Source organism: Oncorhynchus kisutch, unplaced genomic scaffold, assembly GCF_002021735.2.
Source record: "Oncorhynchus kisutch isolate 150728-3 unplaced genomic scaffold, Okis_V2 scaffold658, whole genome shotgun sequence".
In the NCBI taxonomy this organism is placed as follows: domain Eukaryota; kingdom Metazoa; phylum Chordata; class Actinopteri; order Salmoniformes; family Salmonidae; genus Oncorhynchus; species Oncorhynchus kisutch.
In genome coordinates, this window is record NW_022262603.1 from 1 (window position 1) to 70,632 (window position 70,632).

At 43.7% G+C, this 70,632-nt stretch overlaps 3 protein-coding genes across 5 annotated transcripts; 1 reads left to right on the plus strand and 2 right to left on the minus strand.

Moving 5' to 3' along the window:
• Positions 1 to 3,246: 3,246 nt before the first annotated feature.
• On the minus strand, positions 3,247 to 9,228 carry LOC116361439 (EF-hand calcium-binding domain-containing protein 4B-like). Of its 2 annotated transcripts, XM_031815863.1 has the most exons (5): positions 9,029 to 9,228; positions 6,725 to 7,389; positions 4,974 to 5,085; positions 4,364 to 4,556; positions 3,259 to 4,054 (listed from the first exon to the last, which is right to left on the minus strand). In XM_031815863.1, the coding sequence occupies exons 2-5, from the start codon at positions 6,950 to 6,952 to the stop codon at positions 3,787 to 3,789; spliced, it is 801 nt and encodes a 266-aa protein (XP_031671723.1). In that variant the 5' UTR covers positions 6,953 to 7,389; positions 9,029 to 9,228; the 3' UTR covers positions 3,259 to 3,786. The 2 variants fall into 2 exon arrangements, with proteins under 2 accessions (XP_031671724.1, XP_031671723.1); XM_031815864.1 differs by lacking the exons at positions 6,725 to 7,389; positions 9,029 to 9,228 and adding an exon at positions 6,654 to 6,672 and having other exon boundaries at positions 3,247 to 4,054.
• A 303-nt stretch (positions 9,229 to 9,531) lies between these two features.
• On the minus strand, positions 9,532 to 11,674 carry LOC109877681 (thyroid transcription factor 1-associated protein 26 homolog). Its single transcript, XM_020469886.2, has 4 exons — positions 11,420 to 11,674; positions 10,641 to 11,007; positions 10,080 to 10,188; positions 9,532 to 9,976 (listed from the first exon to the last, which is right to left on the minus strand). The coding sequence occupies exons 1-4, from the start codon at positions 11,562 to 11,564 to the stop codon at positions 9,809 to 9,811; spliced, it is 789 nt and encodes a 262-aa protein (XP_020325475.2). The 5' UTR covers positions 11,565 to 11,674; the 3' UTR covers positions 9,532 to 9,808.
• Positions 11,675 to 11,763: 89 nt separating this feature from the next.
• On the plus strand, positions 11,764 to 28,979 carry LOC109887743 (methyltransferase-like protein 25). Of its 2 annotated transcripts, XM_031815862.1 has the most exons (13): positions 11,764 to 12,128; positions 12,281 to 12,451; positions 12,699 to 12,811; positions 13,191 to 13,419; positions 13,579 to 13,862; positions 14,165 to 14,312; positions 19,405 to 19,502; positions 22,750 to 22,779; positions 23,913 to 23,986; positions 24,831 to 24,924; positions 25,604 to 25,678; positions 26,112 to 26,183; positions 28,039 to 28,979. In XM_031815862.1, the coding sequence occupies exons 1-13, from the start codon at positions 11,897 to 11,899 to the stop codon at positions 28,144 to 28,146; spliced, it is 1,728 nt and encodes a 575-aa protein (XP_031671722.1). In that variant the 5' UTR covers positions 11,764 to 11,896; the 3' UTR covers positions 28,147 to 28,979. The 2 variants fall into 2 exon arrangements, with proteins under 2 accessions (XP_031671722.1, XP_031671721.1); XM_031815861.1 differs by having other exon boundaries at positions 13,191 to 13,862.
• The last annotated feature ends 41,653 nt before the right edge of the window (positions 28,980 to 70,632 follow it).

A 70,632-nucleotide genomic window follows, 5' to 3' on the forward strand; every position in this document is an offset into this window, starting at 1 on the left:
ACCCTGGCTACCCCTATCCCAGTCAACTGCCCTGCACCCCCCCACAGCAACTCGCCCAAGCCTCCCCCATTTCTCCTCCCCAAATCCAGATAGCTGATGTTCTGAAAGAGCTGCCAAAATCTGGACCCCTACAAATCAGCCGGGCTAGAGAATCTGGCCCTGTGCAACTTGGTCCTGGACTTCCTGACAGGCTGCCCCAGGTGGTGAGGGTAGGTAACATCTCCACCTCGCTGATCCTCAACACTGGGGCCCCCACAAGGGTGCGTTCTTAGCCCTCTCCTGTACTCCCTGTTCACCCACGACTGCGTGGCTATGCACACCTCCAACTCAATCATCAAGTTTGCAGACGACACTACAGTGGTAGGCTTGATTATCAACAACGACGAGACGGCCTACAGGGAGGAGGTGAGGGCCCTCGGAGTGTGGTGTCAGGAAAATAACCTCACACTCAATGTCAACAAAACAAAGGAGATTATCGTGGACTTCAGGAAACAGCAGAGGGAGCAGCCCCATATCCACATCGACGGGACAGTAGTGGAGAGGGTGGAAAGTTCTAAGGTCCTCGGCGTACACATCACGGACGAACTGAAATGGTCCACCCACACAGACAGCATGGTGAAAAAGGCACAACAGTGTTTCTTCAACATCAGGAGGCTGAAGAAATTTTGTCTTTACACCAAAAACACAAACTTTTACAGATGCACAATTGAGAGCATCCTGTCAGGCTGTATCACCGCCTGGTACGGCAACTGCTCCGCCCACAACTGTAAGGCTCTCCAGAGGGTAGTGAGGTCTGCACAACGCATCACCGGGGGGCAAACTACCTGCCCTCCAGGACACCTACACCACCCGATGTCACAGGAAGGCCAAAAAGGTCATCAAGGACCTCAACCACCCGAGCCACTGCCTGTTCACCCCGCTATCATCCAGAAGGAGAGGTCAGTGCAGGTGCCTCAAAGCTGGGACCGAGAGACTGAAAAACAGCTATCTCAAGGCCATCAGACTGTTAAACCAGCCACCACTAACATTGAGGGGCTGCTGCCAACATACTGACTCATCTCTGGCCACTTTAATAATGGAAAAATGTATGTAATAAATGTATCACTAGCCACTTTAAACAATGCCACTTTATATTCTGTTTACATACCCCTACATCTCATATATATATACTGTACTCTATACCATCTACTGCATCTTGCATATGCATGTTCGGCAATCACTTCTATATTTGTATGTACATCTTTTCATCCTTTACACTTGTGTGTATAAGGTAGTTGTTGTGAAATTGTTAGGTTAGATTACTTGTTAGATATTACCGCATGGTAGAACTAGAAGCACAAGTATTTCGCTACACTCGCATTACATCTGCTAACCATGTGTATGGACAAATAAAATGTGATTTGATTTGACCCTCTTTCTAAAATGATCTGCCGAAATTGTTGCAACCCCTACTACTAGCCTGTTCAACCTCTCTTTCATATCGTCTGAGATTCCCAAAGATTGGAAAGCTGCTGCGGTCATCCCCCTCTTCAAAGGGGGAGACACTCTAGACCCAAACTGCTACAGACCTATATCTATCCTACCCTGCCTTTCTAAGGTCTTCGAAAGCCAAGTTAACAAACAGATCACCGACCATTTCGAATCCCACCATCAATCCCATATTCTCCGCTATGCAATCTGGCTTCCGAGCTGGTCATGGGTGCACCTCAGCCACGCTCAAGGTCCTAAATGATATAACTGCCATCAATAAGAGACAATACTGTGCAGCCGTATTCATCGACCTGGCCAAGGCTTTCAATCACCACATTCTTATCGGCAGACTCAACAGACATGGTTTCTCAAATGACTGCCTCGCCTGGTTCACCAACTACTTCCCTGATAGAGTTCAGTGTGTCAAATCGGAGGTCCTGTTGTCTGGACCTCTGGCAATCTCTATGGGGGTGCCACAGGGTTCAATTCTCGGGCCGACTCTTCTCTGTATACATCAATGATGTCGCTCTTGCTGCTGATGATTCTCTGATCCACCCCTACGCAGATGACACCATTCTGTATACTTCTGGCCCTTCTTGGACACTGTGCTAACTAACCTCCAGACGAGCTTCTATGCCATACAACACTCCTTCCGTGGGTCTCTAACTGCTCTTAAATGCAAGTAAAACTAAATGCATGCTCTTCAACGATTCGCTGCCCGCACCTGCCCGCCTGTCCAACATCATTACTCTGGATGGTTATGACCTAGAATAGTGGACAACTACAAATACCTAGGTGGTCTGGTTAGACTGTAAACTCTCCTTCCAGACCCACATTAAGCATCTCCAATCCAGAATTAAATTTAGAATCGGCTTCCTAATTTGCCAAGAAAGCATCCTTTGCTCATGCTGCCAAACATACCCTCGTAAAACTGACTATCCTACCGATCCTCGACTTTGGCGATGTAATTTACAAAATAGCCTCCAACACTTTACTCAACAAATTGGTTGCAGTCTATCACAGTGCCATCGGTTTTGTCACCAAAGCCCCATATACTACCCCCCACTGCGACTGTATGCTCTCGTTGGCTGGCCCTCCCTTCATACTCGTGGCCCTCGCTTCATACTCGTCACCAACCACTGGCTCCAGGTCATCTACAAGTCTTTACTAAGTAAAGCCCTGCCTTATCTCAGTTCACTGGTCACCATAGCAGCACCCACCCGCAGCACGCGCTCCAGCAGGTATTATCTCACTGGTCACCCCCCAAGCCAATTCCTTCTTTGTCCGCCTTTCCTTCCAGTTCTCTGCTGCCAATGACTGGAACGAACTGCAAAAATCACTGAAGCTGGACACTCATCTCCCTCACTAACTTCAAGCACCAAGCTGTCAGAGCAGCTCACAGCACCTGTACATAGCCCATCTGTAATAGCCCATCCAACTACCTCAACCCATACGGTATTTATTTGCTCCTTTGCAACCCCAGTATCTCTACTTGCACATTCATCTTCTTCACATCTACCACTCCAGTGTTTAATTGCTACATCGTAATTACCTCGCCACTATGGCCTATTTTATTGCCTTACCTCCCTTTTCTTACCTCAGTTGCACACACTGTATATATACTTTTTTCCTATTGTGTTATTGACTGTATGTTTGTTTATTCCATGTGTAAATCTGTGTTGTTGTTTGTGTCGAACTGCTTTGCTTTATCTTGGCCAGGTCACAGTTGTAAATGAAAACTTGTTCTCAACTAGTCTACCTGGTTAAATAAAGTTGAAATATATTTTTTTAAATATGAAAAAAAAAACAGGTTCAACGAGTAATATGGAATTTATGTCTGGAGTAGTTGACTTGATAGAACCTCGCTGTGTTCATTCACTGAAGGCCTGTATCAACCTTTTGAAGCTGTTAACTACTTGCATGTAAAAGGACGACTTTCAATGGGATAGAATCCTGAATCAAACGTTATTTGTTCTACAATCTGGTACACAAACAGACCTCTATAGCAAAATAGACCATAGATCTATCACATGGGTTGGAACTGAACAAGCTATTGTCAGTTCTATGAATCAATGACTGCTGTTTGAACTGAATAATTACACTCTGATGAGCTGCAATCGAGAAGCCGAAGACATACTGGACATGCATTTACAAAGCTGCAAGCTGTTAGTATTGTGGTTTAAATGGCTGTGGTTGCAGTCCACTAAACAGTCACAGTGAAGATATCACACATAATGATCACATAATCATACCTAAATGCCAAAGGGACAGTTTCTCAGACACAGATCAAGTTTTGTCCTGGACTAAAAAGCACTTTCAAAAGAGATTCTCCCTTGGCAATGCTTTGTAGTCTGGGACTAGGCTTAATCTGTGTCCGGTAAACTGGCCCAGGGAGTAGCAGTGACAACAAAGAGAGGAGGTACTTGTGGTCTCCAACCTCTGGAGGGCGCTCTCCATCTCCCTCCTCTCCTCTTTGGCCTCTTTGATCTGGAAGGTGACTCTGGCCAGGAATTCCTCAAAGTTTGACAGGAGGTGAGGCTCGTCCCTCCTCAGCTGGGCCCACAAGCTGCGCACCTCGCCTGGACTGGAGGAGGGGGAGAGAGACAAAGACAGAGGGTAGAGTTCTGATAAAACTACAGGGACCGGTCACATTCAACTTACCGGTTGACCTCCACTATATCAGAAACCATTGGAATCACTGTAAAGACACAGGGGTCCAAAAGCGTAGAGGGGTAAGTTGAAAGTTCAACCCCACACTTTCCAAGATGAGGCAACAACCCCAAACAAAGATATTTGGGGAATACATACAAGGTGCAATATTGTAATGTTGCATATGTAATATTGTATAGTAATAAAGTAAGTAATAATGTGAGGTGCGGTTAACTCCACCCACTCCTGGAACACGTTGCTGGCCCCTAGGCTCTCCAGCAGCATACAGAAGTGACTCTCCTCCTCATCCTCCCACCCTCCAGTCAACCTCTCATCCCATTGGCTCTGGTACAGGGCTTCTGAGGGCTTCCTAGAAGTGGGGAGGGCGGGTGCTGCGTCCTCGGCTACAGAGATCCTCCGGCTGTGCAGGAACTGACCTGGGGACAGAGCAGGAAGCATAAGCATCACCAGCAAGATGTCGTAACATCAGTTTGAATTACAAATCAGAGGGTGTTTCAATTTTGAAAGTGCCCTGCACTCACAATTATCAAGTTTCTGATGGTTGTGAAAAGAGAACTCAAGTTTAAGTTTGTAAGTGCATTTTATACAGAGTACAACCTATCCTTACCTGGGTGAGCATCTACTCCCTGCCAGCTAGGAGATAAATTAATCTATACCTTATCTTTGTCACGTTTGAATGTGGTCCCTCACTCCATTGATCTCGAAACATAAGTTATTGAACCAAGAGTAAACCATGAAACATACAGCAGATTGTCCCTTGGGGATGAATAAAGTCATATTGAATTGAATTGAAATTGAATGTAGGGAGATAAAGAGAAAAATAGGGAACTCACTGAATCCTGATGAGAACACTTCGAGGGTGAGGTAGCCGTTCTGGTCAGTGTTCAGGGAGTCAAAGACATTATCCAGTTCTTCAGCAGTGAGGGGTAGTTCTCTGTGAAGCCTCTGTGGAACACAGACACGCACACACACGCGCACACGCACGCACACGCACACACACGCACACACACGCACACACACGCAGATGCACATGCACATGCACACACGCAGATGCACATGCACAAACACAAGAAATAGATTGTTTCTTCTGCTAAGAGATGTAACACAACTCAAGCCCAACTGTCCTCTCCTGCTTCACTCCAAAGAGAAAGACATTCAAGTCAGTAGCATTGGATGTGCATCTACTACAGCTGTAATATCTGTCACCCTGGACCTTGTCCTGCCTCTTTGAATAGAAATGTATCAAGGAAAACACGCGAAAGAAAGACATTGAATAGAAAATGGGAGTGATTAACTGAGTTTACACCATTATTGTGGATTTCATCTTGTCAGTGCCAGTGGTGTGGTCAATGCTAGACCTGATTGTGGATTTCATCTTGTCAGTGCCAGTGGTGTGGTCAATGCTAGACCTGACTGTGGATTTCATCTTGTCAGTGCCAGTGGTGTGGTCAATGCTAGACCTGATTGTGGATTTCATCTTGTCAGTGCCAGTGGTGTGGTCAATGCTAGACCTGATTGCAAAAAGGGACGGGAGAATATTGGCACGGAAGGTATAGGCCATATGATTGTATTCATTAATAGGCAATTACATGTTACATTATCCTTAGATAATGCACATGTCAACATCACCATTTTCCAGGTGATTCTTCTGTTAGCCTTTTAAGCATTTTGTATGAACTATATAAATGTACAAAACACTATCCCCTCTAAGCCCGGACAACAACAAAAGCCGTCTCTTGTTCAATTCAAAACAGCGCTTGAGTGAAATACAAAAATTGTGTGTGTAAGTGTGTGCATGCACCTGTTTCTGATGGAAATCCATCCAGTGTTCCTGGACACAGTGATCAAAGGTGCCGTGCTATTGAGTGGCTGCTTCAGTGAGCAGGTGGAGAGGTTCTCGATATGAAAACCTCTGAATGGTCAATGAGGTAGAGAACCATAGCACAAAGCACCTCCTGCATGTCACACTGTCCTCTGGTTATCTCATGGTTGTGAGAGACAGCATCATTTGTGTGTGTGTGTGTGTGTGTGTGTGTGTGTGTGTGTGTGTGTGTGTGTGTGTGTGTGTGTGTGTGTGTGTGTGTGTGTGTGTGTGTGTGTGTACCTTAACCCTTGAAATTAACTTGCTTGTTTGTCTAGTTTTGATTTACATTTGTCAACTAATGTGAATTCAACAAAAAATGTCACTATGTCATTGAATTAAGGTCAAAGGCTAGGTGAAAAAAATATGAAATTCCCTTTGTTGATTACTTTTTTCAAATCCAATTATTTTCCCACATTGATTCAACGTCATCAAATTAAATTTTGGGGTTGAAATGACGTGGAAACAACGTTGATTCAATCAGTTTTTGCCCAGTGGGTTTTGACATAATTCCCATAATTGTCCCTCTGTCAAAACAATTATCTAAGCATGGCTGCATCAATGAGATAGACATCTATGTCCATAACATCTAAGTTTCTAACAAGTGTAAAACTGAGGCAAAACAAGCCCCCCCATCGCCCCCTCCTCGTACCCTCATATCGGTGCGTGTGATGAAGTGTAAAACTGAGGCAAAACAAGCCCCCCCATCGCCCCTCCTCGTACCCTCATATCGGTGCGTGTGATGAAGCCTTTGCCCTCCACATCGCAGGTCTGGAAGAATTCCTTGGTCTTATCCAGCATGGCGATGCTTCCCCAGTCAGAACCCCTCCTGTCTGAACTCTTCCTCATGGGGACAGCTCCTCCTCTGCCCTTGGCCTCAGACTCCTCCATGTCACTAGATATACTTCTGCAGAGTATTCTGGTGGCTCTGAACAAGGTAGAATCAGACATGGCTGTCTCACTCCTCGGCCTGGCCGGTTTGGGTCATGGTGAGCGATGAGACCAGGCACCACAAGTCAGTAGTGATGAGGCCACAGAGACTGTCTAAGAGTTTTCATATCTCAGTAATGGTCTGTCTAAGAGTTTTCATATCTCAGTAAATGGTCTGTCTAGGAGTTTTCATATCTCAGTAAATGGTCTGTCTAGGAGTTTTCATATCTCAGTAAATGGTCTGTCTAGGAGTTTTCATATCTCAGTAAATGGTCTGTCTAGGAGTTTTCATATCTCAGTAAATGGTCTGTCTAGGAGTTTTCATATCTCAGTAAATGGTCTGTCTAGGAGTTTTCATATCTCAGTAAATGGTCTGTCTAGGAGTTTTCATATCTCAGTAAATGGTCTGTCTAGGAGTTTTCATATCTCAGTAAATGGTCTGTTTTGTTCCCAGGTTCCTGGGAAGAATAAAAAGGAAAGACATTAGAATATAACCTTAAATCTGTTTGAAAAGTGGGTACATGAAGACCATGATGATTACAGAGAGCATCAATGTTTTCTTTTTGGATGTATACGCTCTCATAAGTCATTGTTTGACTGCTTTTAAACAGGCAGCCCAATTTTGATATTTTTTTCCACTAATTGTTTTTTCGACCAATAACATCAGATCTTTTCACATCAGATCTTTTTCAGAGCTGATCTGAATTGTCAAAAGACCAATTAGTGAAAAAATATCAGAATTGGTCTGCCTGTCTAAAAGCAGCTTTTGAGATGTGTGTCATGTTGGTAGTGTGTTGTAGGCTAGTAATGCATGAAAGCAGAACTCTTTCTGTGATGAAAGTCTCTTATCTATGTGAAAGAATACAGGAAAGGAGATAGTTGTTACTCAATAGTAACACTATGAGAAAAGTTTGGTCTTGAATCACGTGTCAGCAGTCCTTTGGGTATAAATTCCCTTTTTCATAAGCTGAGACTTTCATCCTAGCTAACGTACTGGGAAGTATGTAAACATAATGGCTTATCTTAATACCGAAGCACACAATCCTCACAACTATGTTAATTCCTGCATACCATAGACTACAGTCTAGACATTGTGAATAAAAACCACTCAATGAAATTCTCTTCAGGTTTGGGAACACTGAATATTAGCAGTCGGTAGGCTGCCTGTATCTTCTAAACACAGAAGTATTACAGTCTGTGCTCTAGAGAGCAACATCCTTGAGCTGCTGTCAGTCTATTGCTAATCTGCACCCTGAGCTGCTCTGTTTTTCACTACATTGTAAAGCAGGGCTACAGTTAACCACAACAAATTGGGGCGGGGGGAAGTGGTTATAGCGGATAGGGCTTCTGTGGAAATGGCGAACGTTAGGTGTGGGTGACAGCATCATGGGCTTCAAATCAAGACCGATCAGACTTGAACTCATGAGGTCTGTACAGTAGCAGTTTTAGTTGAGGTAGAAAAATAACATGACATGCTCTGTAGGTGTTGACAAATGTGGGTAACATTATTCACAAATTAATACATACCATACGAAACGTAACATATCATTCAAAATGGAGTGTCTCTGATTTACATACAGAATAATAAGAAATGCTCTGAGACCGGGTTGGTAGCTGATAGCCTATCATATTACAAAACACTGTATTCCACTTTGGGACCAAGATGTCCATCTGCCTTTTACTCATCTAGCCAGACCAAGAAAGAATGTAGCATCCCATTTAGAAGGAAATGTCAGTTTGGTTAGTTCTCATTAGAAGGAGAATATCCAACATAAATGGCAACAGTAGGATTTTGTTTAATTTAACCTTTATTTAATTAGGCATTAATTATGTATAAAACCGTCAGAATCTAAAAAAGAAAACAATACTATAATTTGTGCAAGATGTTTGTTGCCCTTTCTGACAAAATCGAAACTAGTGTGTGCTTGTCACCGTGTATACCATTTTTAAACCGATGGATGTGAAAATATGTATAATTTCTTACGTCTATATGATCCATAAAAATGTTCACATAGGCAAGTTCATGCATTCTGTATTGAGTAAAATAAGCAATCAAAATAATTAATCGGATAAGCAAAAGAAACACTAATAACTTACCTTTTTACATCCAAAAGATTAAGATATTAGCCCTGAAACTTTCAACGTGGACCAAAATAAAGAAAGCGATGATCGCACTTCCTATTTAGAAAGTTCTTGCCTCTCAAACGACGCTTTGAAAAGTAATTCGCATACCATGTGATGTCATGGGGCAGTCGCCTGAGGGGATTTAGGTTTGAGTTCTCACTAATAATCACCACTTAGGATAGACAGAGCTCCCGTTAAATATCAACATGCAACAGGTAATTAGTACTATTAGAATGACAGCGACAGTGGAAGGGCAGCATGGACATCAAAGACTTGTGCGCGACACATAATCTGTAACTATGACAACGCCTGGGCAAGGCGGTACACGGTGCCGTCCAAAGGGTGTCCAGGACACGGTCTCTATTTTGTCCCGCTACAAATTAAACACTACATTTGTAACTCTCAATTCTGCAGTCTACTTGGATCAACACTAGCTTTAGTTTTGGTGCAGTCATATATAGAATAATAAACCAGACTTCACTTACAACCTTTTATTAACATTTAATAGAAATTGTTGCTTATTTGAAATTAATATTTAAATATTTTACAAGAACAGCTCTCACAAATGCCACCTTGTGGTTCAAAATGTAAATAAACCGCTAAAAAGTCTGAAAATCTATTATGATACAATCTATTCAAAGTGGCAGTTCACAAAATAAGAACAAGACTCATCTATGATATAAAACCATCACAGTAAGAGTTCCAACTGTATATTTGCTATTTGAAGCCTCCGACGTCCATTTTTCTGGGTCATTATCCCGGCCCGGTCCCTTGAATCTTCTGGAGCAGGTATTCCATCTGTAGGTTCAGGTTGGGCTGACCCTTCTTCGTCTTTTTGCTCAGGATCTGAAATGTCTCCATTTTCTTCTGTTTGTACTTCTTGATAGCTTCTTCTTTCTGCTCCTTGTTCTTCAAAAACTCCTATATGGAGGAAGAAAATACCACTCGTTGAGAACAGTCCAACGCTTTTGACCTACGATAGTACTTTTCTGAGGGCTTTAATTGAGAACGTGAAAAACTATACCTCTTTCTTATTCTTCTGCTTTTCTTTAACACTTTCAAACTCCTCTTTTGTTTTCTGATAGGAAGTCTTCCTCAGCATTTTCTTTTTACTCCGGTTACTCATGGGTAGACTGGAACACAACGACACATTAACATGTTGCATTGTAACTCCTTCAAGTGGTTGGCCTTGACTGCAACCACATTTCGCACAAAGCATTGCCACACTTCATTGACAGCAATTACATTTCACACAGTACACTGCAAATGGATAATGCATTTACATTTTTTTGCACAAACTGCTTTACTCCAAACCAGATTAGCTATTTGTATTGTCACAGACACATATTTGGCAGATGTTATTGCGGGTGTAGTGAAATGCTTGTGTTCCTAACTCCAACAGTGCAGTAATATCTAACAATTCACAACAATACACACAAATCTAAAAGCAAAATAATGGAACTAAGAAATATATCAATATTAAGACAAGCAATGTCAGAGTGGCGTTGACTAAAATACAGTAGAATACAATACAACATATACAAATGAAATGAGTAAAGCAGTATACAAACATTTAAGTGACTACCTGTCATTCTTTGAGGCTGCAGCTGGAGTGGGCTGTGGGGCAGAGTCAGTCTTGTCAGAGGAGATGTCCTCTGCAGGGTCTATGGCTGTAGCTAGGTCCGTGGGGGCTTCATTCACAGCCATGGGAGCTGCTTCCTCCTCTACTGGACCACCACCGCCAGCCATCCTAGCTTTGGTTCTGTTGATTCTGTTCGTCTTAACCTCATTCCTCAGTTTCTCGGCCTCAGCCTCGTAGAGATGCCTCAGATGTTCGGGGTACTGTTCTGTATATTGGGTTTTGACCTCTGTGCTCTTCCTCCTCTCCTTCCGTAGCAGTTTGTTGTATTCATGTTTCACTTTCTCCTTCCTTTTGAAGGCAAAGCCCTGGCCTGAGGAAAGAGAGATGTTTATGGTTCAAGCATTAATGTGTATCTGCAAAAACACTGTTTGTTAACTTACACAAACATTTAGCCACCCATGTAGCTAAGTTAGTGTATTAGCTAATTGATCAAAGGGGGGGGGGGGGGGGGGTCTTCATAGATTAATCAGGACCTTTATAGATTCCCCACTTCCACAGTTGGAAGGTCTAGTTATCCTGGCACTCTACATATTGAATGATTTCATTTTATACAATATACATTAACTGCAATTCTAAACACACTTTAGATAGCTAGATAGGCTAGCTTAACCTGGTTGCCGTCTCTGTTCAGCTAACTATTATATTCCAGTGGCAAGTTAGCTAGCTAAAGTGACTGGAACTCAGACTATGGCTAGCTAGCACTGGCAAGCGAGCTGAGCTACCTTCTCCAATACTGCCGTCGAATACTTTGTGCTCAGAGACCCACTTCTTCTTGCCCCCTGGTCGATTGTAGGGTTGGTTTCTATTGGCACGTTTTCCGTCAAATGTGCCCTTGGTCTTCATTTTCTGCTGTGCTGGTGGTGCCATTTCACTCAATTTTAGCAAAATATCGCACGTTTCATGTGTTTACGTCGCATGTGTTTTTCGTCGCATTGTTTTGACGTACGTGGTGGTCTCAGAAAGACATGACAAATCCATCCACGAGCAATCGACCACGAGGGACGTCATTTGTGTTGGTGCGTAAGTAAGGATAGCGTCCGTAGAACTCAATGTATTTCGGTACACCCAACATGGCTGCCACATACGTGCTAAGAAAATCATCGTCGTTCAGTTGCAACTAGTTATGCCTGATTATACTGTAAAGAGGGGAGTCATTCTTGGACCTGCTGTAAACAGGTCTAGGTTAGAGTTTTTATTCAATGGCATCTTCCATTAATTCTCTGGAAGCGATTCAGAAAAAAATAGATGCTGTTAAACTCTTCCTCTCTGTTTCACTGAGCATCGCCAATGCCCACACTGTGGATTTCTACACTTGCGATGTATGGGACCAGTTCATGGCTGTGCCACCCGTGGAGGTCTTGACAGAGATCACTTTGAATGGTGACCACAAGAGGGCGCCAGAACACTACTTAAATCATGGCAGTGGTACCAGTAAGTGTTATTTTGTCGATGATTCATTGACAAATATGAAATGTTTCAGATGTAATTGTTATTACACGGTTGTAATATTTATCAAAGTCAAAATGTTGAATAAAATAAACAAAGGACAACTTATGTTTCTTTTCTTTTTTACTCTCGAAAAGCCAAGAAGATCACCTTTGGTTTCTGTGATGATAGTAAGCGCCTGGTGGATGTGGCTGAGCTCTTGGAGGCTGCCTATGCCCACTCCCTGCCTGGCCTCGGGGTCTGTGTGGGCCGCACAGAGCTACTGCAATCCCTCAGACACACTGACAATGCTCAACCCCTGGAGGAAGGTACAAAAGAATGGACACTATCCTAACCTATCCTAAGAATAACTAAAGGGGAAATGTTTTTTTTTTTTGTCTAAGGCCTTGGTTCTGTCATTGTAACACACTGTCATTAGTGTCACTGATATAGAAATATAATTATAGTAATTCTATGGTTTGGTCACAGGTCAATCAATAGCAATGCACAGATAGTGTACAGTTCTGCCATCCATGCAAGGATTCACTGACATTGCACATGTGTGTCCATTGACAGTTCCAGCTGCTGTGGTGGAGAGTGATGAGTTTATGAACTCCAAGAAGTCCCATGAGGTGCAGGCCATGTCAGAGGTGGTGGCCAGTCTAGCCCAGCGCTGCCGGGTCAAACAGGTGAAAGACACAACCGGGTCTCATTTTAGCAGGCACAAAACAGAAGAAAACACTCAAACAGACTGAGGTACCTTCTGATATTATCAAATAAGAAACTCAGTTTTCTTTTTAAAACGTTAATGTTTTGCTACCGTGTGCCCTGGCCCTGACCACAACAGTGTTCTTCAATCCTGCTCCTGGTGTATGCAGGCTTTTGTTCCGGCCTTACACACCCGACTCAACTTATCAAGGGCTTGATGATTAGTTGATGAATTAAACAGTGGTGGGCTAGAACGAAAGCCTGTACACCCTATGAGTAGTGCACCCAAGACCAAGCTTGAACAACATCGACTGGACTACATTATTTTCTGACCCATCACAATAAATCTTTGTCTCCCAGGTGATTGATGTGGGCTCGGGGAAAGGTTACCTGTGCTCCTTCCTGTCGCTGCAGTACGGTCTCCAGGTGTACGGCATCGACTCGTCCAGCGTCAACACGCACGGCGCCCAGGAGAGGAACAGGAAGCTCAAGAAGTACTCCCGGGCCTACCAGAGGCACAGCAAAGCCAATAGGACTCCGACAGTGATGCCCCCCTCAGGCCAGGAGGACTTGGAGGATATTGCACCCGGTGAGAGAGAGGGAGGGGATATGGTTAAGACGAGTGGGGATGCAGAGAAGGAGGAGGGGAAGGGGAGGAGAGATGGGGAGGCACAGACCAACACAACAGGGTTAACAGATCGGAATGAGGAAGATGCAATGACATCACTTACCTCCGCCATTTTGTTAGAGGACAATTCCCTTCCAGAGTTGGACCAAAGTGACCCAGCCTCAGCTCCAGAGGATCCTTTTCTCAGTGCCCTGTGTGTGGGCATGGTGGAGCCCACCTCCCCCCGGGTTCCCCCCAGTGAGTTGAGCCTGGAAGAGAGGGAGAGGAGGAAGAGGGAGAACCTGGAGAGGAAGGCCAGGAGCTGGGTTAACAGTGGTGGCATGGGCAGCGGCATGCTGTACTCACCTCTGACCTCCTACGTTACCGCGGAGACGGAGCTCAAGGAAATTATTGGGGAGTTAGAGGTAGGTAACACTCACTGTTGACCAATAAGACAACGACAACGGCAAAACCATGCTCTTTTGAATGCAAATGTCACCAACTGCGGTTGTATGGCAATTCATTCATTTAGATAGCTTAAGTCTCTAAGATTCATATTCACACCATAGTACAAACACATTCAAGTAGACATTTTCTTTCAAATGTGTGCTTGTGTCAATGTGCCTATAATATAATTGTATGATTACTCATGCCAGCTCTGCATCACATTGCTAATGTAGGCCTGTTTCAGTGCTGAGGCCGCTCTCTCCCTGTTTTCCAAACCCAGGATGCGGTCATGGTTGGTCTGCACACGTGTGGAGACCTGGCGCCCAGCACCCTGCGCATGTTTGTGGCCAAACGGGAGCTCCTCTCCGTCTGCAGCGTTGGCTGCTGCTACCACCTTCTGTCTGAGGAGTTTGATCCCACCAGACAAGGTAATTACATGGCCAGGGGGATAGTAAAGGTTGGCATACAGTGAGTGTGAGTGAGAGTGTGTGTGAGAGTGTGTGTGTGAGAGTGAGAGAGTGTGTGTGAGTGTGTGTGAGTGTGTGTGAGAGAGTGTGTAAGAGTGTGTGTGTGTGTGTGTGTGAGAGAGTGTGTGTGAGAGTGTGTGAGAGAGAGTGAGAGTGTGTGTGAGTGTGTGTGAGAGTGTGTGAGAGAGTGTGAGAGAGTGTGTGAGAGAGTGTGTGTGTGAGAGAGTGTGTGAGTGTGTGTGAGAGAGTGTGTGTGAGAGAGTGTGTGTGAGTGTGTGTGAGAGTGTGTGAGAGAGTGTGAGAGTGTGTGTGAGAGAGTGTGTGTGTGAGAGTGAGAGAGTGTGTGTGAGTGTGTGTGAGTGTGTGTGAGAGAGAGTGTGAGAGTGTGTGTGAGAGTGTGTGTGAGAGAGTGTGTGTGTGTGTGAGAGTGAGAGAGTGTGTGAGAGAGTGTGTGAGATAGTGTGTGAGTGTGTGTGAGAGAGTGTGTGTGAGTGAGAGTGTGTGAGAGAGTGTGTGGTAGAGTGTGTGAGTGTGTGTGTGAGAGTGTGAGAGTGTGTGTGAGAGAGTGTGTGAGAGAGTGTGTGAGTGTGTGTGTGATAGAGTGTGTGAGAGTGTGTGAGAGTGTGTGTGAGAGAGTGTGTGTGAGTGTGTGAGAGAGTGTGTGTGAGTGAGAGTGTGTGAGAGAGTGTGTGGGAGAGTGTGTGAGTGTGTGTGAGAGAGTGTGAGAGAGTATGTGAGAGAGTGTGTGTGTGAGTGTGTGTGAGAGAGTGTGAGAGTGTGTGTGAGAGTGTGTGAGTGTGTTTAGAAGAATAGGTTATTATTAATATGTTTTACTTATTCTTTGGTCAGTGTATGTTTTCCACCACTCAACCCTTATTGTGGGTCGCAACTCAAATGACACCTCAATTGGTGGGAGAGAGAGTGTGTGAGAGAGAGTGTGATCCAATGTTGACCTAAATGACTAATGATGATAAATACAATCCACCTGTGTGTAATCAAGTCTCCGTATAAATGCACCTGCACTGTGATAGTCTCAGAGGTCCGTTAAAAGCGCAGAGAGCATCATGAAGAACAAGGAACACACCAGGCAGGTCCGAGATACTGTTGTGAAGAAGTTTAAAGCTGGATTTGGACACAAACATTTTTCCCAAGCTTTAAACATCCCAAGGAGCACTGTGCAAGCGATAATATTGAAATGGAAGGAGTATCAGACCACTGCAAATCTACCAAGACCTGGCCGTCCCTCTAAACTTTCAGCTCATACAAGGAGAAGACTGATCAGAGATGCAGCCAAGAGGCCCATGATCACTCTGGATGAACTGCAGAGATCTACAGCTGAGGTGGGAGACTCTGTCCATAGGACAACAATCAGTCGTATATTGCACAAATCTGGCCTTTATGGAAGAGTGGCAAGAAGAAAGCCATTTCTTAAAGATATCCATAAAAAGTGTTGTTTAAAGTTTGCCACAAGCCACCTGGGAGACACACCAAACATGTGGAAGAAGGTGCTCTGGTCAGATGAAACCAAAATTGAACTTTTTGGCAACAATGCAAAACGTTATGTTTGGCGTAAAAGCAACACAGCTCATCACCCTGAACACACCATCCCCACTGTCAAACATGGTGGTGGCAGCATCATGGTTTGGGCCTGCTTTTCTTCAGCAGGGACAGGGAAGATGGTTAAAATTGATGGGAAGATGGATGGAGCCAAATACAGGACCATTCTGGAGGAAAACCTGATGGAGTCTGCAAAAGACCTGAGACTGGGACGGAGATTTGTCTTCCAACAAGACAATGATCCAAAACATAAAGCAAAATCTACAATGGAATGGTTCAAAAATAAACATATCCAGGTGTTAGAATGGCCAAGTCAAAGTCCAGACCTGAATCCAATCGAGAATCTGTGGAAAGAAAACTGCTGTTCACAAATGCTCTCCATCCAACCTCACTGAGCTCGAGCTGTTTTGCAAGGAGGAATGGGAAAAAAATTCAGTCTCTCGATGTGCAAAACTGATAGAGACATACCCCAAGCGACTTACAGCTGTAATCGCAGCAAAAGGTGGCGCTACAAAGTATTAACTAAGGGGGCTGAATAATTTTGCACGCCCAATTTTTCAGTTTTTGATTTGTTAAAAAAGTTTGAAATATCCAATAAATGTCGTTCCACTTCATGATTGTGTCCCACTTGTTGTTGATTCTTCACAAAAAAATACAGTTTTATATCTTTATGTTTGAAGCCTGAAATGTGGCAAAAGGTCGCAAAGTTCAAGGGGGCTGAATACTTTCGCAAGGCACTGTACATACATACACACGCACACACACACACACACGCGCACGCACGCAGGGAGACACAGTCACCAGCAAACAGACCCACCCTCCTCCGCCCCTTAGAGAACATATGGTTTCCATTGTGGAAATCTCAACCAGAGCCAAACTCTTACTTAGGACTACAGACTGCAACTGCCCCCTCTCCCCCACTAGGAGACCTGCAACCTGTCCACAGACATCCCCCAGTTTTTATGCTAATCATAATTCTGTCACCATGCAGTGTCTACTTTGTCACTCTCACCAGCCCAAGGGAAGCATCATTCTCTCACAAGCCAAATATGAAGTAGCATAAACACTGATGTGGGTTGATGAGTTGGGTACACAGCCAACTTGCGCTCTCTAGATTCGGTTAGCTAAGAAGAGACTGTTAGAATCATTGAATGGATTTATCGTCTCAGGATAACAGTTTAGAGGATTGCAAACGTGATATTTTTGACCCGCTAATGTTCAGGTGTTGAATTGGATATGATTTATCCAGCATGTATTCTGACTTCATACGAGAGCGCTGTGGTATTTATATTCCAATCACACTTAATCAATCCCGAAAAACTTCATTAAGTCATCATTCTAAATGTACAATACACTAAATAGGATCTACTCTACACAGAATATAAAGACCCATAGGGCTATATAGTATAGAAAACACTATCTACTCTACACAGAATATAAAGACCCATAGGGCTATATAGTATAGAAAACACTATCTACTCTACACAGAATATAAAGACCCATAGGGCTATATAGTATAGAAAACACAATCTACTCCACACAGAATATAAAGACCCATAGGGCTATATAGTATAGAAAACACTACTCTACACAGAATATAAAGACCCATAGGGCTATATAGTATAGAAAACACTATCTACTCTACACAGAATATAAAGACCCATAGGGCTATATAGTATAGAAAACACTACTCTACACAGAATATAAAGACCCATAGGGCTATATAGTATAGAAAACACTATCTACTCTACACAGAATATAAAGACCCATAGAAAAGTCCATAGTAGTGTCCAAATCCTGTTCCCCTTGCTTTTTCCCCCTCCAATTTACAATACATTTGTTTCCCTGACATCAACAGTGAAATATTCTCTCTTATAAACTGGGTCGTTCAAACACTGAATGCTGATTGGCTGAAAGCCGTGGTATATCAGACCATATACCACGGGTATGACAAGACATTTATTTTTACTGCTCTAATTACGTTGTCAACCAGTTTTTAATAGCAATAAGGCACCTCGGGTGTTTGTGATTTATAGCCAATATACCACGGATAATGGCTGTGTCCTAGCACTCCGCATTGCGCCGTGCGTAAGAACAGTCCTTAGCCGTTGTATATTGGCCATATACCACACCCCCTCGGGCTTTATTGCTTAAGTCTACATTCCTCTTTTAACCTAGAAGACTCAATATCATGTGGTTCTTTTCTCCCTGTCATAGCTAGATATACATTTAGCTTCAGACAGATGTGATGGGTTAGAATGTTAGCTCCAGTTGCTCCTGGGTGTGTTTGCTGATTCACTGCTCCCCCTTTATGAGGTATGAAACCTGGACTCCTCTCTGTGTGTGATGACAACCGCTGTGTGCTTTTAACAGTGATTCGGCACTGTGACGTGGTGAGCTGCTTCCTATCACGCTGTCTCTCTTAACACTGCGACCCCTGACCTGTGACTCGCCACTCTGTTGGGCCCGCCAGTAATGACATCACAGCGTTTTGATTGAAAACACTTGAGTTGTGCCAGACGTCCTTGCATGCTTCTCGCTCCTTCTTCCTCTCTCTCTCGCGCTGTCCCGGCCTTGCAAAGAATTCTGGGATGCGGGCCAAACCCTGCAGTGTACTTCCTCACCCTAAAAGATGGGAACCCAAACCATTAAATGAGCTCAAGACTATAAAAGTGTGGAGATCCTTAGCTAAGTCGTATAGGAAACACCCATTCAATTGTGTCGTATGGAACGAGAGCCACTGGACTGCACCATTCGTCATAGTCATTCAGTCTGGTGGATTTAGCCGAGTGTGAGACCCATCATCTGATCTGAAGTCAGCTTCCCTTAACATAAACTGGCCTTGGACCAGTCCTTAAGGGCGTGAAGTAAGCGTGCCGCAGAGCCCTAGAGCCACTGTCTCCCTCTTCCTGACTGTTGGGAACTAACAGATGCCTCGTCGCACGCTACAATATTAGAAACACGTGTGTGTGTGTGTGTGTGTGTGTGTGTGTGTGTGTGTGTGTGTGTGTGTGTGTGTGTGTGTGTGTGTGTGTGTGTGTGTGTGTGTGCCAGGGAAGGGGGCGAGCAGTGCTTGGCACTCGAGATGTGGTCAGTTCAGTGTGGCTGAGTTAAGGCTAGCGTGCTAGCAAAATGTAAACACTCCACAACGTATACTGTAAGCTAGCCTTCAAACTCTGTCTACTGTCTGCTCCAATTGACTCTGACCAGGACTACCTCTGCTAATACCACTACCATGTGTTCAACAGGAGTGGAGTCAAAGAGCAATGTGGCTAAGGGGTTAGCGACACCCGCGCTCTCAGGTTTTTCGAGTTTGAAACTTCAAAGCTAGTTTGGGAAGGCTCTGAATAGCATTAATGTTTCACTTCATTCTCTCTCCCTTTGGACTTTTGTTGGTGGCCTGTCAACTACCATAGTCACACTTTCCTATAGTGTTAAATACACGGGGCAGTTCTGACACAGCTGGTGTTAAAGTGTGTGTGTTTGTTTGTTTCAGAGTGTCCAAGCAGCAGCGTGTGTGGTTTCCCCCTGAGTGGCTACCTGAGGGAGCAGTCCTGGTTCTGTGGCAGAAATGCCAGGATGTCGGCGTGTCTGGTGAGCCCGACTCACCTTAGGTGACAGATATTTAGCCAACTGTCATTTCATATATATATATATCACTGCTCAAAAAAATAAAGGGAACACTAAACTAACACATCCTAGATCTGAATTAATGAAATATTCTTATTAAATACTTTTTTCTTTACATAGTTGAATGTGCTGACAACAAAATCAAACAAAAATCTTCAATGGAAATCAAATTTATCAACCCATGGAGGTCTGGATTTGGAGTCGCACTCAAAATTAAAGTGGAAAACCACACTACAGGCTGATCCAACTTTGATGTAATGTCCTTAAAACAAGTCAAAATGAGGCTCAGTAGTGTGTGTGGCCTCCACGTGCCTGTATGACCTCCCTACAACGCCTGGGCATGCTCCTGATGAGGTGGCGGATGGTCTCCTGAGGGATCTCCTCCCAGACCTGGACTAAAGCATCCGCCAACTCCTGGACAGTCTGTGGTGCGAGACATGATGTCCCAGATGTGCTCAATTGGATTCAGGTCTGGGGAACGGGCGGGCCAGTCCATAGCATCAATGCCTTCCTCTTGCAGGAACTGCTGACACACTCCAGCCACATTAGGTCTAGCATTGTCTTGCATTAGGAGGAACCCAGGGCCAACCGCACCAGCATATGGTCTCACAAGGGGTCTGAGGATCTCATCTCGGTACCTAATGGAAGTCAGGCTACCTCTGGCGAGCACATGGAGGGCTGTGCGGCCCCCCAAAGAAATGCCACCCCACACCATGACTGACCCACCGCCAAACCGGTCATGCTGGAGGATGTTGCAGGCAGCAGAACGTTCTCCACGGTGTCTCCAGACTCTGTCACGTCTGTCACATGTGCTCAGTGTGAACCTGCTTTCATCTGTGAAGAGCACAGGGCGCCAGTGGCGATTTTGCCAATCTTGGTGTTCTCTGGCAAATGCCAAACATCCTGCACGGTGTTGGGCTGTAAGCACAACCCCCACCTGTGGACGTCTGGCCCTCATACCACCCTCATGGAGTCTGTTTCTGACCGTTTGAGCAGACACATGCACATTTGTGGCCTGCTGGAGGTAATTTTGCAGGGCTCTGGCAGTGCTCCTCCTGCTCCTCCTTGCGCAAAGGCGGAGGTAGTGGTCCTGCTGCTGGGTTGTTGCCCTCCTACGGTCTCCTCCACGTCTCCTGATGTACTGGCCTGTCTCCTGGTAGCCCCTCCATGCTCTGGACACTACGCTGACAGACACAGCAAACCTTCTTGCCACAGCTCGTATTGATGTGCCATCCTGGATGAGCTGCACTACCTGAGCCACTTGTGTGGGTTGTAGACTCCGTCTCATGCTACCACTAGAGAGAAAGCACCGCCAGCATTCAAAAGTGACCAAAACATCAGCCAGGAAGCATAGGAACTGAGAAGTGGTCTGTGGTCACAACCTGCAGAACCACTCCTTTATTGGGGGTGTCTTGCTAATTGCCTATAATTTCCACCTGTTGTCTATTCCATTTGCACAACAGCATGTGAAATTTATTGTCACAAAATCAGTGTTGCTTCCTAAATGGACAGTTTGATTTCACAGAAGTGTGATTGACTTGGAGTTACATTGTGTTGTTTAAGTGTTCCCTTTATTTGTTTGAGCAGTGTATATATATGAAATGACCACTGAACAGAAATATAAAGGCAACATGTAATGTGTTGGTCCCATGTTTCATGAGCTGAAATATCTCAGATTTTTTACATACTTTTGTTTACATCCCTGTTAGTGACCATTTCTCCTTTGCCAAGATAATCCATCAACCTGACAGGTGTGGCATATCAAGAAGCTGATTAAACAGCATGATCATTACACAGGTGCACCTTGTGCTGAGGACAATAAAAGGCCTCTCTAATATCTGCAGTTTTGTCACACAACACAATGCCACTGATGTTGAAGTTGAGGTAGCGTGCAATTGGCATGCTGACTGCAGGAATGTCCACCAGAGCTGTTGCCAGAGAATTTAATGTTAATTTCTCTACCATAATCCGCCTCCAACGTCGTTCTAGAGAATTTGACAGTACGTCCAACCGGCCTCAACACTGCAGACCACGTTTATGGCGTTGCATATGCGAGCTAATGGGTTTGCTAATGTCAACATTGTGAACAGAGTGCCCCATGGTGGCAGTGGGGTTATGGTATGGGCAGGCATAAGCTATGGGCAACAAACACAATTTCATTTTATCAATGGCAATTTGAATACACTGAGATATCATGATGAGATCCTGAGGCCCATTGGTGTACCATTCATCCGCCACCATCACCTCATGTTTCAGCATGCTAATGCGTGTCGCAAGGATCTGTACACAATTCCTGGAAGCTGAAAATTTCCCAGTTCTGGCCTGCATACTCACCAGACATGTCACCCATTAAGCATGTTTGGGATGCTCTGGATTGATGTGAACGACAGCGTGTTCCTGTTCCCGCCAATATCCAGCAACTTCGCACATCCATTGAAGAGGAGTGGGACAACATTCCACAGGCCACAATTAACAGCCTGTTCAACTCTATGTGAAGGAGATGTGTCGCGCTGTATGAGGCAAATGGTCACACCAGATACTGACCGGTTTTCTAATCCACAGCCCTACTTTGTTTTGAAGGTATCTGTAACCAACAGATACATATCTGTATTCCCAGTCATGTGAAATCCATAGATTTGTGTGAAATCCATAGATTAGGGCCTAATGAATGTATTCCCAGTCATGTGAAACCGGTTTTCTAATCCACAGCCCTACTTTGTTTTGAAGGTATCTGTAACCAACAGATACATATCTGTATTCCCAGTCATGTGAAATCCATAGATTTGTGTGAAATCCATAGATTAGGGCCTCATTAATTTATTTCAATGGATTTCTTTATATATGAACTGTAACTCAGTAAAATCTTAGAAATTGTTGCATTTTATATTTTTGTTCAGTATATATTTCTGTCAGCAATGCATTCGCTTTAACGCACCATCTGTACACTAGACAGTATAGTTGAGGGCACTATAAGGTTAGGTTGTGCCACAGTATTGACGTTTTAGTGCCCACAACTGTTCAATGCTGTACAGTTGGTCCTCAGTCTGTTATTGTCTGTTATTGTCGTGAGACTTCTACCTTTTGAGTACCACATGTTGTAAGAGCAACGTAACGTTTTTAACTCTATTGTGACCCCTGGGAGAGTCCATTCATGGGGTCCTAAGAAATACTGAATAGTTAATAACATTTCACTTTATTTTCTCTTGTTCAGGCTTTGGAGAGAGTTGCCAAGGGCCAGGGGGTAAGTACTATATTCATGTATATCAATACGTTGGACACATTTGGCCAAACTACAGTTCAATGAGTTGTCTGTGTGAGAATGATATCATGCAATCACAGTTCAATGAGTTGTCTGTGTGAGAATGACATCATGCAATCACAGTTCAATGAGTTGTCTGTGTGAGAATGACATCATGCAATCACAGTTCAATGAGTTGTCTGTGTGAGAATGACATCATGCAATCACAGTTCAATGAGTTGTCTGTGTGAGAATGACATCATGCAATCACAGTTCAATGAGTTGTCTGTGTGAGAATGACATCATGCAATCACAGTTCAATGAGTTGTCTGTGTGAGAATGACATCATGCAATCACAGTTCAATGAGTTGTCTGTGTGAGAATGACATCATGCAATCACAGTTCAATGAGTTGTCTGTGTGAGAATGACATCATGCAATCACAGTTCAATGAGTTTTTTTGGTTGCTACAAATTTGTGCTCATCAAAGATAATCAAAGCTGATCAATTGAATGATTGCTTCCAGCAACTGGCCACGTGCGTTTCCCAGACGCGACAGATCCTGTTTTTATTTTCTGCGTTCCAGAGCAAGTGGATACGGATGCCTTAGAGCACACTGTTCCCATACTTCTCCAGGGTCTTTCACATACAATAAGGCCTGATTGAGACTTACAATACTATAGATATTTGAGCCGCCGACCTTAGGTTGCGTCCCAAGTGGCACCCTATTCCCTATATAGTGCACTACTTTTGACAAGGGCCCATAGGGCTCTGGTCAAAAGTAGTGCACTTTATAGGGAATAGGCTACCACTAGGGACGTTAGTGTACGGGGTCAAACCCGTTACACGATACCGCCCGGACCATTCATAAATAATTTTTCTGAATATTAATGTAATCACTAAGGGATGGGATTGTGTGCTTAAACGGCAGCTTGCTTCCAACAACCAGTCTGATTGCACTCAGATCATATGTTGAGTTTGGTATAAGCATTGGGCATTGTCATAAAAACGTTTCCTCCAATGGGTTTTAATACACACCCTAATCACTGGCAGAGAATGAATGAATATCTCAAGAAAAAACATGTTTTTTGTAAGCGAAGACAACATGGGCTCTTTGATTATTTTCTGTCTCCACAGATTCAGATGGAGTCACTCTTCTATAGGGCCGTCCTCCATGTGATTCTAAGGGATCACTACAGCTCCTTTAAAAGGTAGGTTTGGTCTCCCTGGTTAGGGGACATCCAAAGCAGTAGGCTATACCAGACTACTGAGAGAGTCCAGGTGCCCCTGTCTTGGGGGTCTGCAGTACCGTTAACAAAACCTGTTAGCTTTTATTCTAGTGGGTTTTTACTGGCCCTCATTTTATGGTTTGTGGCCACTTTGTAAGAATCTCCACTTTCTCAAATTCATTCAGCTAGGATACAAAAACACAGACTTCTGATGTGAAGATACAAAAAGAGTATTCTCTACCCCTCTAGCTGAAGTTATGGTGAATAGTCATTTTGAACGTTGGAAGTAGCAGCCCACAATGTAAGATCGTCAGACTTCCTGAATGGGTTGTTGACTGCTGCTGGGTAAAGTAGAACAAGTGAAGAGGAATGATTGATCCTGGTGAAAACAGAATGGAGAAATCTACAGTTGGTCTTCTCAGCCCCATAGAGACAGAGTAGGTACCCTCTGTATTACACACACACACACACACACACACACAAAGACAACCACACACACCACACACATACAAACACACACACACATGATGACAACCTCACACCTCTCACTGACATGTCTATCCCCGTAGCCTACAGGACACTGGGTCCCTCGCTGAGTGAAATCAGGATCCCATTAATGGACCTGACCACCTCTCTACTATTGCATGTGTGATTACTGTTTCACCCTGGTTGCCAGGGTGTTGTAGCGTAGCGTAGCAAGGGAGGAGAAATAAGAGAGGGAAGAGGAGAATCGGATGCCTATGACTTAATATACACTGGTAGGCTAATTTCAGCGATGGTGATTTGGGGGTTGAAAGAGCTGTCTTCACGTGTGTGTCGTTGGCAGCGAGAAGCGTGTGGGGAATGTCTACTCCAAGGCCACCTCGTTCGTGGACTACGTCTGGAGAGCCCTCCGGAGGCTGGAGCTGGATGAGTCAAAGGTCAGTGATGGGAGATATCACAATATTAGGGCGTTTTGGGAACAGACTTGGGAATGTTCTTCAGAGCAACACATCCTCAGGGGGAATCCCACACTGCTGCTTTGGACACCAGGAAAGCAACCCATAATGGATTTGGGGTAAAAAAAATCAAAAACACAACAACGTATTCTTGGCGTAAGATGTGAAATCCCGTCGAGAGGACAGGCTTTTAGCATAGCTCTGTACAATTGAACTGACAGTAACCATTATCTGTAATGGTACCTGAAATCCCTGTGCAGTTGAACGTCTTTGGTTGCTCTAAACCATCTTTGAAACTGACACATGGAATCGAAAGGGCTCTTTAGAAAAGGACAAGTTGTGTAATATGCACCTAGAGTACTGTGTGATCATGGGTACGGCATTGTTAAACAAACAGCGAGTGCAGCGATTAGGGAATATGTCTCAACTGGCTCCCTCGAGTTGTTCTATAAATGAGAGATTTGTTGCTCGTAAAGCCTGGGATTAAAAGTGTTCAATGGGTTGTGTGTTACCACTCTCATGTTACTCACCTATCACCTCCACACATGACCCTGCTCTGTCTCTTAACACTTCCCACATTCTTCTCTTCATCCCTCCCTCCCTCTCACTACCTCTTCTCTGCCTCCCGCCCTCTCTCCCTCCTTCCTTCCCTCTCTACCAGCTCTCTGACAGTGTCATACAGGGTTACCACGACACATACCGACCCAGGATGGTTGAGATGGAGGCCTTTAACATGGTAGGTCCCAACTGGGATACTATAGCACTACTACCTAGAGGAAGCATCATCACTCTGAATGAATGGCTCGCACAGGACTTCTATGGCTATAGGAGCATTGGTTCTCTTTGTCCAGTACTTTCTATTTTGGAGTGGTTATTAAGCCTTATTAAAGTTGGTTTACGTTTACACAACTCCCTCAATGACTTGTGTAAACTCTACTCTGTGTAAATATCTGGCAAAAAAGTGATATTTTTACTGTCCTCAGGCTGCTAATGAAACCTAGTTTTGAAATCAGAGGGGTTCTATTTCAATGACATTACAACAGCCCTGCTCTGCTCTGCTTTGATACGGTGCCTAGTTGTATTCCGTTGGATCCCATAGTGTTGAAGTACACTTAACAGAAGTACACTTAAAACTAGTGTTTACTGACCTGCTTCCTGTGTTTACCCAGCTGAAGGTGACTTTGGCTCCCTGCATCGAGGGTCTGATTCTCCTGGACCGCCTCTGCTACCTGAAAGAGCAGGTACAGGAACAGCCTCAACCACAGTGGCACACAACAGACTTGGGATGCATCTCACTAGTCTAATGTGGCTGCCTCTCCTTGTCTCCTTCATATGCACTGATCTGAATAGGGATCGTGAGACTATAATGGTGGATGTCTACTGGGGATTTGCTTTCACCTGTCCAGTTCCTACAGGTCTGTGCAGATAAAGGAGAGGAGACAAGGGATGGTGTCCACTATTGAGATGCACCCCAACTACAGCACACCAGTCATTGTTACTAAAAAAGGAGAGGCCTCAATTCCTCCTTGTTCATTCTCTCTCAATCCCTCCAACCTGTGGTCACACACAGACACACACACACACACACACAAACACACACAGACACACACAGACACACACTAACCCACACAGACACACACAGACACACACACAGACACACACTAACCCACACAGACACACACTAACCCACACAGACACACGCAGGCCAGATATAGTGGTCCGGTCCCCATGACTTCAAACGGCCGCTGCGCGACACCAAACATCTCTTTTCCTCATTGTCCCATAATTACCCGTGTCTGGTTCCCCATAGCTAAGTAGTGGGTGAAAACATGACCTCAGCCGCCAGACCAATGGAGGGAACTATTGTTTCTCCCTCCCAGCTACAAACAGAGGAGGTCTGGGCCTGGAATGCACATTGTCTGGTTAATTGCTATAGGGTGTGTTCATTGATTCACAATGTGATAGGACAAAAAGGAGAAGGATTCTTGGAGTGTGGTTTTAGTGGCTTTCACTGCTACAGAGACCATGGCTACACCGTTCAAGCCTGGTCCCAGATCTGTTTGTGCTATATATGCAACATTGACCATAGAAGTTGGCTATACAGCACAAACAGATTTGAGACCAGCCAAATACTGTACCTGGTTAGCTGTTCCATGAATGTTTTCTCAGAAGGGATTTTGGATGACGTGGTTATGTAGACTATTAGTTGTCTTCGGTCCATCTCTTTAAAGTGATACAGTGGTGTGGCCCTTAGAATGGTTGAGCTATTTACTGAATGACTTGGTACGTGTCATTTAAGGCCCCTAAACTCAGCTCCTATAAATGCTGTATGTTTATCCAAAGGTCTTGATGATTTGCTTGTCCCAAACATTAAAGGAGCTTTGTGACTCGTTACATTTCCCCGACGACAGATCACTTAAGTCGGGAGAAATCAGAGAGGATGCCATTAGGGTTGAGTTCGCGCTGTGGCGAATTTAAAGTGTCCCTCTTATTACAGACCAGGGGTGTAACTTCACACCGTTGTACCCCGGCCCAAACTAATGACGTAATCTGTGAATGAGGGGTCATAATGAGCTATCTAATTTTGATGTCTTGTACAAGAGTGTTCCCTAACAGGAATATGTAACAGAAATTGATTAGAGTGCAGATTTTTTTTCCAAGTTCAACCAAGTGTCCACACTCAACATGACACACATACTGTGTGTGAGCATGCGTGCATGTGGTGGTCAGTGCAGACTGTTGATTTAGCTTTGTACAAAAGCATAGCTCTCAGTGCAGGCCTACCAATCACATGGTGCCATAATTGGTCAGTAGCTGTAAGGTATCAAGCCAGACTGTGTTCAAACATAAAGACAGTATTCAAACATGCTGCTTCCAGCCTGTCAGAGTCCACCTAACACAATATTTGCACAGATGTGACTACTCGAGGGAAACGTTACAAAGATATTTTACAGGAGAGAGAACAGTTCTCATCTGAGGCCCCTCGCAGTGTGGTTCAAAGACAAACTCTGCGGTGCGGTGGTGTGTCTTGGGGGGGGGTCTTTGACGTTGTTTTCAAACTGTTTTTGTTCTTCTTGTCATTGATGTCTGTTACAGGAAGACGTGGCGTTCTCCACTCTGGTGCAGCTCTTTGATCCTCTGTTGTCGCCGCGCTGTTACGGAGTTGTCGGAGTAAAGGCACCTGGGATGGAGTTGTCAGAGTGAAGGCATCTGGGATGGAGTTATCGGAGTGAAGGCACCTGGGATGGAGTTGTCAGAGTGAAGGCATCTGGGATGGAGTTGTCGGAGTGAAGGCACCTGGGATGGAGTTGTCAGAGTGAAGGCACCTGGGATGGAGTTGTCAGAGTGAAGGCACCTGGGATGGAGTTGTCAGAGTGAAGGAACCCGGGATGGAGTTGTCAGAGTGAAGGCACCTAAGTCGGAGTGAAGGCATCTGGGATGGAGTTGTCAGAGTGAAGGCAACTGGGATGGAGTTGTCAGAGTGAAGGCACCTAGGTCGGAGTGAAGGCACCTGGGATGGAGTTGTCGGAGTGAAGGCACCTGGGACAGAGTTGTCAGAGTGAAGGCATCTGGGATGGAGTTGTCAGAGTGAAGGCACCTGGGACGGAGTTGTCGGAGTGAAGGCACCTGGGACGGAGTTGTCGGAGTGAAGGAGTGAAGGCACCTGGGACGGAGTTATCGGAGTGAAGATGAAGGCACCTGGGACGGAGTTGTTGGAGTGAAGGCACCTGGGACGGAGTTGTTGGAGTGAAGGCACCTGGGATGGCATCATAGAGTTCTTGGAGATGGGACAAACTGCATTTCCTGCCATTTGTATGTTTTATTTTATCAAATTTGCTGACCATGATTTTAGCAAGGGTTTAATGTGATTATGTACTTCTTACTCAGTCACGTACAGATGTGGGAATGGGATCATTGTTTAGTGTTTTCTCTACTTTTGCCTCCTCTGGTTTCTGCCCGTCATACTGTACTATGGGGTGTACTATACCATATTGTATTAATAAATCATTTTTAGAAGATAAAAAAGTTCCTGTTGTGTTTCTGCTCTTTTCCCACCACGGCTGGTCTTGCTCTGAGTGCCTGCCTTAGAGGACCAAACATTAAAACCACATGGTTAAAGCACCTGTAAAAAACATCTCTCCTTCCCTCCCTCATTTCTCAGCTCTTACCTCTGTCTTTTATTGATTTATTTATACTGAACAAATATACAAATGCAACACGCAAAGATTTCAACGATTTTACTGAGTTACGGTTCATATAAAGAAATCAGTCAATTGAACTAAATAAATTTGTCCATGGATTTCACATGAATGTGCAGAGGTCCAGCCATTGGTGGGCCTTGGAGGGCATAGGTCCACCTACTTGGGAGCCAGGCCCAGCAAATACTTTTATCATTTATCTTTATTACAATACTCTTCAGCAACCCCCACCCTCCCTCAGACAATCCCACCGGTGAGGAAGCTGGATGTGGAGCTTTTGTGAGCGTTTTTAATTTTCACCCTTATGCAGACATTGCTCCACCCACATCTAGCACCCGATGTCACAGGAAGGCTAAAAAGATTATCAAGGACAACAAGCACCCGAGCCACTGCCTGTTCACCCCGCTACCATCCAGAAGGCAAGGTCAGTACAGCTGCATCAAAGCAGGGACAGAGAGACTGAAAAACAGCTTCTATCTCAAGGCCATCAGACTGTTAAACAGCCATCACTAGCACAGAGAGGCGGCTGTCTACATACAGACTTGAAATCCTTGGCCACTTTAATAAATAATAATGCCACTTTAATAATGTTTACATCTTATCTTGCATTACTCATCTCGTATGTATTTACTTTATTCTATCTATTGCATCTTAGCCTATGCTCCTCGGTCATTGGTCATCCATATATTTACATTTACATATTCTTATTCCATTCCTTTACTTAGATTTGTGTGTGTTAGGTATTTGTTGTGGAATTGTTAGATGACTTGTTCGATATTGCTGCACTGTCGGATTTGATTTGATCTGTTCCGTGCATCGAATGGGGTTGGAGTCAAGGAAAAATAAACATGTGTTCCTCACAAATATAACAATGGGCATTACATAACTATTCTAATAAAGTGTGTACATAAAACATCTGTAAAACCACAGTGAGGACATCGACCTCTCAAGTAAGTTCTGATAAATGATTGGGTACAGGGCAGGAGTAGGCTGAAGTGGTGAACGACAAGGCATTAGTTCTGGTTCACATGTAAAACATAACATGCATGGGCATTGTATCATTAACACTTTTGGGGAATAATGTCTGGAGGGTGAAAATCCCAAAACAGAGTATTATCTATATCACCTGTCTGATATCTTGACTTTCTCTTTGCCACAAAACCTAATGGTAGAAATGTCATGTTTTAGGTCATTAAAATGTATTGTGACAATTTAACTTTTACGTTCACTAATTCTCTGTTTGAGAGAATGAGAGGTTTTTCCTATATAATGCGACCCACATTGACATTTAATCATGTAGATAACATGGGTGGAGAAGCATGTCAAAATGTCATTTATTTGGAACCGTTTTCCATATGTGGGTGGCAGAAGTATTCACAGTTCATTATATTGTTGCACTGTGCGCAGCCTCTGCATTTATAGCTACCATTCAGAAGAGGGCGTAAAAGAGCCTGGCTCATTTTCGTTTGTGGCTGGCACTTGGCATGGACCAACTTGTCACGTAAATTGCTACCTCTCCTATAGACTGTAAGTGGTGGGTTCTTAAATTCTGCTGGCGAAGCTGGGTCTGATGATAAAACATGCCAATGTTCCTCGACAGCATCTCCCACTTTGCGAGACTTCAAAGTATCGGTGGAGCCCCACAAAAGGACGTTATTACAGACAGACAAATACTCCTCAGCACCCCTCCCTCAGACGATCCTGCAGGTGAAGAAGCTGGATGTGGAGGTCCTGGATGTAATGCCAAATTCTCTCAAACAACATTGGAGGCAATTTATAGTAGAGCAAAGGAACATTCAATTATTTGGCAACAGCTCTTGTTGACATTTCTGCAGTCAGAATGCCAATTGCGCGCTCCCTCAAAACTTGAGATATCTGTGGCAAAACTGCACATTTTAGAGTTGCCTTTTATTGTACCTAGCACAAGGTGCACCTGTGTAATGATCATGCTGTATAATCAGCTTCTTGATATGCCACACCTGTCAGGTGGATGGATTATCTTGGCAAATGAGAAATGGTCACTAACAGGGATGTAAACCAATGTGTGCACAACATTTGAGAGAAATCACCTTTTTGTGCATAGGGAACATTTCTGGGATTGTTCTTCAGCACATGAAACATGGGACCAACATTTTACATGTTGCGTTTCTATTTTTGTTCATTGTATTTCTTTGAGAGGCTGTTGTGTCCATGCCTTCCTCTAAGTACATATTAACTACTCTTTATAACCTCTACACTAATGACTGCCAACTAAAACATATTTGGGGACAATGAAGTTGTATTGTATTGAATTTGAGGGAACAATATCTAGGGGCTGGTTAGGGGGGCCAGGATTCTCAGATTGGGATTGAACAGTTTACCCTCCCCCACCTGTCGCCCCTGATAGGGAGGTCTGGAAACCCCATCAGCCAGGTCCTAACCAGGGGGAGCAGCGGAACGACTGAACAGAACACGGGGCAAGAGGCACCCTCGACCCCTTTCAGTCCTCTGTCGTTTCCATCTTTTCATAAATCACTCCCGCTTTCCTTTTGAAGGCTGGTGTACTTCAGTACAGCCATGAATCAGGATAGTGGAAAGTACACATACACTTGAAGCAAAGGAACAAGGACAGTACCCAGTAAGCAACAATCATTGCAGGTTTACTGTGGTCCATTATAACTAGCCTACAGTATGTGTTTTTTACAGCAGGAAGGAATAACTGCAGCTAAAGTGATTAAATCAGGGGAGCTCATTGCTGGCTTCTTTTATTCAACATCCCCCAGTAAGACTTCAACACCCCCCTGTAAGAATTCAACACCCCCCAGTAAGACTTCAACACCCCCCAGTAAGACTTCAACCTCCCCAGTAAGACTTCAACACCCCCCAGTTAGACTTCAACACTCCCCCCAGTAAGACTTCAACACCCCCCAGTAAAAGACTTCAACACCCCCCAGTAAGAATTCAACACCCCCCAGTAAGAATTCAATACCCCCCAGTAAGACTTCCACACCCCCAGTAAGACTTCAACACCCCCCCCAGTAGGACTTCAACACCCCCAGTAAGACTTCAACACCCCCCCAGTAAGACTTGCACCCCCCCAGCAAGACTTCCACACCCCCAGTGAGACTTCAACACCCCCCAGTAAGACTTCCACACCCCCAGTAAGACTTCAACACCCCCAGTAAGACTTCAACACCCCCCAGTAAGACTTCAACACCCCCAGTATGACTTCACCACCCCCCAGTAAGACTTCCACACCCCCAGTAAGACTTCAACACCCCCAGTATGACTTCACCACCCCCCAGTAAGACTTCCACACCCCCAGTAAGACTTCACCACCCCCCCAGTAAGACTTCCACACTCCCAGTAAGACTTCCACCCCCCCAGTAAGACTTCCACCCCCCCAGTAAGACTTCACCACCCCCCAGTAAGACTTCACCACCCCCCAGTAAGACTTCAACAACCCAGTAAGACTTCAACCCCCCCAGTAAGACTTCCACCCCCCCAGTAAGACTTCAACACCCCCCCAGTAAGACTTCCACACCCCCAGTAAGACTTCCACCCCCCCATTTAGACTCCACCCCCCCAGTAAGACTTCAACACCCCCCCAGTAAGACTTCCACACCCCCAGTAAGACTTCACCACCCCCCAGTAAGACTTCCACACCCCCAGTAAGACTTTACCACCCCCCCAGTAAGACTTCCACCCCCCCCAGTAAGACTTCCACACCCCCATTAAGATTTCCACACCCCCCAGTAAGACTTCACCACCCCCCAGTAAGACTTCAACACCCCCCCCAGTAAGACTTCAACACCAGATTAAAACAGTGGAAACACAAGCTCCTGTCTTGGAGGAGTCTGGGTTGAGAAAGAAATCCCAAGTGAACATGAGAAGATGAGAACACTTGTTTTCCTCAGAGCAGGACAGAGTGAACTGAGCGTTCACTATTGTCCTGAAAGACCAGGGTCATTTCCTCTACGTTGCCATCAACACTCTAATTTGTCTCTGTCCTCATAGCTCTGTCATCGGAACTGCGTTCCAACTCTGTCTGCATCTTCATATCCCAGGGCTTTATTTTTACCTCCGAAACAGATGAGGATGGAGAACCGAAGGCCTGTGGTATGTCTGTGCAGTGTTGAGGTCCTGCTCTGTGCACCGCGTTGACACTCCATACCAGTGGCCAAACCAGCTTACCCTGGCGGCCGTTGCTGGAGTAGTTCAAGATGTGAATGTGGCCGATTTATGACATCAACGTTGCAAGGTTCTCCGGGCTGTCTTGTGAATCATGTTCTGTTGACCTGTCGTACCACCAGCTCACATGCAACATGGACTGTACAGTATCGTACACACACACACACACACACACACACACAGGAAACAGCCTCCATAAAAGAGATGGCTCTCGGTGAGCCATACCGCAATCGGCAATTGGTGCAATTTCCTGACTTCACATGTAATGGGAAACAGGAAAAAGGTTCAGGATATGGCGAAGGATGCACTGAGGACTACTGAGGGACAAAAATAGAGAGTGGATGGAAAACAGTCAAGACTCCCATCTCCGGCTGACTTTTCCTCTGTAAGATGGGATCAAGAGCAAACATCAGAGGAGGGAAAAATAGGGAGGAGACGAATGCATGCTCCAAGGATCTCTGTCACCACCTCATGTCATCAACCATTCACACGCCACTGTTTGAGAAAAATGTTTCCATTTCAGTCACTTCTTGGCAAAACACCAGCCACAAAGACCTATCGACTCCTTCATTTGAAAAATCTGTTCGTGGTTCCTGCAGTGGAGCCACCTGCTGTGGAGTGGAGCCAGGATGCAACTTTGTTTCGCTATTGTCCAACCTCAGTAGCCTTTTCACTAAGTTTTTACAGTGTTGTTGCAATGTTTACCAAAAGACCTGGCTAATATAAATGTAATATGATTGAATGACTGACTAGACAGCATTTGTTACATTCAGCTGCCTTCTCAGAGGACGATTCTGTTGCCACATAGGGAGTGGGGAGAAGGAGGGGTTTCTGAGTGTGCAGTAGCTTTAGGACTGTAGTTTTGATCTGGCCAGTGCTCTCATCTGTTCATAAAGCTGTATTGAAGTATTCAACTGAAGACAATTGAAAAGGTTATACTACACTCAGAAGCTATCTCTGCTATTTGAACATCAGCCATTGACTAATATCGTCAATGTCAGACATCATTAGATACAGACCTAAGCCTGAACTGAGAATCAACATCAGATGAATGAAATATGTTGCTGACTACGGTATGAGGAGTCATCACCGAACTTGGTCAAATGTTACTTGACACACAGCGTCATAACACATTATAACCGTATCATAATATGTCATAACAGCTGACATAACTTGTTATAATATGATCATAACAGCTGACATAACTTGTTATAATATGATCATAACACTGTCATGACACATATATTTAGATCTGTTGTGACATATACAGCCTTGTTCTAAAATGGATTCAATTGTTTTTCTTCCTCATCAATTTACACACAATACCCCATAATGACATTTACATAAGTATTCAGTCCCTTTACTTTGTTGAAGCACCTTTGGCAGCGATTACAGCCTTGAGTCTTCTTGGGTATGACGCTACAAGCATGTCACACCTGTATTTGGGGAGTTTCTCACATTCTTCTCTGCAGATCCTCTTAAGATCTGTCAGGTTGGATGGGGAGCGTTGCTGCACAGCTATTTTCAGGTCAAGTCCAGGCTCTGGCTGGGCCACTCAAGGACATTCAGAGACTTGTCCCGAAGCCACTCCTGCATTGTCTTGGCTGTGTGTTTGGGGTTGTTGTCCTGTTGGAAGGTGAACATTTTCCCCAGTCTGAGGTCCTGAGTGCTCTGGAGCAGGTTTTCATCAAGGATCTCTGATAAACACCCCCACATCATGACGCTGCAACTACCATGCTTTACCGTAGGATGGTGCCAGGTTTCCTCCAGATGTGACGCTTGGCATCCAGGCCAGAGAATATTGGTTCTCATGGTCTGAGAGTCCTTTAGGTGCCTTTTGGCAAACTCCAAGCGGGCTGTCATCTGCCTTTTACTGAGGAGTGGCTTCTGTCTGGCCACTCTGCCATAAAGGCCTGACTGATGGAGTGCTGCAGAGATGGTTGTCCTTCTGGAAGGTTCTCCCATCTCCACAGAGGAACTCTGGAGGTCTGTTAGAGTGACAATCGGGTTCTTGGTCACCTCCCTGACCATGGCCCTTCTCTCCCGATTCCTCAGTTTGGGTGGCCAGCTCTAGGATTTTGTTGGATTGTGTTGAGTCTTGGTGGTTCCAAACTTCTTCCATTTAAGAATGATGGAGGCCACTGTGTTCTTGGAGAACTTCAATGCTGCAGAAATGTATTGGTACCCTTCCCCAGATCTGTGCCTCAAAACAATCCTGTCTCAAGCTCTACGGACAATTCCTTCGACCTCATGGCTTGGTATTTGCTCTGACATGCACTATCATTTGTGGGACCTTAAATAGACAGGTGTGTGCCTTTCCAAATCATGTCCAATGGTGGACTCCAATCAACTTGTATAAACATCTCAAGGATGATCAACGGAAACAGGATGCACCTGAGCTCCTTTTCGAGTCTCATAGCAAAGGGTCTGAATACTTATTTAAATATTATTTCAGTTTTTTTATTTGTAATACATTTGCAATTTTGTAAAAAAATGTAAGTATTTTGCTTTGTCATTATGGGGTATTGTGTGTAGATTGATGAGACATAAAAAAAGGTATATACTTTAGAATAAGGCTGTAACGTAACAACATGTGGAAAAAGTGAAGGGGCCTGAATACTTTCCAAATGCACTGTCCATGATAGGCCAATCTGGCTTATATTATCATGATATTCATAATGCTTCGTGACAGTGTCATAGTGTCATAGTGTATTTTTGTTGAAGAAAAGTAACTATGTTATAATATGTCATTACAGCTGACATAACTTGTCATAACCTGTCATAATACGGTCATAACACTGTCATGACCCATATATAAACACCTGTTGTGACATATATTGCGTTATTTTATGGCTGGTTATGACACCTACTGTACATAAGAGTCTCAAAACCTACATTTATTCAAATGTATTTTTTCCTTACCAAGAAGTTTCCTTTTGTTTGAAAGTTTGTTTCTTAAATCCTTTGTTAGTGTTGTAATGAATTGTTTACAGTCATGTTTGTTTTTTTATCATATTTTAAATAACTGTCATGAAGCATTATGACCATCCTGTGTCACTTTACCTGGACTAAGAAAATACACTTTATGACACTGTCATGAAGCATTATGACCATCCTGTGTCACTTTACCTGGACTAAGAAAATACACTTTATGACACTGTCATGAAGCATTATGACCATCCTGTGTCACTTTACCTGGACTAAGAAAATACACTTTATGACACTGTCATGAAGCATTATGACCATCCTGTGTCACTTTACCTGGACTAAGAAAATACACTTTATGACACTGTCATGAAGCATTATGACCATCCTGTGTCACTTTACCTGGACTAAGAAAATACACTTTATGACACTGTCATGAAGCATTATGACCATCCTGTGTCACTTTACCTGGACTAAGAAAATACACTTTATGACACTGTCATGAAGCATTATGACCATCCTGTGTCACTTTACCTGGACTAAGAAAATACACTTTATGACACTGTCATGAAGCATTATGACCATCCTGTGTCACTTTACCTGGACTAAGAAAATACACTTTATGACACTGTCATGAAGCATTATGACCATCCTGTGTCACTTTACCTGGACTAAGAAAATACACTTTATGACACTGTCATGAAGCATTATGACCATCCTGTGTCACTTTACCTGGACTAAGAAAATACACTTTATGACACTGTCATGAAGCATTATGACCATCCTGTGTCACTTTACCTGGACTAAGAAAATACACTTTATGACACTGTCATGAAGCATTATGACCATCCTGTGTCACTTTACCTGGACTAAGAAAATACACTTTATGACACTGTCATGAAGCATTATGACCATCCTGTGTCACTTTACCTGGACTAAGAAAATACACTTTATGACACTGTCATGAAGCATTATGACCATCCTTTGTCACTTTACCTGGACTAAGAAAATACACTTTATGACACTGTCATGAAGCATTATGACCATCCTGTGTCACTTTACCTGGACTAAGAAAATACACTTTATGACACTGTCATGAAGCATTATGACCATCCTGTGTCACTTTACCTGGACTAAGAAAATACACTTTATGACACTGTCATGAAGCATTATGACCATCCTGTGTCACTTTACCTGGACTAAGAAAATACACTTTATGACACTGTCATGAAGCATTATGACCATCCTGTGTCACTTTACCTGGACTAAGAAAATACACTTTATGACACTGTCATGAAGCATTATGACCATCCTGTGTCACTTTACCTGGACTAAGAAAATACACTTTATGACACTGTCATGAAGCATTATGACCATCCTGTGTCACTTTACCTGGACTAAGAAAATACACTTTATGACACTGTCATGAAGCATTATGACCATCCTGTGTCACTTTACCTGGACTAAGAAAATACACTTTATGACACTGTCATGAAGCATTATGACCATCCTTTGTCACTTTACCTGGACTAAGAAAATACACTTTATGACACTGTCATGAAGCATTATGACCATCCTGTGTCACTTTACCTGGACTAAGAAAATACACTTTATGACACTGTCATGAAGCATTATGACCATCCTGTGTCACTTTACCTGGACTAAGAAAATACACTTTATGACACTGTCATGAAGCATTATGACCATCCTGTGTCACTTTACCTGGACTAAGAAAATACACTTTATGACACTGTCATGAAGCATTATGACCATCCTGTGTCACTTTACCTGGACTAAGAAAATACACTTTATGACACTGTCATGAAGCATTATGACCATCCTGTGTCACTTTACCTGGACTAAGAAAATACACTTTATGACACTGTCATGAAGCATTATGACCATCCTGTGTCACTTTACCTGGACTAAGAAAATACACTTTATGACACTGTCATGAAGCATTATGACCATCCTGTGTCACTTTACCTGGACTAAGAAAATACACTTTATGACACTGTCATGAAGCATTATGACCATCCTTTGTCACTTTACCTGGACTAAGAAAATACACTTTATGACACTGTCATGAAGCATTATGACCATCCTGTGTCACTTTACCTGGACTAAGAAAATACACTTTATGACACTGTCATGAAGCATTATGACCATCCTGTGTCACTTTACCTGGACTAAGAAAATACACTTTATGACACTGTCATGAAGCATTATGACCATCCTTTGTCACTTTACCTGGACTAAGAAAATACACTTTATGACACTGTCATGAAGCATTATGACCATCCTGTGTCACTTTACCTGGACTAAGAAAATACACTTTATGACACTGTCATGAAGCATTTTGACCATCCGGTGTCACTTTACTTGGACTAAGAAGCATTATGACCATCATAATCATATAAGCCAGATAGGCCTATCACGTACCTGCCCTTACATCAGTCAAAAAGACGGTGTAGGTGTCATAACCAGCAATAAAATAACTACTGTGGGTTTTTATATTCTTATGCAGGTGTCAAAAACAGCCATAAAATAACACAATATATGTCACAACAGATCTAAACATATGTGTCATGACAGTGTTATAACCATACTATAACAGGCTATGACAAGTTATGTAATCTGTTATAACATATTATGACATGGTTATGGCTGTGCTGGTTGTCAAGTAAAGTGTTACCATGATGTGTAAACTTGTTGTTTAATGCACACTCCGGATGGTCAAGCTGGTGAAAGTGGAAGCAGGAAGGAAATGCATGACATGCCTTATCAGAAATCAGCAATTCATATGACGCTTACTGCTGCACTCGAGTAAACGAGAGAGAGAGAGAGAGAGAGAGAGAGAGAGAGAGAGAGAGAGAGAGAGAGAGAGAGAGAGAGAGAGAGAGAGAGAGAAGAAGAAAGAAAGAAAGAGAAGAAAGAAAGAAGAAAGAAAGAAAGAAAGAAAGAAAGAAAGAAAGAAAGAAAGAAAGAAAGAAAGAAAGAAAGAAAGAAAGAAAGAAAGAAAGAAAGAAAGAAAGAAAGAAAGAAAGAAAGAGAGGGAGGGAGAGTCAGAGAAAGTCAGTTTATTCTCAGTTTGGTGGCCAAATAGGAAGTTTGGCGGTGGAAAGAGCCATTTACAAATCAGAGGCCCTGACACTAGTATGCCTTACACACACACATATATGTCAACGCACACAAACAGACATGCACACATGTCCACACACACACACACACACACTTTCCACACACACGCCCATCCTTAATGTCTTATGACATCTGTCTGACAGTAATCACGGTGCGTCGTCCTGTTTTCATTGTTAGGACTGGAAACAGCCTTTTTGAAGACAAGCTCTGCCAGAAACCACCACAGAGGGAAGTCAAGAGAGACAAAAATAACTCTGCCGACCATCACACCTTCCAATCACACAAACTGGGCTACATCGAGCCAGATGTAATGGGTTGTTCTATGAGAGTGGATGTTTGGATGTATTTTGTGACAGACGTGTACGTCATGTTCTATCTCAGAATGTGTGTGTGCGTTTCTCTGTCATCATTATGGGTGAAGTCAGAGTAGAATGAGACTAAGGCTGTGTTTACACAGGCAGCCCAATTCTGATCTTTGACCATTCAGATCTGAAACAGATCTGATGTGAAACAAATCTGATGTGATTGGTCAAAGACCTATTAGTAGAACAAAAATATCAGAACTGGGCTGCCTGTGTAAACGTAGCCTACGATAAGGTACGCAGACACAAATGTTCTACACACATTGCAACATACAACACAGTGACACGTGTGTAAGGAACTACAACACTGCAAGGTAAAGATGTACTGCAGGCCAAGTCAATGTTTGAGTTTGAACCCTGTTGCCCTGAACAAGCTCTGCTGAGTCTGAGCAAGAACATGCAGGCTGGACTTCGTTATGGAAAAGATCCCGATAACAGTATTAATGCAGAGGACAACCATCAAATAGTTCCTAATCAAAATATTTACCCTAATTCACATTTTCCGTTCATCTCTCCATTCTCCTCATAACATGTTGGCTGTGTTGAACATTCTTCCAGATGAATATCAAATGAAACAGATGTAAAGCATGGAATATAGGGACCATCCGTCTTTCTGAATGGTGTGGAGTTTATACATGTACAAACACACACACACATACTCACACCACTTTGTGTGACAAACAACTGCAGGAAATTGAACACACGAGAATTCCAATACCCCATATTCACTAAGCTCTTTAAATTCCACACATTGTTAAAGGGTTTACTTCCTGTAATTTGACCTATCAGAAGGAAGCTATCGCCTCATATGTCCCAGGGCAGCTGTTGTGTGTCGTGACACCAGAACCGATAGCCATGGCTGTCTGAATATTACTGATAGGCACTTTGGCCTAATGGGCCGCTCTAAGTGTATCAATCTGTGGTTTGAAAATAGTGTCAAGTCTTATTGCTGGTGGTTATTAAGGTTTAGTGTTTCTCCTTGAATTGATGGGGAACACAGAGGTTCAGTGGATGTAATGAGGAGGGTTGGATTACAAAAACTGCTCCTAATAAAACATGGTAATGTGAAGTGTGCAGCACACATGGTGATGGAACAGGTGGGCTTTGGCCTGTATTTCATCATGACTTGGAAAATGACTGTGACATTTTGGCTCTGTATAATGATTTTTTAAGAGAGAAATATCCATCCTCAGACGTCAGACGGATAACACAGTTATATTCTAACTATTTACCTTTATATTACAAAGAAAGTTTAATGGGAAAACTTTCTAAATTGAATTCATTTGTGAAGGGAAAGTTTAGTAACTAAAACAAAATAAGATTGAGTTAGGGCTACTTTCCATGGATTTGCTTTTCTTTCATGGAAGAAAAATAACAATTCAAATAGAAACCTACACACAAGATTTGACAGCTATAACTCAGAGGCTTTCAGTCATGCATTTAGCTCTAATTTGAGAAGTTACTTGACTACGTTATGATTATAAATGAAGATCAACAAAGCCTCAATTAGGAGCTTGATTTCTCTAAGCCAAATCCAAACAGTCCAAACAATCACAGCAGAGCCTTTTACACAGATGCATTTCTCATATTCACGTCAACGTTGAACGTAGGCTGTGTCACCTAGGTTCGGTTTAACTAACACCCTCGTCTTATCAGGCCCATAAAGGGAGGCTTGTTATTGGTGTGGAATGTAAACGTTCTGGATATGCTGTGTTAACGTTCTGGATATTATTCGGACTGATTTGTTTTGATATTACTGATTTGGGTTCAGATTCATTCTAATTAGAGTTTAAACTATTTCTGTGAGGGAGTGGCTCAAGCTGTGTGGTTACGATTGTGATTTTCCTCTTTCCTGTCTGATGCTTATCTAGCGGGGATGAAAAAGTAGCAGTCTTGGACAAATAGCTAAAATACACATCGGAAATGATCATTAGCCACTTAGGATGGGTTAAAAGAGAGAGGAAATCCTTAAAATAGGCTACTACCAACTGCAATTAAAGGGATTTTAAACATAAGTGGGAATATACAGTACTATGATTATTTGTGTAACGTTCCACCTTCCACTTTGTTTGATGTCCTTATGCAGCACAAACGTTTTGGGCCTGTATTCAATAAGTGTTTTAGCATATGAGTACCGAGTAACTGCTATCAGACAAGGCTTTTAAATGATAATGAACAAGAGAGTGGACCTGATCCTCGATCAGCACCAACTCAGTCTGAGACGCTTTGTGAATATGGGCCCTGAAGACGTAAATACATGTCTGCCCTCTCTCTGGCTTACAGAGGTTTGGTCTTCATGCAGGTGCATCATCTTTCTTTATATATCTTATAATAGTATACTTAAGCAATCAGGCCCGAGGAGGTGTGGTATATGGCCAAAATACCCACGGCTAAGGGCTGTTCTTAAGCACGACACAACACAGAGTGCCTTGACACAGACCTTAGCCATGTTATATTGGCCACATATCACAAACCCCTGAGGTGCCTTATTGCTATTATAAACTGGTTACCAACGTGATTAGAGCAGTTAAAATAAATGTTTTGTCATACCCATATTTTACCTTTATTTAACTAGGCAAGTCCCAGACAGACTAAATAACTTTTTTGCTCGCTTTGAGGACAATACAATGCCACTGACACGGCCCGCTACCAAAACCTGCGGACTCTCCTTCACTGCAGCCGACATAAGTAAAACATTTAAACGTGTTAACCCTCGCAAGGCTGCAGGCCCAGACGGCATCCCCAGCCGCGTCCTCAGAGCATGCGCAGAACAGCTGGCTGGTGTGTTTACGGACATATTCAATCAATCCTTATCACAGTCTACTGTTCCCACATGCTTCAAGAGGGCCACCATTGTTCCTGTTCCCAAGAAAGCTAAGGTAACTGAGCTAAACGACTACCGCCCCGTAGCACTCACTTCCGTCATCGTGAAGTGCTTTGAGAGACTAGTCAAGGACCATATCACCTCCACCCTACCTGACACCCTAGACCCACTCCAATTTGCTTACCACCCCAATAGGTCCACAGACGACGCAATCGCAACCACACTGCACACTGCCCTAACCAATCTGGACAAGAGGAATACCTATGTGAGAATGCTGTTCATCGACTACAGCTCAGCATTTAACACCATAGTACCCTCCAAACTCGTCATCAAGCTCGAGACCCTGGGTCTCGACCCCGCCCTGTGCAACTGGGTACTGGACTTGCTGACGGGCCGCCCCCAGGTGGTGAGGGTAGGTAACAACATCTCCACCTCGCTGATCCTCAACACTGGGGCCCCACAAGGGTGCGTTCTGAGCCCTCTCCTGTACTCCCTGTTCACCCACGACTGCGTGGCCATGCACGCCTCCAACTCAATCATGAAGTTTGCGGACAACACTACAGTGGTAGGCTTGATTACCAACAGCGACGAGACAGCCTACAGGGAGGAGGTGAGGGCCCTCGGAGTGTGGTGTCAGGAAAATAACCTCACACTCAACGTCAACAAAACAACGGAGATGATTGTGGACTTCAGGAAACAGCAGAGGGAGCACCCCCCCTATCCACATCGACGGGACAGTAGTGGAGAGGGTAGTAAGTTTCAAGTTCCTCGGCATACACATCACGGACAAACTGAAATGGTCCACCCACACAGACAGCGTTGTGAAGAAGGCGCAGCAGAGCCTCTTCAACCTCAGGAGGCTGAAGAAATTTGGCTTGTCACCAAAAGCACTCACAAACTTCTACAGATGCACAATCAAGAGCATCCTGTCGGGCTGGTACGTCAACTGCTCCGCCCATAACCGTAAGGCTCTCCAGAGGGTAGTGAGGTCTGCACAATGCATCACCGGGGGCAAACTACCTGCTCTCCAGGACACCTACACCACCCGATGTCACAGGAAGGCCATAAAGATCATCAAGGACAACAACCACCCGAGCCATTGCCTGTTCACCCCGCTATCATCCAGAAGGCGAGGTCAGTACAGGTGCATCAAAGCAGGGACCGAGAGACTGAAAAACAGCTTCTATCTCAAGGCCATCAGACTGTTTTAAACAGCCACCACTAACATTGAGTGGCTGCTGCCAACATACTGACTCATCTCTAGCCACTTTAATAATAGAAATGTATGTAAAAAATGTATCACTAGCCACTTTAAACAATGCCACTTAACATAATGTTTACATACCCTACATTACTCATCTCATATGTATATATATATATATTGTACTCTATATCATCTACTGCATCTTGCCATCTTTATGTAATACATGTATCACTAGCTACTTTAAACTATGCAGCTTTATGTTTATATACCCTACATTACTCATCACATATGTATATACTGTACTCCATACCATCTACTGCATCTTGTCTATGCCGTTCTGTACCATCACCCATTCATACATCATATATCTATGTACATATTCTTTATCCCTTTACACTTGTGTGTATAAGGTAGTAGTTGTGGAATTGTTAGGTTAGATTACTCGTTGGTTATTACTGCATTGTCGGAACTAGAAGCACAAGCATTTCGCAACAACTCACATTAACATCTGCTAACCATGTGTATGTGACAAATGAAATTTGATTTGATTTAAGAACAAATTCTTATTTTCAATGACAGCTTAGGAACAGTGCCTTGTTAGGGGCAGAACGACAGATTTTTACCTTGTCAGCTCGGGTATTCGGTTACTAGTCCAACTCTCTAACCACTAGGCTACCTGCTGCCCCAATGGTCTGATGGTCTGATGGTCTGATATACCATGGCAGTCAGTGGTTTGAACAGAAGAAACCAGAGTAAGGTGAATGAATCAATGTAACAATTGTGTTTTAACAAGTGAAAAATAAAAGAGGTCAAAATATCACACATATGGTTTTAATGTGCAAATGTGTTTTTTTTACGTGCAAATACTTGCAGATGTGGAAAACAATGTATTTTTTGACTATGGCAACATCTGCCATTGAGGACAGACTCCATGACCACACCACATTCTATAGTCTGTTACCAGTCAAATGACAAAGAAAGAAAGAATGAAAGAATGAAAGAAAAAAAGTATTGTTTTGCCTTCTACCAAAAACGGAGACTTAAAGAGCAGACTGAATATTCATTAGCCCTGCAGGATGTAATTAGATCAGTGAGTGTAAACACCAGTAATAGTTTTTTTTAACCCTGGGCTGTTTACGTTCAGAGCAGGAATCAGTCTTTTTTTCCCCTCCACAAATCCCGTAATCACCCCCTTAGTCCCGATGGGGTTGTAGCCTATATAGTCAGGCCAGGTTGCTATGTTCATTTCCTTAAGTCCTGAATGTAGGCTTAGTTATTAAATATAATCCATACAGTTTTATTAGGGGACCAGTGGTTCCCTACTCCAGTCCTCCAGTACCCTCAACCGCACACATTTTTGTTGTAGCTCCAGACAAGCACACCTGATTCAACGTGAGTTTGTCCGGGGTTACAACACAAATGTGTACCGTTCGGTGTACTCGACTGGAGTTGGGAACCACTGGGTTAGACTCCTGCTTAAGCCTACTTCAGTTTCCACTTTCCTGCGGAGACGTTAACAGAAAATGTATTTTGGGGAAAAGAAACCTTCCAACCGGTTTGACTCCAGTCCTGGCGTATCATACGATAAAAACACATGTCTGATGGAGCCTAGAGGTCTACATATCCATGGTTTAGCATGGATGGTGTCTCCTCCTGAAAAATGAAAGGAGAGCTGCACACTCTAGGAGCTCAGAAGCAATCATTTTATAACCAACGTTTAGACAGAAAAGCTGTCTTCATTAGGGTATGGTGTCTCTTCCTCTCTTCTTTCCAACCCAAAACCAGGGGCCGTGTCCCCTTCTCATGTGTCACATGGCTCCAACAGGGATGATGGGAAAGAGGAAGCATCTCCCCATCAACTAGGGCCAAGGGAAACAAAACAAGGCTAAAGGTTCTGTTGTGGTCAGGGGGGGTTGGGGGTCATGTTCAGGGTCAATGGATGAGAGTGTTAGAAACCCTCTCTCTCTCTCTCTCTCTCTCTCTCTCTCTCTCTAAACCCTCTCCAGTGGGTATTACGGTCCTTACAGTCTCCCCTCCGTCTTGTGCCATCTGTTTTCCCTCTCTTTCGTTCTCCCCTCTCTCTTTCCTGGGCTGTGGTGGATTTGCACTCACAGAGTTCCGACAGGAGAACAGGCCCGGGCCCAGCTGGTGCCCAGTGGGGCTTCGCCATTTGCAGCATGGTTTTCAAGCCACATGCTCGCCAGGATGAATCATATACAACAACAACGCCTCACAATATTGATCCTCCTCCTCGCCACAGGGTGATACTACAGTTCATTAATCATCACCTCTCCATCTATTCATCTACCACTCTTTTTCTCTCCCCCTTTAGCTCCCTCTTTATCGCTCATAGCTCTCTCTCTCTCGCTCTTCACCTTATATTTACCTCTCTCTACCTTCCTCTCTCATTCCCTTTTCTCCCTATCCATCTGTCTCTCTCCCTCTCTCTCTAGGGTTCCTCCCTCTCTCTTGTAGCTCCACAGGCGCCACTGTATAACCAATTAATCAATGCTATGCATAAACATACAGTAAAACAGGATCATTTAATATAGTGGGTCCATTTACATTGAACAGAATCAACACTCTAGACTTTTGAACACACTTCACCATTGAAGGGGGTTTGCAGGAGGCCAGACATCAACAGACTGGGGCTTTGTCTGTTGTGGGGATAAGGCATAACTGTCATTAGTTAAAAGAGCCATACATGCATGCTACAGCTTAGGCTATATAGAAATCACATATATAGGCTATATTTGCTTAAACATATTCAATAAAACCCACAGTCAATCATTTTAATAAAAATATGACATTGGCATTGTTTTTGAATACATAGTTATACAAAAAAAGCTATTCCTATTTTACAAACTGGCAGCTATAGTATCTTTATATGACAGTGGGCTGGTTTATTTAGGCAGGCTAGTGCCCTGAATATATGATTCGTGAGGCAAGAGTGCGTTAAATAAATAGCCTACGTATTTAAGCACCTATCACCTCTCTCAATGCTACGAGCTCGACCATTGAGAGCGGAGGAGGGGCTTTGCACATGCTCACTGTCTCTAAAACCACACGCGGCTCCTACCAGTGAGTATCTGTGACGCGGGTGAGGATGCAAGCACAGAGAAGAGCGAAATGCACTCAGCTGTACGCTAACCAGGAGGCATGCCGCCCTAGTTTAGTCTCAAAATAGCCCTGACCCGACACGGCGCAAAATGGGTTAAAAGGAATATGGCCTGGATCGCGCAAACTTTCAGACACTTTGCTTGTACATGGGATTGGGTCTCTTAGTGTTACGGAGCGGCCAAATGAGGAGAGGAGACAATACAGAAACGGAAATTCGCATCTAGTATTTTTCTTTACTTTCCCCCACCCTATTCTCTTTTTAAGACATGATTACAGAGTTGGTGTGTAGCGCGGTGGCATTGGTCCTCTATCTCAACACACTGAACGCGGATTTCTGCTACGATGACAGGTATGACCTCCCGCAGAGCCGTACCTATGGCAACATCATCAGCTCCACTTGTCTGTCATCTTTACAGTCTCAAAACCCCCTCGGGTGCAAGCAGTTTCTCGAGGTTCGCTGCGTGTCTGGGTGTTTGCATGTTCCATTGTCTATTCATGCTTATTTGTGTTATTCCATGAGAGCATTAGAGATAGAGTCATGGTTCACTCCCCTCAGAAAAGGTCACTTTGTTTAATGTAAATGCGATTCTACTTTGTTTAATGCAAATGTTTCTCCTGTTGCATTGAACAAACAAGCTACCCAAATAGGCTATAGAGCGGTTACTTGGTATTCCATTATTATTAAAATCAATATACTGTCGCCTACAATGACGCATGAAGTGACACAATAACAACAACGGGGATATGTAGGTTATAAGTTCATTATTATACATGGATGGTTCCTTCCTTTCTCTAATGTCGGAGTAACCAGGACATGCAGCCTCTGTCATTCTGTGACAGAGTGACGAAACGGGGACGGGAGCTTCTTTGTGTTGTCAGAGCACATCCCTGACAGGAGGAGAGGGATACTAACACGCTTCTTGCCCGGTTGTAATAATGCTGCTCTCTCCGGGGAAAATATCACATTTAAATGGAAAGACGTGTTATAATTAGAATATATTTGTCGAGTGCAACACGCTTGCATGGCTAAATATGTTGACACAATCCTGGAGTAGCCCATGCTTTCCAGGACTCATTGGAACGCTATTATCCAGAAAGCAAGCGGAGAGAGCAATTCATTTGGATTGCAGAACGTTTGAGACTCCAATTTAGACATCCATCCACAATTGAGTGTAGGGTTAAATAGTCCAACTTTAGTTTTAGGCATTGGGGATTGTGATGAGAAATTAAAACTACAATAATCATTATCAGAATTGTAATTAGGCTGAAAAAACGATTGCAGCCTATACTGTACTTTAAGATGAGCAAGCCTTCAATGACATACTGGGGAAGCAGGTAGCCTAGTGGTTAGAGCGTTGGGCCAGTAACTGAAAGGTTGCTAGATCAAATCACTGAGCTGACAAGGTAAACATATGTTGTTCTGCCTCTGAACAAGGCAGTTAACCCACTGTCCCTAGGCCCTCATTGTGAATTAGAATTTGTTCTTAACTGACTTGCCTACTTTAAGATTTAAAAAACAACACACTAGTCTTAAGTTTTTTTTTCTCACTGTTTCTTGATTAAATCAATGTATCTTTGTGGCTCATCATGGGACCCTTGCTACTGGGTGAACTAAAAGCAGCAGGACTCCTACAGATGTAGGATCTTAATTTGATCACCCTGTTGTTGCAGGAAATGTCATTCACAGCAGGAAAGGCAAACTAAAATGTGTAGTCTATTCAAAGTTTAAAAAGGCTTCTAAATGTAGTAATTTCCACTTTCAAATGTCAGACTTGATTTGCCCTGACTAAACATTTATAAACCCTACAAAAATGTCCATTGATTATAATCAACACAATAATTCACATTTCCTGTTGCTGCAGGATTATTTTCCTGCTGTGAGAAACTGGTCAAATTAAAGTCCTACATCTGTATATGGGCATAAATTAGGAGGGCTCCGGGAATTCAGTGTAAAATCCCCAGAACAAATCCATTTCTCTCTATTACAGCTCACACAGATAAATCATTGTTCCAAGTTTATACACATCATACCAACAGGTTTTGTCCCTGGCCGGCGACTCCCCACTAGAGAGTTAGGAGCAGTTGGGGGCTCTGGTTAGCTTTACTAACACCTCCTTGGGGTCACAGATCCTTCACTGGTTGTCAGTACTGCTCGTTGAACCCTATGTGCAGCGGGTTGCATGGCCTACTCTGTTAGAGTAATGGAGTATCCCTCTGTGTGTGTGTGTGTGTGTGTGTGTGTGTGTGTGTGTGTGTGTGTGTGTGTGTGTGTGTGTGTGTGTGTGTGTGTGTGTGTGTGTGTCTCATGTGCAGTGTGCAGACACTCATCGAGCAAAACCTAGAAAACGTCTCGAGATGACCGAGCCTTGTGTGTGTGTGTGTGTGTGTGTGCGTGTGTGCGTGTGTCTGTGTGTGTGTTAATAAATGACGGAGAGAGAAAGAGAGAATGTGTTGGAGGGTAGTCTGTCTGTCTATTTGTCTGTCTGTCAGTCCAGTTACTCTCACATTGCCGTACACTTTTCCAGGATATGAGTGACTGTCTATATGATTGCACAATTCTGAATGTACAAACGAAGCCCTCTGCCGAAAACCTCTACTGAAGCCCCTACTGAAGCCCCTACTGAAGCCCTCTACTATGACTGCTTTCTATTACACTACCTGTATCTGACCATGTCACAGTGGAGTGAAGAAAGCCATCATGGCCCTCTCATGAGTTCATGACTAACTGTCAGTGTCCTAGCCACAACTCCCTGTGAGTCCACTCAGTGTAAGTTCAGCACTGGTGACCCTCTGTATCTATCAATGTCACTGTGATAATTTACACCCCTGGGAGAGAGAGAGAGACGGGAAGAGTGAAAGAGAGAGCGAGGAGAGAAGGAGAGAGAGACCGACTGTGTTCAGGCCCACTGCTCATGTACGGGGAAAGCTTAATACCAATCAGAATCCTGACCTCCATAGTCATCTATCAAACGGCTTCCTTTGACAGAGGTCAAGAGTCGCATGCTCCCTGGTCTCTCTCCCGATTGTTAGTGGAGAGAGCTGCATTTGTGTTTGTTAGGACAGGGCTGAAAGCAAGCAAGCACATCTGTCAAGTCTGCATTCTTGAGAAGACAGTCTTTGTATGTCTTCTTGACACTGTGCTGCTGTTCAGTTCTGTACAGGAGCGTTCTGGAGGCCGAAGAGGAGGAGGTGGAAATCACATGGTGGTTCTAGCTCAATGGGATGTTCTTGGTGCGTCTCTGTTTTCTCAATCACGTCAAATGTTTTTCCTGGGCACAGGGCTGGCCCTATGTCAGCCAATGGTAATATCAATAGAAAGCCATGTGTTTGAAATGACTGGAGTTTTACTGGCACGGGGGAAGAACGCCAGCCAATCATTCTTCTACAAGGGAAAATTGAGCTCAATTAGTATTGTGAATATTCTGGTGTTCAGGAGCCAAGCTGAATGGTTTCCCTACAAGCTAGATCAGGGACAGAACATAAAAAATACATTTGTATGTTGAGTTTTTATTCTGTTGTCACTTATGAGGAAGGCCTTCCAGTACAAGAAGGAGGCAGGGTGATGTCTCTACAGGAGTAGATTGACAGCTTGAGAGCTGAGTTTATAGATTAGGAAATTAATTTGTTGTGAACTCTGAACTCTCCCCTGAAAGCTCTTGCAAAACGTATCATACTGTGGCACTTCCTGTATTTTGAAAGTTCTAGATCTAGAAAACTTGATCGCTGACATGCAACACATCTTGGGACTGTATCAACAGGGGACTAATTCAACAAATACCAACAAACAACATTGACAGCTGAGCTGGCATCACTAACAGACTGATCAAGTGGTATGTGTCTGAGGAATACGATAGTAGAGGAAGTCCTATTGACACCAAAGGTACAAGTGCGAATTGTTCTCTACAGACAAATGAAGCGTCTTCAGGAAGCATCCTGAAATGGAATGTCTAAGTGACTTTTAGTATTCCTAGTGATGTATCACCACACATCTGTGATCCCAATCGCGTCAGCCCCCCCCCCCCCCCACCACCACCACCACCACGTAACCCAGAAATGCATTGTAGGTCCTTAGGGACTTGCAACAAAAACATCCCCCACGCTTCTTTCAGAGGAGCAAAACAATTCAATCTGTGGGGAGTCGGGTGATGGCAGGGAGTAGTTTGGTGTGACTTAACTGTGACAGAAATGGTTTCCATATGCATATCCACATGCATTTGGAAATTCTGATCCATATTGTATGTCGGAAGCCCTCTCTAACTGTTCTATCCTTGCCTCATGACACTGCCCCTTATTGGTGTAGGCTCCAATGAGTTAAGTCAGCCTCAATGATTGATTGAAGCGCTGTCTCAGGGAACAACAGAGGCATCGATGGGCCACACGCTTAGTCATCTCCCAGCACAGTTGGGCTTTTAATTGCGCAATTAATGACTCAACATTGCTTACTATGGAGCTCCTGGAATCAACGGGAGCTTTGTCACGGAATCAACTCCAACACTAGGGAACTCCTACTCTCATTCCCTCTTAAAAGTGCCAACAGTTGGACTTACGTCCATCGTAGCCCAGTCAGGGAAGGAAGTGGTGTTTCGTAAGGGCATTGTTGTGTCGGTGGGTGAGATTTACTTTAAATGTATCAGCGCCCATTGAAAAACGCAAAGGGCAGGAGAGTTATTTTCATCAAAACAGGGATGTATGAACTTGGTGTTCGCTCTATAACTTTGTACAGTTAGACTACCGGGTTTGCTTCGTTGTTGCTTTGTAAAGCAGGATACATTTGCCATTGATATTCCTCAACTGGTTGTTTGGAAAAGGTGTTCAATAGCCTTAATGGCACTAAGGGTCAGGAGTGTGACGGTTGCAGCTGTCTATTGATGAGTGTGACGGTTGCAGCTGTCTATTGATGAGTGTGAAGGTTGCAGCTGTCTATTGATGAGTGTGACGGTTGCAGCTGTCTATTGATGAGTGTGACGGTTGCAGCTGTCTATTGATGAGTGTGACGGTTGCAGCTGTCTATTGATGAGTGTGACGGTTGCAGCTGTCTATTGATGAGTGTGAAGGTTGCAGCTGTCTATTGATGAGTGTGACGGTTGCAGCTGTCTATTGATGAGTGTGACGGTTGCAGCTGTCTATTGATGAGTGTGACGGTTGCAGCTGTCTATTGATGAGTGTGACGGTTGCAGCTGTCTATTGATGAGTGTGACGGTTGCAGCTGCCTATCAATGAGTGTGATGGTTGCAGCTGCCTATCAATGAGTGTGACGGTTGCAGCTGCCTATCAATGAGTGTGACGGTTGCAGCTGCCTATCGATGAGTGACCGATGCAGCTGCCTATTGATGAGTGATCGTTGCAGCTGCCTATTGATGAGTGTGACGGTTGCAGCTGCTTATTGATGAGTGTGACGGTTGCAGCTGCTTATTGATGAGTGTGACGGTTGCAGCTGCTTATTGATGAGTGTGACGGTTGCAGCTGCTTATTGATGAGTGTGACGGTTGCAGCTGCTTATTGATGAGTGTGACGGTTGCAGCTGCTTATTGATGAGTGTGACGGTTGTAGTTGCCTATTGATGAGTGTGACGGTTGTAGTTGCCTATTGATGAGTGTGACCGATGCAGCTGCCTATTGATGAGTGTGACGGTTGCAGCTGCTTATTGATGAGTGTGGCCGATGCAGCTGCCTATTGATGAGTGTGACGGTTGCAGCTGCTTATTGATGAGTGTGACGGTTGCAGCTGTCTATTGATGAGTGTGACGGTTGCAGCTGCTTATTGATGAGTGTGACGGTTGCAGCTGCCTATTGATGAGTGTGACGGTTGCAGCTGCTTATTGATGAGTGTGACAGTTGCAGCTGCTTATTGATGAGTGTGACGGTTGCAGCTGCTTATTGATGAGTGTGACGGTTGCAGCTGCTTATTGATGAGTGTGACGGTTGCAGCTGCTTATTGATGAGTGTGACGGTTGTAGTTGCCTATTGATGAGTGTGACGGTTGTAGTTGCCTATTGATGAGTGTGGCCGATGCAGCTGCCTATTGATGAGTGTGACGGTTGCAGCCGCTTATTGATGAGTGTGACAGTTGTAGCTGCCTATCGATAAGTGCATGAATCTATAGGGTTGCTGCCTAAGTATGCTATGAATTTCAAGAACGTGCGGCTTTTGCAAGGCCTTTCAAATGGTGTGTTTTGTTCAGACGATTTGGAAAAGTTTCTATCCCTTTTTTGGTGTGACAATATAATCAGAAGCCTAGTTGTTCATTTTTAGGAGAAGGGGTTTGGTGAATGCTGCCGATAAAAGCCAAACAGCAAAATTCCCATTAGAGAAACCTGTAACGGCTTTCTTCCTGGGAAGGAGAGGCAGACCAAAACGCAGCGTGGTTAGAGTTCATGTTCTTTAATAAGACACACTTAACATGAACTAACTACAGAACAATAAATGTGAAATCCAAACACAGTCTTATCTGGTGCATAGACACAAAGACAAGAAACAATCACCCACAAAACCCAACATAAAACAGGCTACCTAAATATGGTTCCCAATCAGAGACAATGACTAACACCTGCCTCTGATTGAGAACCATATCAGGCCAAACATAGAAATAGACAAACCAGACACACAACATAGAATGCCCACCCAGCTCACGTCCTGACCAACACTAAAACAAGGAAAACACAAAAGAACTATGGTCAGAACGTGACAAAACCACAATACTCATCAGCTCATGTTCTTACAGAAGGGACTCCTCTCACACCCAACACTGTCTTTGAAGTGCCAGATCTGGTCTCAGTTACAGAGGATCTATGTTATGTGTCGCCTGCTTCTCCTTAACTCATTGTTGTGGCCCTGGTAAGGTTTCGGTTCATTATAGAAAAATGATGCCCAGAGTGAGTTTTTGTGCCCCCAGTAGAGTTGTTGATAACCATCATTGAATACGGTCGACTTGACCACATTGAAACCATTATAACTAGACGCTCGGATCTAATACTTTTTTGGAGTGATGAGTAAGTGTTGGTTTAGGAAGTATTGGTTTAGGAAGTATTGGTTTAGTAAGTATTGGTTTAGGAAGTATTGGTTTAGGAAGTATTGGTTTAGGAAGTATTGGTTTAGTAAGTATTGGTTTAGGAAGTATTGGTTTAGGAAGTATTGGTTTAGTAAGTATTGGTTTAGTAAGTATTGGTTTAGTAAGTATTGGTTTAGTAAGTATTGGTTTAGTAAGTATTGGTTTAGTAAGTATTGGTTAGTAAGTATTGGTTTAGTAAGTATTGGTTAGTAAGTATTGGTTTAGTAAGTATTGGTTTAGTAAGTATTGGTTTAGTAAGTATTGGTTTAGTAAGTATTGGTTTAGAAGTATTGGTTTAGTAAGTATTGGTTTAGTAAGTATTGGTTTAGTAAGTATTGGTTTAGGAAGTATTGGTTTAGTAAGTATTGGTTTAGTAAGTATTGGTTTAGGAGTATTGGTTTAGTAAGTATTGGTTTAGGAGTATTGGTTTAGTAAGTATTGGTTTAGTAAGTATTGGTTAGGAGTATTGGTTTAGTAAGTATTGGTTTAGTAAGTATTGGTTTAGTAAGTATTGGTTTAGTAAGTATTGGTTTAGTAAGTATTGGTTTAGTAAGTATTGGTTTAGTAAGTATTGGTTTAGTAAGTATTGGTTTAGTAAGTATTGGTTTAGTAAGTATTGGTTTAGTAAGTATTGGTTTAGTAAGTATTGGTTTAGGAGTATTGGTTTAGTAAGTATTGGTTTAGGAGTATGGTTTAGTAAGTATTGGTTTAGTAAGTATTGGTTTAGGAGTATTGGTTTAGTAAGTATTGGTTAGTAAGTATTGGTTTAGAAGTATTGGTTTAGTAAGTATTGGTTTAGTAAGTATTGGTTTAGTAAGTATTGGTTTAGTAAGTATTGGTTTAGTAAGTATTGGTTTAGTAAGTATTGGTTTAGGAGTATTGGTTTAGGAGTATTGGTTTAGGAGTATTGGTTTAGGAGTATGGTTAGGTATGTAGAGTATTGGTTTAGGAGTATTGGTTTAGTAAGTATTGGTTTAGTAGTAAGTATTGGTTTAGTAAGTATTGGTTTAGAAGTATTGGTTTAGTAAGTATTGGTTTAGTAAGTATTGGTTTAGTAAGTATTGGTTTAGGAGTATTGGTTTAGTAAGTATTGGTTTAGTAAGTATTGGTTTAGGAGTATCAAATGTACTTTATGAGTATTTAGCAAGTGAGAGGGCAAGTAAGTGAGCGTTCTTGTTAGTAGTTTGGCGACTGAGGGAGTAGGGAAGGGAGTGTTTACGATGGGTAATTTGAGATGGTTTGGAGGCGAGGGGACTTTCAACCACACCAGAGTACTACGTCAGGGATTATATGTTTTTTGGAGGGAAAGCAGGCGGGCCTGATGAAGTGTGGTTTTGGTGGTGAAAAACCCTCCGACTGTATGACTATGATGGTGACGTGTTGCCATGGCTATAGCCATGCGGGTGGATATAGTCAAGAAGACTGGCTTCGAGCCTTAGGCCTTAAATGTCCTATCCCTTTGTTATAGAATTATAACACATGTTTTTTAATTCATTGCTTTTCAAAAAAGTTTTCTCATTGATGTATGTGTATGTACACTCTGGGAGTTGGAGGGGGGGACATTAAATCAATAGGGGTAAGGCAGGGATGGAAAGGAGTAGAAGCCTTGATTACTTTACACTCGTAAGCTCTTAGTGGCCAGCTTCTCTGGGAAGTGTCAGCAAAGTCAGAAGATGTTTTTCAACCTGAAACATTATGAAAGATCATTTCGGGGCTTAAACACTTTGGAGAAGTGTGGTAATGGAGTGAATTAGAGTTACTTAGAGTTAATACCAGGCTAGAAAACAAATTCCTGTAAAATAAATATAGTAGCGAATGGTTGATCAGTTTTATTTGATCAGGAGCTGTGCTACATTATTGATGCTGTTTGAGTTACGCTGCCGTATCACCTCAAGCCTCCCACTGTTGCAGTTACGTGAGGTAATTACTCACATCCAAAGAACACTTTGTCACAGAAAGGGAATCTTTTATGACTGGACTTTGTGTGTGATGGGATTGAAGGTGGACATAAGAAGGAGATGAAGAGAGTCCTGCTGTTATATAAAACAGGCTTGGTGGAAGAAAGTCCTTCTGACAAGGCCGCCAGTACATTATGTTTGGTTTCAAACTACGTGAGATGTTGATGTTCCTAAAGTTCACATCAGCCGTGACGTTCACAGCTGAAGGTTCTCCTTCCCACACAGAGACATGGCTGCCTGGCAGACCACTGCAGTGATACACAGGGTTATAGAGGTCATTCAGGGGAGGGTTCGGGAGAGTAGGTGGGTGGTTGTGGGATACATTATGTCTTCTCACTTTTAGGCCTTTTTAGTGATAGTATATATTATATAAGAAGCCCTAAAGCATTGTACATTTAGATGAATCCTGACCTGAATATTAACAGGTTTGAAACAGCTAGACAACCACATTCACTCCGGTATCACAAAGTTGTTTCTGATCTTCTGATCTGTTTCTGATCTTGTTCTAGATGTTTTAGTTTGTTCACACTATGGTTACTAAAACCCAACCACCACAAATTGGTCCCCTTCTGTACATTGCATATAATGTACACAATGAATATAATGCACAGTAGGAGTTCACAGACCCTTTTCTCATGGGCCCCAGGCTAGGCACACATGGGGAGGAGATGGGCTCGTTTATTTTGAGGAGATCTTTCCTCATGCCATTAAACCCCAGTGGTGCGTGATGATGGGCCAGGTCCCTGGTAGCCCTTGGCTGGCCCTTATACCCGCAGGGCGTGGCAGACCCACCCATCTGCCAAGACCGCCCTCCCACCACCTTCCCAGTACACACAACCTACACATCGATGTGTACGTTCAACAGTGGTAACCATGGACAACCGGGCCCTGTGATTGTCAACAGCGCACACAATTCCCTCCACGGTCAGTCATGTGACCAATATGTCCCAATCAAAGCGGTTGCTGGTCTCACTTAAAGGCTAAAGGGTGAAACGCCCATAATTGGATATAATAGACTAGATCCTTGTAGTCGAGCCATACAAGTGACTAGCTGATGCAGATGATGTCTGGTTAACCACAAACTATACTCTTCTCCTCTCCTAATAGATGCAAGCCATATACTGTAGAACTGCATGCAGACGCCTGGGGTTGAATTTCTACCACGTAGCATTTAAGCTCTCCTGTAAGCAATGCTCCCTGTTCTGGTATTGCATTACACATTGGATCTGGCACCCACTTTCTCCCCTTTAACTACAAGGTTGGACTTCAAATGAAAAACACACAGCATTCGGGGCGTAATTTAACACGAGAAGCGATCCAGAGATCACGCGCCGGTCCCCGCAGTGGCCCCCATTTCTCTCCCTTTGTAATCGATAGTTGTTCTGTATCGTCTTTCAGCGACAGTGGCTTTTTTCCTCGCTGAACGACCAAACACTTTCTCTCTCCGGGCTTGACAAAGCTTCATATTACTCTGTCTCTCTAGCTAGTGTCAGATCCTGGGCTGAGTGGAGCAGTGAGGAGGAGAGCCACGTGGGCTGTGAAACAGACCAAGTCACTAACAGGCTCCAAGAGTACATGTGTGACAGTATGTTGCCTTTTCTCGGTGACGTAGATGCTGTCATTAGTCTACAGTGCAAATGATAGGGTAGAGAGAGGGGACTCGACGCTCGCCTCTGTGATCTGCGATATGTGAATATGGGAGGTTGGTGGTGGGTGGTGTGGGTGTGGGATTAGGAGCAGCTGAAACAAATGCCTGCTGTTTGAGTCACGCTGCTCAATCCCTGCAGAGGTAGCACAGATCTAGGATCAGCTAAGGCTCCCGAATTCAAGCGTTAACAATTAAAGATGCACTATGTAGAAATCGCTCCTCCATTTCCTGGTTGCTAAAATTCTAATAGTTTGCCTAATTTCAGTTTGTGACTAAACAAGCAAGTCTAGTGTAGAGAATCATTATACCATCTAATCCGCTGTGAAATATATTTTCCATAACCCAAAATATTGTATTTTCAATTGTTTGAAGCTGGTGTACAAAACCCAAAATAAAAGAGGTAAAACATTTAAGTTAAGAATGGGAAGCCTAGAAATAGCACACATAGAACAGATCTACCGCTTCTTAGACATGCTTTCAATGAGAATGACAGATCTATACCACTAATTTCTATGTACATTTGGTCGGCTCGCCCATACGTAAAACGTACGCACGCATGACTGTCAGTCACTTTGGATAAAAGCATCTGCTAAATGGCAAATATTATTATTATTATTATTATTATACTGTATATTATAATGCAGCTTTAAACTCAGCCTTTTGCGAGGAGCCTAATGTTCCCTATTCAGTCATTTGTCTCTCTGAAGACAGAGTGTCCTATACGTACAGATCATTGAGGGAAGATTCTGCTTACGTGAGAGAGAAATATTTAGGCTACTCCTTGTATGGTGAGATACATGAAAATAATCTCAGTGGCTTTCAGCAAGGAGGCAATATAACGCTCACCTACAGTTATTCCTCACGTTCGAAAAGACACAGAGGTCATGGAGTGGAAAATTAATTCCTGCGAAAGACAGATAGTAGCGAATGGTTGATCAGTTTTATTTGAACAGTAGCTGTGCTACATTATTGATGCTGTTTGAGTTATTGATGCTGTTTGAGTTACTCACATCCAAAGAAGCTCCAGCTCTGGACGTAAAAATACAAGAAGAGGCAACCCTAAAAGATGGAGGAAAATGTGAATTATTCATTCACGTTTCCAAGTAGATTTTTATTTTGCCAAAAGAGTTAATGCAGCGAGACAATTCATTATATGTATATGCCTTCCAAGTGAACTCTGTTGAGTCACTCTGCTCAATCACTGCAGAGGTAGAATTCTAAAATTCTAATAATTGGCCAAATTTCTGTTTATGTGACTAAACAAGCAAGTCTTGTATAGAGAATCATTGTACCATCTAAACTGCTGTGAAATATATTTCCCATAACCAAAAATGTAGTATTTTCAGCTGTTTGAAGCTGGTGTACAAAACCCCAAATAAAAGAGGCAACAATTACAGTTAAGAACTGGAAGCATAGAAATTGCGCACATAGAACATATACAGTATTCCACATCTTATACTTGCTTTCAATGAGAATGACAGATCTATAAACACACCTTTCTATGTGCATTTGGTCAGGTCACCCTGACCAAATGCACATTAATTCACGTTTCCTAGTAGCTTTTTATTTAGCCAAAAGAGTTAATGCAGTAAGGCAATTAATTCTATGTATACGCCTTCCAAGTGAACTCTGTTGATAACGGCTGTAGGTCATTATGCTTTTCACAGCTCTATCTGCCTCTAATGTCATTAGAAGAAGGATTAAATAACCAGAAACGCACCACAGACTACAGAGTGTTGCGGAACGCTAAACCGCAATGTAATGAAACGTTTTATAGCGCTTTTTCTTCTTCTAGGTATTTGGAGGGGATATGAGAGAATGGTGAAGCGCCCAGGCTTTAAACGACAGTCTAACGGTAGAACCAGCTGCTTTATGAAACCAATAGAGAAACCGATGGAGATTCATTAGGCCTGGTCCAAGCACTGAACCTCAACCATACATGGCACCGGTCAGATCCAGTTCCACGCACGGGCAACTGAGCCCACCCTTCTCACCGCTCGTAAAATACACAATTATTCTGTAATAAAGGCCTTTTTCAGGTCAGGAGAGAACTCGTTTTGGAATGCCTGGTGTGTGGGGGAGAATGGGTTTGTGCTTTGCACCTAGTTAAAACCGGAGAGGGTTGGACTAAGCGAGGGTGGTGCTTTTGAGGTTTTGGGGGTCTGAGGGGGATCCAATGACGGCCTTATAGGAGACCTGGGTAGACATAGGTATCCTTACAGTGTGTAATGTATTGAAATGTAGAGAGGAGAAGGGCTGTAACCTCTATCAGTGAAGCCTGCTGTGAGAGGAGAGAGGGCTGTAACCTCTATCAGTGAAGTCTGCTGTGAGAGGAGAAAGGGCTGTAACCTCTATCAGTGAAGTCTGCTGTGAGAGGAGAGAGGGCTGTAACCTCTATCAGTGAAGTCTGCTGTGAGAGGAGAAAGGGCTGTAACCTCTATCAGTGAAGTCTGCTGTGAGAGGAGAGAGGGCTGTAACCTCTATCAGTGAAGTGTAGTGTGAGAGAGGAGAAAGGGCTGTAACCTCTATCAGTGAAGTCTGCTGTGAGAGGAGAAAGGGCTGTAACCTCTATCAGTGAAGTCTGCTGTGAGAGGAGAAAGGGCTGTAACCTCTATCAGTGAAGTCTGCTGTGAGAGGAGAGAGGGCTGTAACCTCTATCAGTGAAGTGTAGTGTGAGAGAGGAGAAAGGGCTGTAACCTCTATCAGTGAAGTCTGCTGTGAGAGGAGAGGGGGCTGTAACCTCTATTAGTGAAGTCTGCTGTGAGAGGAGAGAGGGCTGTAACCTCTATTAGTGAAGTCTGCTGTGAGAGGAGAGAGGGCTGTAACCTCTATCAGTGAAGTCTGCTGTGAGAGGAGAGAGGGCTGTAACCTCTATCAGTGAAGTCTGCTGTGAGAGGAGAGAGGGCTGTAACCTCTATCAGTGAAGTCTGCTGTGAGAGGAGAGAGGGCTGTAACCTCTATCAGTGAAGTGTGATGTGAGAGGAGAGAGGGCTGTAACCTCTATCAGTGAAGTCTGCTGTGAGAGGAGAGAGGGCTGTAACCTCTATCAGTGAAGTCTGCTGTGAGAGGAGAGAGGGCTGTAACCTCTATCAGTGAAGTGTAGTGTGAGAGAGGAGAAAGGGCTGTAACCTCTATCAGTGAAGTCTGCTGTGAGAGGAGAAAGGGCTGTAACCTCTATCAGTGAAGTCTGCTGTGAGAGGAGAAAGGGCTGTAACCTCTATCAGTGAAGTCTGCTGTGAGAGGAGAGAGGGCTGTAACCTCTATCAGTGAAGTGTAGTGTGAGAGAGGAGAAAGGGCTGTAACCTCTATCAGTGAAGTCTGCTGTGAGAGGAGAGGGGGCTGTAACCTCTATCAGTGAAGTCTGCTGTGAGAGGAGAGAGGGCTGTAACCTCTATCAGTGAAGTCTGCTGTGAGAGGAGAGAGGGCTGTAACCTCTATCAGTGAAGTCTGCTGTGAGAGGAGAGAGGGCTGTAACCTCTATCAGTGAAGTCTGCCGTGAGAGGAGAGAGGGCTGTAACCTCTATCAGTGAAGTCTGCTGTGAGAGGAGAGAGGGCTGTAACCTCTATCAGTGAAGTCTGCTGTGAGAGGAGAGAGGGCTGTAACCTCTATCAGTGAAGTCTGCTGTGAGGGGAGAGAGGGCTGTAACCTCTATCAGTGAAGTCTGCTGTGAGAGGAGAGAGGGCTGTAACCTCTATCAGTGAAGTGTGATGTGAGAGGAGAGAGGGCTGTAACCTCTATCAGTGAAGTGTGATGTGAGAGGAGAGAGGGGCTGTAACCTCTATCAGTGAAGTCTGCTGTGAGAGGAGAGAGGGCTGTAACCTCTATCAGTGAAGTCTGCTGTGAGAGGAGAGAGGGCTGTAACCTCTATCAGTGAAGTCTGCTGTGAGAGGAGAGAGGGCTGTAACCTCTATCAGTGAAGTCTGCTGTGAGAGGAGAGAGGGCTGTAACCTCTATCAGTGAAGTCTGCTGTGAGAGGAGAGAGGGCTGTAACCTCTATCAGTGAAGTCTGCTGTGAGAGGAGAGAGGGCTGTAACCTCTATCAGTGAAGTCTGCTGTGAGAGGAGAGAGGGCTGTAACCTCTATCAGTGAAGTCTGCTGTGAGAGGAGAGAGGGCTGTAACCTCTATCAGTGAAGTCTGCTGTGAGGGGAGAGAGGGCTGTAACCTCTATCAGTGAAGTCTGCTGTGAGAGGAGAGAGGGCTGTAACCTCTATCAGTGAAGTGTAGTGTGAGGGGAGAGAGGGCTGTAACCTCTATCAGTGAAGTCTGCTGTGAGAGGAGAGAGGCTGTAACCTCTATCAGTGAAGTGTGATGTGAGAGGAGAGAGGGCTGTAACCTCTATCAGTGAAGTCTGCTGTGAGAGGAGAGAGGGCTGTAACCTCTATCAGTGAAGTCTGCTGTGAGAGGAGAGAGGGCTGTAACCTCTATCAGTGAAGTCTGCTGTGAGAGGAGAGAGGGCTGTAACCTCTATCAGTGAAGCGTGATGTGTGTGTTATGATCCCATCTTGCCCAGGTACAGTATATTGATATCATAGGCTCAGATAGAAAAGGGATCCCATGCATGCACCCTTCATTATTGTAGTGATTTGGCAGTACTAATTTAATCTCAGTTTGACTGGGGAAATATACTAAAGTAACCCAAGACCAGCACGGTTAGTAACCACAGATGAAATACACCAGCCAACGAACCCCAGAAAAAAGTCATTTATGATCAAGCATTCTCTCCATTGTGTTTCCCAAACCCTGTTCAGCCCTATGGGATTTTGAATGGGTAGTAGCCACAGCAGCTTACATTTCACCCCCTATTAAAAGTGATTTACAGTGTGTTATCCCATCTTTAGGGATGGGATAGTCTTTCTCCCTGTTCCTGTTTCCTCCAGATAAGCCCCTGGTAACTGTGGTAGGGGCCGGAGGGCCACAGCTGACACTATACACTAGATCACACAGATAGGTCAAGTAAAGAGGGTCATGAAGCCAAAATAAAGCTGTCTGTTGTGAGATTCTGGATGCTATTTGGGGAGCGATGACAGTGGTTATTTTATGGAGGGAGGCGACAGTGATTATAGATGATGAAGGAGGGTTAACATTCACCAACACCAGAACTGGGATCCACCGTTATGATTCATCGTTCTTTGTTTGATGTGAGGAGGTTCCTGAGAGCTGCATGTGGCCAGCTGTGCACATTTGTTCATATTCTTTGCTAGTTAGTGAGTTACTAGCCCAGTTATTTCTAGTAAATAGCTTTTTTTATGTCTTAAAGAGGCAGTGTTGAATTTTGAGACGGTCTTGAATAAGCTAAGTAGCCAATATGCAGAGGGTCTAATTCTCTGTAATAATGGTATGGGAATAATAATACCTTTTATTTTGTAAAGTGGTTTATTGCATCAAACAACACAACATTTTCAATCACCACTTCTGAATGATAGTGGATAAACAGGTTAATGTCAAGTCCTGCGTGTTTTTTTCCAAAAGTCTCATGGAATGTAGACCTAAATTAAACACCACACATTGGCTGCTACTGTAGGCTGAATGATAGAACAGCTATGTCCATGTTAAAATGTTATGGGATGCATTTTCTCCATTGTTTTTGATGGTAGACCACTCTGATAGGCCTACATTATGATCAAATAGCCACAGTAGCCTACTTGGCCACTGTTAAAACTGTAACTTAAAGTGAGTTCAGCCTCAGTGTTCACAACAAACGCTCGCGGAAGTTGCACAGAATTTTCGCCATGTTCAAGTTTGTGCTCAGTAGACGTGAAATTTGCTCAGTGCAGATTTTTTCGGGAGGGAACATTGCATCTGCCCCATTGACAATTGTAACGTCCTCCTCCAAAATCATATCTGTGCTTTTCGGCTGACGCTATCACCAAACCGTATTATTTACAGAATGCATTCTGCTACAATGGGGAAACCTGCTCAGTGTGCAGTTCACTGATCTTCAACAGACTAACATAACTATCCATTAAGCTTTGCTCAGTACTGCACTCGTCATGGGTTCAGTGGCATCAGCCACTACTTCCCCGTGGGTTAGCCCCAGTGATTCCCTGATCACTAGCCCCAGTGATTCCCTGATCACTAGCCCCAGTGATTCCCTGATCACTAGCCCTAGTGATTCCCTGATCACTAGCCCCAGTGATTCCCTGATCACTAGCCCCAGTGATTCCTTGATTTATTTTATTTATTTATTTTATTTTACCTTTATTTAACCAGGTAGGCAAGTTGAGAACAAGTTCTCATTTACAATTGCGACCTGGCCAAGATAAAGCAAAGCAGTTCGACAGATAAAACGACACAGAGTTACACATGGAGTAAAAACAAACATACAGTCAATAATGCAGTATAAACAAGTCTATATACAATGTGAGCAAATGAGGTGAGAAGGGAGGTAAAGGCAAAAAAAGGCCATGATGGCAAAGTAAATACAATATAGCAAGTAAAATACTGGAATGGTAGTTTTGCAATGGAAGAATGTGCAAAGTAGAAATAAAAAATAATGGGGTGCAAAGGAGCAAAATAAATAAATAAATAAAAATTAAATACAGTTGGGAAAGAGGTAGTTGTTTGGGCTAAATTATAGGTGGGCTATGTACAGGTGCAGTAATCTGTGAGCTGCTCTGACAGTTGGTGCTTAAAGCTAGTGAGGGAGATAAGTGTTTCCAGTTTCAGAGATTTTTGTAGTTCGTTCCAGTCATTGATCACTAGCCCCAGTGATTCCCTGATCACTAGCCCTAGTGATTCCCTGATCACTAGCCCTAGCGATTCCCTGATCACTAGCCCTAGTGATTCCCTGATCACTAGCCCTGATTGGAGGGATGCTTTAACCGCTACGCTACCTGGGGATGGTCAAGATAAGGGATCTGATTTAGAAATAACACACGTAGTTGCCGTGATACACACTGTGGTTGCCGTGATACACACTGTGGTTGCCGTGACAGTCATGGTGAACCTGATTGCTCTGATAAATAGAATGACTTTGAATTGGATAATGGGGTGGTTTCCCTCAGATTGTCTCAGTCAGAAAAACGGGTGGCGACGTTGTTATCTCTCCCGGGCTACTGGGGATGTAATTCATTTCACCTCTTTTTGATATTCATGGTGGGCGGCTATAGGCGAGGTATTATCGTGATCCGCGATGACAGTAGTCATTGCTTTTTGATATTCATGGTGGGCGGCTATAGGCGAGGTATTATCGTGATCCGCGATGACAGTAGTCATTGCTTTTTGATATTCATGGTGGGGCGGCTATAGGCGAGGTATTGTCGTGATCCGCGATGACAGTAGTCATTGCTTTTTGATATTCATGGTGGGCGGCTATAGGCGAGGTATTGTCGTGATCCGCGATGACAGTAGTCATTGCTTTTTTGATATTCATGGTGGGCGGCTATAGGCGAGGTATTGTCATGAACAGATTCAGCATCAAAAACAGATACTGCATATCTCTGACGTCTTTGTTTTTCTGCACTGAATCTCCCTGAATTATACATTTACTACTGTTTGATAAGAACATAGGCAGTTGGTATTCAGAGGGTGTTCTGTGTGTCTGCTTTTTGATAAGAAAATGTACAGCTTGAATAACAGCTCTGTTGTCCCTGCTTTAAAAGAAATAGGCCGCTTTTGGTTTCAATGTAGTGTTATGTTGGAGTGTGAAGCCGTAAATGTTGATTTGGTGGCTTTTTAAACCAGCCAATACATTTTTATTTTTTACTAGGCAAGTCAGTAAGAACAAATTCTTATTTTCAATGACTGCCTAGGAACAGTGGGTTAACTGCCTGTTCAGGGGCAGAACGACAGATTTGGTACCTTGTCAGCTCGGGGATTCGCACTTGCAACCTTTCGGTTACTAGTCCAACGCTCTAACCACTAGGCTACCCTGCCGCCCCAGGACAATATTAGGGGAAACACTGTTTCAAACAAAGCAGATGCCAGACACAGTTAGTTATAACACTCAGCTGATCGGTTTTGGCACGAGGCGGCACTAACTCAACACACCAAGCAGGTGAGGCAGCGTTTCAACCAAATCAGTAAAGATGCTTTCTCCCAGGCTGGCTCACTACTCATCACCGTGGAAACCCAGAGGCCATCCGTTACCCGGGGAAGCAGCCGACAGAGGCCAGACGATTTCATCTACACTCAGTCTCCTCTCCTGTTTTTTCTGCATCAACAGCACTTATTGACCGTGTTATCTGCGGGAAAGACAAACAGCCACGTGGACATCCCTGCCATCTCCATTCAGAGAGAGGAGGGGTTGGTGGTTTGCCGGTAATGACATGACCTTCCCACTTTCTCTCCCACTCTCTGCCTTTGTCAGAAGGTTTTCTGGAGGCTTCATGGTGTTTCTGGTCAATAACATTGATCATACCGTGCTGTGCTCAAAGGGGAGTCGAGCTCAGAACAGGTTGATCTATTTCTGTGAAGTGTCCAATTCTTCTCTGATGCTTCTCTATCAGTGGTGCTATTAGTAGACCAAGCTGTGGGTTTTTTCACAGTGCCTGACAAAACTGTGAATCGCATGTCTTAACCAAATAATACATAGGCCCACTTGCAAACAACTGTCATTGTAACAAAGTCCTATCATAAATACACAACAATGTCTTCTCTGATTACTGTATTATGTCATGTCTAGTTGCCCCCATGGCCATTTCAAAGGGAGTATTGTACAGTTTTACTACTCTATATGATGTGTTTTATGGTTTTATAATGCTATATTCCCATTGATAGTTTGACAAACTCGGTTAATATTAAACCCCCCTGTGGGGATATAGATTCAACATCCATTACGCTGAGTTCTGACGCCGTAATAATTTATTCGTCTCAGGCTCTTTAATCAATTGCGCTTGGATGTGGTTTGGTGGCGTAATTTATGTTGTCGGGGCGACCACGTGCTGTGTTTAGAACTGTGTCTGAAAACATTACTAGCCGTCAAATCCTTTGTTCCTCCATCCTGGTTTCCTCATTCCTCTCAAAGCACATTGGAGGCGGAGGTTTGAGGGCGGGACCTTTGATCCTCTCATCCAGTGAGCTTTGAGAGGAATGGGAGAAACAAGGATGGAGGAATCAAGGATTTGACGGCTAGTTAGGTTTTCTGACACAGCCGGTGTATGAGAACAAGAAAGTTTGGTTTGGGGTCGTGGCTGGACTGAGGCCCTGCCATGGCCGCCCCGATGCCGTTAATGTTGGAATGTTAGAAGTGGTCACAGCAAACACAGAGAGGATTTGATACAGGCTGTATGGTCGATTACCGCAGCCTGCTGGGGAATTAAACGTGGTATGAGTGTGTCTGACCATAGAGTGCTGTACACGCTCAGTTGTGTTACTGACTGATTGACATGGATTGAATCAGGGGATTTTTGGAGCCAATCTGAATCACTCTATCTAAAAATACATCTACCTCCTCTCTTGAAATAGCAGTGTTTTAATTTGATTTCTGATTACACATCAATTGCGGTAGAACAAAAAGTGACTCCTTGAGAGGTTGAGACAAAACACTCCTTTGTTCTCTAGCTGTTCCCCTGGCTAACCCCACAACACACAGATCCTCCATCGAGAGATCCATTTGTCATCAGAAATGACACTTTTCCCCGTCTCAACCCTCCGACACAGACCTAAACCTAGAAGACTTCTCTCAAAAGACAGGCCAGATATCGTAAATCTGTATATTATACATAAAACATGGACCGCTCTCCATGAATCCCCTCATCTTGGTGAGGAATGGCATGTTACCGTACCATGCCTTCATGTCTCACATTGTGTAGAATGTGTTACTTTATAGTGGAACAAATGGCAGTCAGATGTGTTTACATTACTGGTGGACTAATTCAAACCGTTTCAGATCATGATGTAGCGTAGGCTGTCCGTGCAGCGAGGGAAAAGGGATGTGATCCCTTGGCAAAGGACAGTGGACACAGCTGGGTCCAGGGAAGAGACTGCCAAGTGGTGATTCCACTCTATTCCACTCTGTGCAGGGGCCCCTCTAGTGCCCAGGAGAGGAGAAAAGAGGGGGAATACTGTTGTCATGGAAGCACTTCAGAAAATGATGAATTGAATCAAGCTGCCCTCTCTCCATTTCCCCTGCTCCTGACTCGCAGGGTTTTATTTTGTGCTGAGTGTGTGTGTGCCATGTGTGTGTTTGTTTGTGTGTGTGTGGGTGTGCTGGCTCGCTGTGTGTCTGCCTGTGCGTAAGTCTGCTTGTGTGTGTACGCACTTGTGTGTTTGTGTCTTGTCTGTTTGTACCATTGGTCATTGTGGACACTGGACAGACACAATATAGGCATGAAGACACACAGTCTGGCTGTTACTCTGAGCAATTTCTATCAGCCACTGTCCTCAGTTAGTCTCAGTTAGTTGGCCTCAATACTTCAAAGCCTCCAGACTGATTCAAAGGGGGTTTTCCATAATTTGTTACTGCAGGTGCCAGTTTTATAGGTCACTGTGCCACCAGCTTTCCATAAGTGGGCCAACGGGATGGTATGGATGGTGGGGAGGATAGAGAGAGGAGGAGGGGGGAGAGTAGGAGGAGAAAGGAGAAGAGGAGGGAGAGTAGGAGGAGGAGGAGGGGAGAGGAGGAGGAGAAATGAGAAGAGGAGGGGGAGTAGGAGGAGGAGGAGGGGAGAGGAGGAGGAGGGCTGGCACCTGGAGCCAGAAAGAACTACTACAGCACTACTGTATTATGGTGGTTGAAGAAATAGTAGTGGTAGTAGTAGTAGTATTGGTAGTAGTGTTGATAGTAGTGGTGATAGTAGTAGTAGTAGTAGTAGTAGTAGTGGTAGTATTGGTGATAGTAGTGGTAGTAGTAGTAGTAGTAGTAGTAGTAGTATTATTGGTAGTTGTAGTGTAGTAGTAGTTGTGGTAGTAGTAGTAGTAGTTGTGGTAGTAGTAGTAGCTGGTAGCAGTAGTTGTTGTGGTAGTAGTAGTAATAGTTGTTGTTGTTGTTGTGGTAGTAGTAGTAGTAGTTGTGGTAGTAGTAGTTGTGGTAGTAGTAGTAGTTGCTGTAGTAGTAGTAGTAGTAGTGGTATTGGTAGTTGTAGTAGTGGTATTGGTAGTTGTAGTAGTAGTAGTAGTAGTATTGGTAGTAGTAGTAGCTGGTAGTAGTAGTTGTGGTAGTAGTAGGTAGTTGTGGTAGTAGTAGTCGTAGTAGTAGCTGGTAGGAGTAGTTGTAGTAGTAGTAGTTGTGTAGTAGTAGGAGTAGTTGTGGTAGTAGTAGTAGTAATATGTGTGGTAGTAGTAGTAGTATTGGTAGTTGTATTGGTAGTAGCAGTAGCCGGTAGTAGTAGTAGTATTATCTGGTAGTAATAGTGATGGTAGTAGTAGATGGTAGTAGTAGTGGTAGTAGTAGCTGGTAGTAGTAGTGGTAGTAGTAGTAGCTGGTAGTAGTAGTAATAGTAGTAGTCATTGTGGTAGTAGTAGTCATTGTGGTAGTAGTAGTTGTGGTAGTAGTAGTTGTTGTGGTAGTAGCAGTAGTAGCAGTAGTAGCAGTAGTACTACTAGTAGTAGTACTAGTAGTAGTAGTAGTGTTGAGGTAGTAGCAGTAGTAGTAGTTGTGTAGTAGTAGCAGTTAGCAGTAGTAGCAATACTAGTAGTATGTAGTATTGTTGTGGTAGTAGGCAGTAGAGTAGCAGTACTTGAATGTGCTAGATGGTAGTTGATAGTATAGTGATAGCTAGAGTTCGGGTAGTTATAGTGCTGGGTATCTAGCATATAGCATATTAGTGTCATCATGAAAATGGTGGAATCTTTCCCAGTAGATGGGACAATAGCAGGAGAAGCAGGATAGGAATGAGGTATCCTGACAGTGATTTATATGCTGAGCCCGTGGATGGGGAAACGCAGTGTCAGTTTTTAATCAAGCCTCTTGTTATTACAGAAACAATCCTAATTAGCCAGCCAGAAACACATACTGTAATTAACTGTCCAGACTATATGAGAGCCACTCTGAGATGCTTAATTGGATCGAAACACTTCAGATTCCGCCTCATTGTTCTGTTTGTGAATTATTCCCTCCATGTCATAGTGGGGGTACTACTCCTAGTAGGGTGAAGTTGCCCCTAGACGCTGATCTTTTTAACATTTTTCCTGCTGGTGGTTAAGGTTGGATTGGGGGAGGGGAAGCTCATCCTAGATCTGTACCTACAGTAAGGGTAACTTCCCCCCAGAGCATACTAGTGAACAAGAGGTTGTATTGAGGTTGTTTGGTGGCTGGATTCCATGGGTGGGTTCTGGGTTGGATCTATGGTGTTAAAGTTGGCAGGAGACTGCGGTGCCTCGATGGGTGGCCATTTAAATTCAATTTGATCTGGATTTGAGTGGAGCCAAGTATTCCAGAAACCCCATAAAACTCACAGCAAACTGCCCATTTAGATGTTTCTCTAAACATAGAGGACAGGTCTAATACAGAGGCCCTGATATTTATAGGGTGAGGAGTCCTCTTAAGTAGATCCACATACACGGGTTATAAGGCACTTCTCTAGAGGCAAGTGGGGGGTTACAGCACTCGTTGAGTTGAGTATGAGCACCCTAGTGCTTTTATGATCCGTTAGACTGTCTAGGGGAGGGGATGGGGGCAGTTACTGGTGGTCTTTGGGGTGTTGGAGGGGTGCAGAGTGAGAGTAGGCTGTCAGCTTCAGTGTCTCACTTCAATCTGCTCTCATTCAGACATCAGGATTCATGACTTTTTAAAGTGTAATATGCCTCGTGGAGTGTTACACTAGTTTTAACACTCCTTACACGTGAGGAAATACTTAACAATGGATATCCCCACTGCAAGCTGTTCTTTAGTTTTTGATGTGGAGGAGAGAGGAGGAGTTTGATTAAGATAAATATCCCATATTATATTAGGTCAGGGCCTGTAGTCTCAAAGTAGGAGTTCTGATCTAGGATCAGGTTTGCCTATTAGAAAATGATGAATAGGATGACATGGACAGGGACACCTGATCCTAGATCACCAATCCTAATTTGATATGCTTTAGGAATAGGGCCCTGACACCGTCTTTACGTTTTTAAAAGGGCACAATCAGCAGTTGAAACAATAACAAGCATTCTCCAACAACCAGAAGGTTTTGGTATAAAGCTGAGGGAGGGGCGGAGAAATATAACC

Bases quoted from the DNA above. Each gene is read 5' to 3' on its own strand.
- LOC109887743 (XM_031815861.1), top strand. From the start codon at position 11,897: ATGGCATCTTCCATTAATTCTCTGGAAGCGATTCAGAAAAAAATAGAT. The intron at 12,452-12,698 runs GTACAAAAGAAT...GTCCATTGACAG, and splicing joins TGCTCAACCCCTGGAGGAAG to TTCCAGCTGCTGTGGTGGAG. The intron at 23,987-24,830 runs GTAGGTTTGGTC...TGTCGTTGGCAG, and splicing joins CACTACAGCTCCTTTAAAAG to CGAGAAGCGTGTGGGGAATG.
- LOC109877681 (XM_020469886.2), bottom strand. From the start codon at position 11,564: ATGGCACCACCAGCACAGCAGAAAATGAAGACCAAGGGCACATTTGAC. The intron at 10,189-10,640 runs GTAGTCACTTAA...GTTGTGTTCCAG, and splicing joins GCAGCCTCAAAGAATGACAG to TCTACCCATGAGTAACCGGA. The intron at 9,977-10,079 runs GTATAGTTTTTC...TCCTCCATATAG, and splicing joins AGCAGAAGAATAAGAAAGAG to GAGTTTTTGAAGAACAAGGA.
- LOC116361439 (XM_031815863.1), bottom strand. From the start codon at position 6,952: ATGTCTGATTCTACCTTGTTCAGAGCCACCAGAATACTCTGCAGAAGT. The intron at 5,086-6,724 runs GTACGAGGAGGG...TGTGTTCCACAG, and splicing joins TCACACGCACCGATATGAGG to AGGCTTCACAGAGAACTACC. The intron at 4,557-4,973 runs GTGAGTTCCCTA...CTCTGTCCCCAG, and splicing joins AGTGTTCTCATCAGGATTCA to GTCAGTTCCTGCACAGCCGG.